Below are 62,558 nucleotides of genomic sequence, written 5' to 3' on the forward strand. Positions count from 1 at the left end.
GAAGTTGAAATCCAAGTATTGTATGTTGCGGGTGGACACAATTCCCTTCACCGTGAAGTTGAAACCGTGGAGACCCCTTTATTGTGAAGTTTGGCTTCGAGCTAGATATCCTTCATCGTGAAGTTGAAATCCACTCTCGACGTGAAGTTAAAATCCACTCTCGAGCAAATTTTGTTGTTTCGAGAGAAACGTTCAATCTGTCGAGTTCGTCGAAGTGTAGCTTCTTGCTGTTGAGTTAAGCAACCAACATGAATCTTTAAAGGTGCTTTTGAATCGAGTATCCTTCGTCTTGAAGTTGAAAATTGACTCTAAAAGCTACAAAAAATTATGTATGTGAAAAATGATAAATATGATGCTCTAAAATGTATGCATAAGATCCATGTAACATGAATTGGTTATATTTTATCTCCTGAAAAAGGTCTGATAATTTGCACTAGGATGTTGAATCCCCAAATGATGCCCCAATATCCAAAAATACCCCAATATTTGATGTTAAATCTCCAAAGATGCCCCAAATGTTCCTCAATTCTTGCTTCAGCATTGATTCTGAGCATGAGTTTTGTGTCTAAGAGTCACATGTCATTTACCAAGATCCATTCTAGAGAGACTGTCTTGTTTGAAAAAAATGTTTTTCTTTCTCTTTTATTTTCAAAGTTCTGAAAATATCAATAAAGAGTTTCAAAAAGTGTTTAATCAAAAGTTTTGAAAATATTGTCTCTTTCACGGTTTTACAATTGAGACGAATCATAAAACTAGAGTTCATTGGATATCAAATGTTTAATTACAATGTTAATCCTTCAATAAATTATAGCTATTTGACACGTGCCATGATCAAAGCTATCTTTGGGAAATGGTTAAGGAAAGGATAAAAAGGTCTCAGGTTATTGTGTTTGGTCAAAGGTTTGGCATTTGATGCTCAAAGGTTTGGCATTTGATGCTCAAAGGTTTGATGGGGTAGCTTGCATACTCCTCTACTGGAAGTGTTCTCCGACTCCCAGCTTTCATAGTCATATTTGGATTGTGCGATGCCTTATCAAGGAATTTGTGTGATCACCTCAGTTGCACAATTTTTATATTCGAGCCACCTTTTCAGGTTTTCAACTTCTGGAAGACTAATGGGGTTGCCTACCGCCGATTTAGCACTACGTATTCACCTTTGAGAGAGTTCATCACCATGAAATAGCTTGAAGGCTCTCCGAAGGAAAAATGGATGAAGGTCTTCATACATCTTCAGGACTGGGATATTACTTGGAGAGCCCCCTGGTTGTTCCTCAGTGACGTTCTTTTCTGATTTGGGGATTCTGACATTATGACCTTACTTGGACTTTGGGGTGCAGTTGGGTATGCTCCGTTGTTGACACTTAGATTAGTTTGTCCCAGCAACATACGGATTATCTACATCAGAGTTTTTGTATCACGGTGACAGTTATAAGAAGAAGATAAAAGAGATAGCCGAGTCATGGAAGAAAGTATCCTGAATGGATGTTGTGGTTGCTAGAGATATGCTCACTCTGGATTATATGGAATGGCAAAGATTGAGAAAGAATGATAACATCCCGGTGCCAGACTGTGAGGACACACGGACCATGAAGGAGCATCTCAGGCATGTCCCTTCTGAACTTGAGATAGCTAAGGCAGAGTTTAAAGCTGTGAAAAATGAGTTAAAGCAGAAGGTCAGAGAACTTGAAGCCGAGCGCTATCAGTGGAAGTTAGATGCCGACTCTCAGAAAGATCGAGCAAATAAACTGAAAATAGAGCAGAAAAGAGTCTGTTTTGAGCTCGAAGATTTGAGAAAGGGGTATCAAGATGCTGTCAAGGATAACTCCAAGTTGAAAGTGTCCTCTGAGTACTAGAAAGATGAAGCCCATAGCCTGAAAAGAAAATTCGAGGGGCCTGATGAGAGAACTTGGAAGGAACAGATGAAGACTGCCCAGAGGCGCTTAGCAGACAGTCAGCATCAAAACTAATGCCTGAGAATCCAAATGGCTGATCTGGAGAAACAACATGAGAGAGATGGTAAAACAATAGCTGAGTTAGAAGCTATTGTGGATGGATTCAAAAAGCAAGCGAGCGAGCTTCAGATAATGCCCTTCGACTGGGGTTTGCAGTGACGTTTTCGTTGGGAGCAAGCACAACAAAGGGTGAAGGCCAGAGACGCAGTCATCTGAGACTTCCTGGATCAAGTACAGAAGGCAGCTCGCCATCTACATGGCCTGACAAGGGAAGCTGGAGTGGTTCGACAAGGCATACAACCAGTGACAGATGAAAACAGAAGACTTGTCAACCTGCTGGAAGCTGTTCTGGGTCTAGAGGATTTAGTCCGAATGTACCTTTGATTGTTTTTATGTCTCTTAAAAGATAAAACATTTTTGTCAAAATAAGGATTATTTATAATAATGGACATTTTTCTGGATCAATGCCTCGAACATTTCATGCATTTTTTTCATTTTGTGTTGTGCATCTACATTTCATTTTTTTATAAACATGAAATTTCTTCATGGAGGATTCGATGAAGTGGTATTAACCACATGACACCACATGGAAGCAAGATTGTAACATCAAAAGAAAAAACTGAAAACAATACAGCAGGAGCCTGATCAGCTGATTGTAGGACAAAGCCTGCCAGGATGATCTTAGAAAAGAATCCCCATATCCTAAGAGCTACGATGTTGAAGCTGTTAGCTGTTACCACATAAGAAGCCTCAAACATTCCTCTGAAAACTGTAAGGCGCTTTCCGAAGAATGGGGCATGGCATATACCATTTGCACTTAGAGGATTGTTTTGTTTGAACACGTCTTTGATCTTTCATGTTTGCTTAATCTTTTAAATGATTGAATTTATGCTGCTTTCTAAGGTGGAACAATTGAACAAATTTTAATCTTTAGTTCTTCGAATATTAAATGAATTAATGATTCTTTTATTTCTTCAAGAATTATAGATTTTTGACATATGGAAAGATTAGACCTTTCTTACCCTGTCTCAAACCCCAGAATAAAATACCTTGATTCTTTGCCCAAAACAACTCGTGGTCATTACCAAAAGACGAAATTTTGACATTACCTCATTTTGAAATTCTTGAACATTGCCTTTATCTTTTTGATACACTTATACCTTTCTTTGAGTCAATAAGATCACTCCACTGTCTTTTTTAGACTCAAAAATAACATTTCTTACCATTAAAACCCAAGGCATTGAGTTGTTCATTTTAACATGAGCATTCTTCTAAAGAACCAACTTGGGGTATCTCGCGGGGAGCCTGAACATTGAGACATCTGGGAAAAAAGAAGAAGAATTCATTCGAAATAATTCTATCATACATTAATTACACTGTTTTCATGTGAATAGAATTAATCTTGAAAATCTATCCCCCTGGGGATACCTTTTCTGTGAAGATTTACATGTATGAAATGATGAACGGCTTTCTTTCTTTATCCCTTCACAACAGGAGAAAAAATATATCCCTTGTGTCCCCTTTTGAGCCTGTAGTATTTTTCTTCTGATTCAACCCTAACCAAGGATCACCCTCCACACTGGGGGGGCAAGGTGGAAGAAATATACTCACATGAGCGAAGACATTGATTCAGATGAGATACCAAAAGGTGAACCAAATGCCAAGTGCGAAGATTCAATCAGACCAAAAAGGGCAAAAACAAAAAAGAAAAGAAGCAAAAAAGAAGAAAACAAAAAAAAAGAAAGAACAAAAATCAAAAAGGACAAAGGACAAAAAAGCACATGCAAAGATTTCCTAAAGACAAATGGTATATCAAGCTTCAAACTATAAGATTGATCAAGCACAATCATTCCCGAATAACTGAATCACTTCACTCGAAGATCATAGAGCATCAAGAGATAGAAACATTTTGAGCAAGATCGAAGGCATCAGAATGAATTGATCATTGGTTCAACACCCTGAAACACTTGTTTGGGCCTATTTATCATTTTCTTTCATAACCATGAACCCTGGCCTACATTACGTGCCTTAAAAGTCCCTTCTAATCATACATGGATTTCTAAACAAAAGAGAATATCTTTAGATTTCATCTCGCCCATCAGGATTAATCTTTGTTTGTAAAAAACAATGTAATTAATGCATGATAGAGAAAAATAACAAAGGGGGTTCAAGACGTAAATCCTGAATAACGTCTTGAAACCAAAGGAGGATTCGAGTTGAAAACCTGAAAAGGCGGCTTGAATATAAAAATCGTGCAACTGAGGCGATCACACAAATTCCTTGATAAGGCATCGCACAATCCAAATGTGACTATGAAAGCTGGGAGTCGGAGAACACTTCCAGTAGAGGAGCATGCAAGATACCCCATCAAACCTTTGAGCATCAAATGCCAAACCTTTGACCAAACATAATAACCTGAGACATTTTTATCCTTTCCTTACTTAATCATTTCCTAAAGATAGCTTTGATCTTGACAGGTATCAAATAGCTATAATTTATTAAAGGATTAACATTGTAATTAAACATTTGATATCCAATGAACTCTAGTTTTATGATTCGTCTCAATTGTAAAACCGTGAAAGAGACAATATTTTCAAAACTTTTGATTAAACATTTTTCGAAACTCTTTATTGATATTTTCAGAACTTTGAAAATAAAAGAGAAAGAAAAATATTTTTTTTCAAACAAGACAGTCTCTCTAGAGTGGATCTTGGTAAATGACATGTGACTCTTAGACACAAAACTCATGCTCAGAATCAATGCAGAAGCAAGAAATGAGGAACATTTGGGGCACCTTTGAATATTCAACATCAAATATTGGGGCATTTTTGGATATTGGGGCATCATTTGGGGATTCAACATCCTAATGCAAATTATCAGACCTTTTTCAGGAGATAAAATATAACCAATTCATGTTAGATGCATCTTATGCATACATTTTAGAGCATTATATTTATCATTTTCCACATACATAATTTTTTGCAGCTTTTAGAGTCAAGTTTCGACTTCAAGACGAAGGATACTTGATTCAAAAGCACCTTTAAAGATTCATGTTGGTTGCTTAACTCAGCAGCAAGAAGCTACACTTTGACCAACTCGACAGATTGAAAGTTTCTCTCGAAACAAAAAAATTTGCTCGAGAGTGGATTTCAACTTCACGACGAAGGATATCTATCTCGAAGCCAAACTTCACAATAAAGGGGTCTCCACAGTTTCAACTTCACGACGAAGGGAATTGTATCCACCCGCAACATACAATACTTGGATTTCAACTTCACGACGAAGGATATTCAAGTCAAGGCTCAACTTGACAACGAAGGGGCCATCCGTAATTTCAACTCCACGACGGAGGATATCGTGCCACTCGAGACAACACAAGTTCAACTTCACAACGAAGGGACGACTGGTTGTCAACAAACAACTTCCCAATTTCAGAGCCAATTTCAACTTCACAGCGAAGGATATTGGACTCCAGACAACGCAAGTTCAACTTCACGACGAAGGGACCGCTGGTTGTCAACAAATAACTTCACAATATCAGAGCCAATTTCAACTTCACAACGAAGGATATTGGACTCCAGACAACGCAAGTTCAACTTCACGACGAATGGACCGCTGGTTGTCAATAAACAACTTCCCAATTTCAGAGCCAATTTCAACTTCACAGCGAAGGATATTGGACTTCAGACAACGCAAGTTCAACTTCATGACAAAGGGACCGCTAGTTGTCAACAAACAACTTCTCAATTTCAGAGCCAATTTCAACTTCACAACGAAGGATATTGGACTCCAGACAACGCAAGTTCAACTTCACGACGAAGGGACCGCTGGTTGTCAATAAACAATTTCCTAATTTCAGAGCCAATTTCAACTTCACAGCGAAGGATATCAACTTCACGACGAAGGGACCACTGGTTGTCAATAAACAACTTCCCAATTTCAGAGCCAATTTCAACTTCACAGCGAAGGATATTGGACTCCAGACAACGCAAGTTCAACTTCACGACGAAGGGACTGCTGGTTGTCAACAAACAACTTCTCAATTTCAGAGCCAATTCCAACTTCACAACGAAGGATATTGGACTCCAGACAACGCAAGTTCAACTTCAAGACGAAGGGACCGCTGGTTGTCAATAAACAATTTCCCAATTTCAGAGCCAATTTCAACTTCACAGCGAATGATATTGGACTCAAGACAACGGAAGTTCAACTTCACGACGAAGGGACCGCTGGTTGTCAATAAACAACTTCCCAATTTCAGAGCCAATTTCAACTTCACAGCGAATGATATTGGACTTAAGACAACGCAAGTTCAACTTCACGAAGAAGGGACTGTTGGTTGTCAATAAACAACTTCCCAATTCCAGAGCCAATTTTAACTTCACGACGGAGGATATTGGACTCGGAACAATGCTACTTACTTGGATTTCAACTTCACGACGAAGGATATCCAATTTTAGGCTCAACTTCACGACAAAGGGGCCACCCGCAGTTTCAACTTCACGACGAAGGGAATCGTGCACACAAGCATAATCCATCTTTAGATTGGATTTCAACTTCACGACGAAGGATATCCAACTCAAAGAAGGAGTATCTGTCAACAAAGACCTTCGAGTTTGACTACACTCAGCTCCAAGGCATATCATTTACAGCATAACTCAAGGGTAGAAGGGTTATCTGCCATCAAAATTGTCGAGTTAGATTCCATTCAGGTCGATGAAACATCAATCACACTACTTTTCGGTTGCAGTCGAGGTTTTCAAGTCGAGAAGAGGACCTGGATTAGCCGTGCCTTAGTGACAAACCATTTTCAAGAAGCATAGCTTAAGTCAAGAAAAAGCTATCTGTTAATGAAGATTTCTAAGTTCGATTCCGATCCAAGGTCTTTAAACCGAGAAGAAGACCGAAGGGCAACGGGAAGCCACGTGCTGATTCAAATTCCGAACTACGGCTTCAATTTCATATCATTTCAGGATGAACTCGACTTCACGATGGAGGAGTCATCTGTAACTCAATTCGATATGGAGTTATTGAAACATCAGAGTCAATTTTCAACTCCATTGAACGAAAAGTGTGTCTTTTAATCTTTGCCCTATCCCCGTTACACGACTATGGGTAAAGATGGGCAGCTGTCAACACACTTTTTCGTCCTACTATGATTCAAACTCCTAAAAATAGGATAAAATTTTGCTAGGATTCAAACTTCTAAAAATAGGATAGAGTTCTACTATTATTTAAACTCCTAAATATAGGATCCACAAGTATTATAAACAGTCATTGTAACTCACTATTGTAACAGGGAAGAGATATACGAAATACCAAGCAAAAAATTACAAGCAACTCGTAGCCATTTTTCGAAGCATTTATATTTTGAAAGGTAAAGTTCATACTTTCGCATGTTATTTTTCCTTACCCTTGCTGTGTTTTGATTCGAAATAAAATCGAGAGAAGTGTTTTTGGCCAATGAACGGGGGCATTTTCGAGGTCTATTTTTGTAGATCTAGCCTCCGAGGCTTGTGTTTTTTTGAAAAACTATTCGGATTTTTATAAACGGGTCGTGTGGATCCGTGTGTTTTGCCTCTACAGTATGCCCATTTCGGTTCCCCTGATTTTAAATACACGCAAATTCATTATTTTCTTCAATTGGCTTTTAATTTCGACCCCTAATTCATTTTTTGTTTTAATTTAACCCTTATTATTATATGTATATATATATATATATATTTAATTATATTTTATTTATTTATTATAGTTCTCTTTTTTTCATTTTTTTTGCGTATATATTATTTTCCTATTATATATATATATATATATTATTATTTTTTTTATATATGTTTACTTATTTACTATTTTTTACTATATTTTCCTAACGTTATATATATATTCTTACTTCATTTTAATTTATATTTCTATGATTACTATTTTTTTAGTTAATATTATATGTATATTTATTTTTCATTTATTTATTATTATTATTTAGTATTTTATTATATTATACATATATTTTTATATTTATATATACATATATTTTTTATTATTTTATTTATACTATTTATTTATTTTCATTATATTTTAAGTTTCTTTGCTCTTATTATTATTATTATTATTTTGAAAAAACACTTTACCTTTTTTATTCTTTTTATATATATATTTTATCTTCATTTATTTTATTTTATTTTATTTTATTCAATTTCATTTTATTTTTTTGTTTCATCCAATTATTTTATGTTTATTATTATTGGTTTCATTTATTTCCTTGGTTTACTCTTTAGTTTTGTTACTTTCTTTTATTATTACTATTTTCTTTTAACATCTTATTTTTTAAGAGTATTTCCGTAAACTCATTAAGGGTAAGTAATCGGGATCAAATTTTACCTTTTTATTTAAAATTACAATTTTCTTAATTTACGACAACTGAAAATTATGTGGTACCGAAAGGGCGGTTCAAGGGTGCTAATCCTTCATTGACCGTAACCGACTCCCGAACTCGACACGTTTTTGGTACAACACAAATTAGGTAAAATGGTGTCCGACCCACCTAAATTCGTTTTAAAGTGGTCGGTGGCGACTCCAATCTATATTTTCCTAAGTCGAAACCCAATTCCGGGATCCAACCAAAAGACGGTTGCAACAGGTTGCTACTTCAAGTTTAGTTTGTTATGGTCGATTTTGAGAATGGATTATGAATTTGGGGTTGGGTATGTAATTGAAGTCTTTTAGAATTTGAGGATTAGAACATAATTGAAGTATTTTGGAATTTGGGGTTTAGAATGTAATTGATGAATGCGTTACAAGTTTTAAAAGTTTGGGGGCCTAAATACGAGTGTCTGAAAAGTTCAATGACCATTTATATAATTACCCTAACGGCAGTGAAACGAACGTTACGTCGGGACCATAATGCAAATGAACTAAATGTTTGGTGACTATATTACAAGTTTTAAACGTTAGGAGACCTAAATGCAAGCATCTGAAAAGTTTAGTGACCATTTATAAACTTTACCCTAAGATTAATCATGTTAAAATGAAGGGTAAATTATATAAATGGTCCCTTGATTATATGATATTGTTTTGTTAAGTCTCCGACTGTTAAAAGTTACAAAATAGTCTCAAAATATGGGGAGTTACTTTATTGAGTCCCTTAACTATTAAAAATTACAAAATGATCTCTTAATTATTCATTATGTTTCAAACTTATCCTTTTTCGTTAAAAAATTAACGATAGTCTGAGTTGGACGTTAACTTGTTGATTAAGATATGATAAAATTTGATCTCATAATCTCAAACGACTATCTTATTTCAGTCAACGTGTTAACATCAAACTCAGACAACCGTTAATTTTTTAACGCAAAAAGATGAGTGTGGAACACAATAAATAGTAAGATGACCATTTTGTAACTTTAATTAATCGAGAGACTCAACAAAGTAACTCCCTATAATTAAGGGACTATTTTGTGTTTTTTAATAGTTTGAGGACTAAAAAGGGTATTATCTTATAGTGAGAGGAACCATTGTGTAGTTTACCCTAAAATGAAATGAAATGGGTAATTTTAAGGAAATGAGATGATTAATTAGCAATAAAGCTAACTGTTAACGAGCGAGTAGTGGATAAAAGAAGAAAACATAATCCAGTCGACGTAGTACTCGTCTTCACCATCCAAAATCATTTTCATCTTCCTCCACCACTTGATATTCATATAATTGTTTCCCTCCTCCTTTTCCCTTCTCCCCCCAATGGACCAGCCATGTCTATGAATATTCCTTCTCCTCCCTCTCCCTCTCCCTCTCCCTCTTCTTCTTCTTCTTCCTCCTTTCCCTCCACTCTCCACTGGCTTTCTCCCCTTCCTCTGTCGCCTTCTTCTCCTCCTTCAACCACATCCACAACAACTTCCTCTAAGCCCACGCGTTCATTCTGCTTGCAAGCTACAGCCCACCAGCCAACTCAACCCGCCGCTACTGATTTATCTCTTCCCTCTAATAAAAACAGTAACGATGATCAAACCCTTCTCTCTCTCCTTCGCCAAAGGAAAACCGAACTAGCTTGGAGTCATTATTCCCAATCCTCTCACCTCCCGACCCCCACTTGCTTAAGTCGCTTAGTTGCTCAACTCTCTTACCAATCCACTCCTCAATCTCTATCACGCGCTCGTTCAATCATCACGCGCCTCCGCAATGAACGCCAGCTTCACCGACTCGACGCCAACTCCCTCGGCCTCCTGGCATCGACTTCTGCGAAATCCGGGCATACCCTTTACGCTTCTTCCCTCATCAAGTCTATGCTTCGCTCTGGTTACCTCCCCCACGTCAAAGCATGGAGCGCTGTCGTTTCGCGACTTTCCACTGAGTCACCCTCTGAGTCGATAAGCCTTTTTGATTCCGTGACTCGCCGCGTTAGACGTTTCGCGGATCCTTCAATTGTTGCTGATTCCAAACCTGACACGGCTGCATATAATGCTGTGCTTAACGCTTGTGCTAATTTGGGTGACAAAAGTAAGTTTCTGAAACTGTTCGATGAAATGCATGAATGGGGTGTTGAAGCTGATGTTTTGACTTATAATGTTATGATAAAGTTGTGTGCTAGAGCTGATAGGAAAGATTTGCTTGTGCTCGTATTGGAGAGGATTATTGAGAAGAGAATACGTTTTTGTATGACTACTCTGCATTCCCTCGTTGCTGCTTATGTTGGATTTGATGATCTTGAAACTGCTGAGAAAATTGTTCAAGCTATGAGGGAGGGAAGGAATGATCTTTGTAAGATTCTCCGAGATGCATTTTTGGAAGACCTAAAACGAGCTAAGGAAGATGATGATGATGACAACTACGACTATGATGTGGAGGATGACGATGAAGAGGAAGATACGAAAGATACAAAAGATTCAAGTCAAAACAAGATAGATGATATAGTGTTTGAGAAGTTGCTTCCTAATTCGATTGACCCGTGCAGTGAACCACCATTATTGCCGAAAGTATATGCACCGAATTCTAGGATTTATACGACACTAATGAAAGGTTATATGAAGGCAGGTAGAGTTACAGACACGGTGAAGACTTTAGAAGCAATGAGGCGTCAAGATGATAAAGCTAGTCATCCTGATAATGTTACATACACAACAGTTGTTTCCGCCTTTGTGAATGCCGGATTGATGGATAGAGCACGAGAAGTTCTAGCCGAAATGACCAGAATTCGTGTGCCAGCAAATCGGATTACTTACAATATTCTTCTCAAGGGTTATTGCCAGCAGTTGCAAATAGACAAGGCAAAGGAATTGCTAAGGGAGATGGCTGATGATGCAAGGATTAAGCCCGATGTGGTTTCATATAATATATTAATTGATGGTTGCATATTGATTGACGACAGTGCTGGCGCTCTTGCGTTTTTCAATGAGATGCGGGAGCAAGGAATCACTCCTACGAAGATCAGTTACACGACATTGATGAAAGCTTTCGCTTTATCAGGTCAACCGAAGTTAGCTAACAAGGTTTTTGACGAGATGCTTAGAGATCCACGGGTGAAAGTTGATTTGGTTGCATGGAATATGTTGGTGGAGGGATATTGTAGACTGGGACTGGTCGAAGAAGCTAAGAAAGTAATCCAAAGAATGAAGGAAAATGGATTTTACCCTAATGTTTCTACTTATGGTAGTCTAGCAAATGGGATTGCATTGGCTAGAAAACCAGGAGAAGCACTCTTGCTCTGGAAAGAGATAAAGGATAGGTGCGAGATGAAAAAGGAAGGCGAGAACCAACACTCCGATTCTCCTGCTCTTCCGCCGTCATTGAAACCAGATGAAGGTCTATTAGATGCTCTAGCTGATATATGTGTGAGGGCTGCTTTCTTCAAGAAGGCATTGGAAATTGTGGCTTGCATGGAAGAGAATGGCATACCACCAAACAAGACCAAATACAAGAAAATCTATGTGGAGATGCATTCGAGGATGTTTACTAGCAAGCATGCTTCACAAGCAAGGCAGGATCGGAGGGTCGAAAAGAAGAGAGCGGCCGAGGCATTCAAGTTCTGGTTGGGTTTGCCGAATTCTTATTATGGAAGCGAGTGGGATTATGGTTCTAATGGCAGATGATCATCATATTTATGCCTCTCTGGTTCAGAGCCAGTAAAAAAACGTCAACAATGTATACTTTTACTAATTTGTAACAAGGTTAGTGTTATGTAATGTAATTGTACTGTATATTACAAATGCAAAATATTCAGTCAAATTGTGCGTTTCATGTAATGAATTGAATGCCTTCTTCGCTGTGTGTGTTAATGCAGAAGAGATGTTGAATATAGAGACAAAAAGATTAGAAATCCCAAAATGCAGTATTACAGGAATAGAGAAGGGCCTCGGATGGGGGTGCAGGATTATTAATGAACTTAGTTTAATACAAATACTGTAAAAATGGAAGAGACTGAGAACATCATACCCATTGCCATTGCTAATATTATATTAATGAAGTTGTTGGTTGTTCGCCGTAGGTGGGTGGAGGATCGGCTCAGTGAAATAAATTGGTTATGAGTTGAAGTAAACTATAGGATGACGGGAGTAAACTGATGGCATAATGTTAAAAAAAAAATTTAAGGTTCGATTAAATAATTAGGTTGGCTCTTATTATATTTTTGGTATATTTCTGTTCTATAACGTTTCATTTTGAAGAAAAATAATTTATCTTTGGATGAAAATCATTAGTCATTTAACGGTAATCATTTTAATGTAGGGTTTTTTTACCTTAAAATGAGATGTTGGTGGTCACAATATAAAAAAAAAAAGAATATAGGTCAAAATAATTATTCAATCTAATATTTAGAGTTATTTTGTTTTAAAATAAAATGATTGAAGATTAAAATACTTTAAAAAAGAATAAGAGTTAAAATAAATATTTAGTCAAATCTTAACAGCATATTTTTACATTATACTTAAAGATAAATGTAAAGAATTAAATTTTTTAGATTTAGATTAAAATAATTAAATTAACAAAAATAAATTAATAACATTTTATTAATATTTTACTATTAAGAAAATAATAAAAAGGGATTACTTTATAATGTTTTTTTTAAATAAGATGATATTTTTATATTTTTTTCATGGTTAATAAAAAGGCGTCCGAATCCGCTGTTATTTTCATATTTTATCCATGTATTTTTTTTTTCTTCTCCTTTAAACAAAAGCGCTCCGATCTACGCCACGTCTCTTCCAGATGGTCGTACTTTGAAACTAAAACAGCAGTTCCGGTACACACACAAAACACGACTTCCATTTATATTCCTTACTACTCCTGAAACTAGGGCACCCCTCGTTTCTATACAGCTCCCGATTCAAGTAAACCACGGTACGCAGCTTTGTCTTTTGTTAATTTTACGTGTTTGCAAAATTAGGTATTCATCAGTACTTTATCTTTAGGGTTCACCAAAATTAGGATTTTGTAGTTTTTAGTGAAATAGAGTTTTGATTGTTGCTTTCTTATTTTGTGTTTAGGGTGCAGTTCAATGTCGAACAAAGTTCCTGAAGAAATTGACTTGAACTGTGATGCTGTTCCGGTTCACCAAGAAAACGAGAGAAGTGTTGTTAATGTTGGACAGCCTGCCTCTGGGTCGGCCACCTCCTGTTTAACCGAAACTGTGTTGGCTGCTGGGGTTGATGAGTTAGGGAAAGAAAGCAAGATTGAGAGTGTGAAGAGTCAAGGGATTGATTTGGAAGCTGATATTGGATCTTTAGGTGAAGCTATCGATGATAAAGTTAGTGCCGGGTTGAGTTCCGGTGGGGTTTCTTTGATGGGGGTTGATGGAGGAACTGGAGATGGAGATGGAGATGGAGATGGAAAGAGTGGTTCCATGGAAGACAAGAAACCCGTGGAGGACTCGTTGATAGAGAGGACTAGTGTCCGGTCGAGCTCACTTGCTGATAATACTGTTCATTCTGGTGATGGGGAGCCTCTTTCTTCAGCTGTTCAAAGTTCTTTACCTGATGAGAACCAGAAATTGAGTTCAAAGGAAAAGGAAGTATCTTCTGGTGGATTAGAAAGTTGTGATATGGAAATTTGCGCACCCGATAGTACCAAAAAGAATCAAACTACTGTGACCCAAGGTGAAAGGGATTCGCAGAATGCAGAAAACTCGAATCAAACTACAAGCAACTATGAGGATGGGTCATCTGATGTTGATACAAAACCTGAAGATGCAGAATTTTGTGTCTCTGATTTAGTGTGGGGTAAAGTAAGGAGTCATCCATGGTGGCCGGGGCAGATATTTGATAGTTCAGCTGCTACAGCAAAGGCAAAGAAGTATTTCAAAAAGGAAAGTTATTTGATTGCATATTATGGTGATCAGACATTTGCTTGGAATGAGGCATCTCAGATCAAACCTTTTAGGTCTCATTTCTCACATATGGCTAAGAAGAACAATATGGAAGAGTTTCACCATGCTGTGGGTTGTGCTCTGGATGAGGTTTCCAGACGGGTAGAGTTTAGTCTGGCCTGTTCTTGCATTTCCGAGGAAGCATATTCCCAGATTAAAACCGAGATAATTGTTAATGCTGGGATCCGGGAAGAATTTAGCAGACGAGATGGTGGGGATAGGTTTTCAAGTGCTTCTTCCTTTGACTCTTTGGAACTTGTTAAAACTATTAAAAAATTGGCTCAATCACCTTCTTGTACCGATATTGATAGAGTGCAATTCACAATATCAAAGGCGCAATTGTTAGCATTCCATCGTTGGAAGGGTTACTCTCAGCTACCGGAGTTTCAAAATCTTTGCGGATCATTGGAGACTGATGCTGAAATCCCTCTGTCTGAGGAAATGAAGAAATATAGCAAACTGATAAAAAATGAAGTTCCTAGTGTCAAAGTTGACAAAAGGGTGTACTCCGAAGAAGAGGAGCTAGACAGCCAAGACGGCTCATCTTCTAAACAAAAGAAAAACCTTACAGTTTCCGGGGAAAAGGAGAAAAGCTTGTCAGAGTTTATAGCTGAAAGGCGCTTGAGTTTGCAAAATGTTAAAAGGAAATTGAATAAAAATGGTGATGACATGCTAATATCTTCATCACCTGCTAAAAAGCTAAAGGCTGTTGACCCTGTGTGTAATGACTTGGCAATGAAACAGAATAAGAGTAATGTGTCAACAGCATCTGTAGATAAGCCTCTACAGTCTAAGCAAACTTTTGGAGTTGGAGCTAGCATTCTTAGGGTTGCAAGCCAACTGAATGGTTCAATATTTTCGACGCCATTACTAAAGCATTCTGATGGGAAATCTCAGAAGGCGACAGTTGGTAATAAAAGTAAAGGAAAATCTTCTTCTGGTAAATCACGAGGGAAGAAGGTTTCTCAAACAGATATCTCCTCCTCTGATAACATGCTTTCACAGCTTCACTTGGCTGCCACAGATCCCTTGAAAGGGTACAATTTCTTGGCCTCTATAATTTTTTTCTTTACTGAGTTGAGGAATTCAATTGCTATGGATATTAACAACTCTGAAATGTCTGAACAATCTTTGGAACAAGGAACTGATGCCATAGTGGGGGAGAAATCAACCAAGTTCAAGCTTACCGGGATGTCTGAGTTCACCTCAATCAAAGACTCTTCTTGTTCTGAAAGGATAATCCAATGCCTTCCTGAAGAGCAGTTAACAGTTGACAAGAACAACCAAACCATGGAGAAGGGTTTTTCGGTTGTTGAATCACACACAGCTGCTAAAGCATGTGCCAATGTGGATTCTGAACAGATGCATGCAACTGTAGATGAAAATCTTGGAATGGAAACAGAGGATCAATCTCCAACTTCTTTGATCCTAAAATTTTCAGACATAGATTCAGTTCCTGCAGTAGAAGAGCTGAATAAGATATTTAGCCGTTACGGTCCTTTGGTAACGAGAGGGACTGAAGTGTTCAGAAAGAGCATCCAGGCCAAGGTGGTTTTTAAAAGGCGAACAGATGCGGAAACAGCTTTCAGCAGTTCTGGAAAATACAGCATTTTCGGACCCTCACTCATTAGTTACCGCCTTAAGCGACTGGCTTCCACACCAAGTAAAGCTTCCCAAGGTGGTGGTAAGAAGAGCAGAGTGGATGAAACAAGTGGAGATTAAAATGCAACTTCATGGCTTGGATTCTAGTCAAGTTGATGTCGAGAGAGAGGTTAGCTTAAGCATTCACAGGTAAAGGATTGAACTTGTAAGTGCTATTGTTTTATGAGGTTATATTGTAACTTCATTTATGGTGGTAGGTTATATCAGTTGAAAATGATGGGATCAAACAGTTGGGCATAGCAATCAAATTGCTAGTGGAAGTGGGTTAATTTATGATTGGCCACTTTGTTATTTTTATTTGCACTAGGTAAGGTTTGAGATTCAAATTTCGATTTTTATGCATTCTTCTCTTATATACCTATCTATCTCTGTGTGGGAAGCATGGTTTCACTTTAATCTAAATTGTTGTTTTACGCATTTTAATATTTTCGCAATCCCAAATTGTATTTCATGCGTATATATTTTATAACTTTCATTTTTCATTTTACAATTCGGTTATTGCAAAACGATGAGCCTCATGGACGTTTCTTCCGAAGATGATTGCCTCATCCATTCGCCTTTCTGCGTTTCTATAAACCCCTTGATCCTCAGGTTTCTTATTAGTTTATGATTCTGTAAACATCCCATCGAAAAAAAAGTACATTTTTCTTTGCATCTTTTCTAATTATGTTTCACAATCGTGGTGACACGATCTCTGTCCTCTGGAAATCATTGGTGTTGAGTTTATTAGTGATGAGTAAAATTTGATTTGATTAAAAAATCGTCTTAATTTGATTCGATTCTTAATTTTATAAATTGATTGGATTAGAAAAAAGTTCAAATAAAATTTGAGTTATAACTCAAAATCTTTAGTAATTATTGAATATAATTCTAAACTCTGAATATATGTTTACATTCAAAAAATATAAAAAATATGATTATGAAAATTTATTTAAATTAAAATAATTTGTACATAATATTATAAATATTTATAATTGAACATAAACAAAAATTAGACAGCTACTCAAATTTCTTAAAATCCAATCGATTCGAAAAAATTCAAATAAGATTTAAATTATAAAATAAAACTCATTAATTCAAAATTTTGACTCCAACTGAATACTCATCTATAAAGATCATTTTCATGTTACGTTGATTTCTATAATGTTTCTTCTATACAAATTGTTTTGAAAAAACTAAATACATTACTTATACAACCTCAAAAGTTATACAATTAATAATAATTAATTTCAGAATCATTGGATACCTTTCTAGATTCTTAGGAATCATTGGACATTGACAATCTTCCTTAATAATACATCTCAGGCTCCTAGTTTCTAATCAACGAGACCACGAAAGAGAGTAAGTAATGAAAGCTTGGGACTTGTCCACGGTTGGTCATACTGAACTACCCATTTGGCCAAATAAGCCCAATCCTAACTAATTTCCGAACTTAGCTAGACTGGACAACAAGCAAAAAAAAGTTCTGGTACAATCTTAAGCAGTTCTATATATATAATGAATCTAAATCAAAGCTAGGAGAAGAAAGAACAGTTTGGAACTGCAATAAAGCAACAGATCCTTTTATGAAATGCAGACACCGAAGTTCAATACAAAGATAGCCATAAGATAACAAAAAGGAGCCGTACTGAAAAGCTACCATGCAATATATGCTCTCAGTTTTAAGTAGAACTACTAAAAGACCAAAGAAATCCACCACATTGCAAAAGTTAGGATCTGGGCTTCTCCTTTTTCTCTTTGAAGAGTGCCAAGAGGGAAACACCAGAGACCTTCACAACCTTGAATCGAACACCGGGAATATCACCAACTGCATGACCCTTTCGTCCAAATCCGGCAATCAACACCTCATCCTACATCAATAAATTATTGATCAGCAGAAGAGTACCACCAAAAACAATACTTAAATGATTTCGGTTGTATACTAATACTCACATTCTCTTCAATGTAGTTTAAGCAACCATCGTTTGGAACGAATGCAGCAATCTTCTTGCCATTCTTGATCAACTGAACTCTAGCACACTTTCTGATAGCAGAGTTTGGCTGCTTGGCCTCAATACCGCTGCAGGTTCCGAAGCCATCAGTAAACTTGCTTGAATTAGAGTTAAAAGAAAACATGAGAATGTAATTAAAAAAAGGATATAGAGTTGCATTACATCTTCTCAAGGACAATTCCCTTGGCATGGGAAGAACCAGCAAATGGCTTCTTCCATTCATTTCCAAGGTTAGACTTCTTGTATGCCTTATCAGCCCACCTCTGCCTCCGGCGGTGAGTCCTCAGCTTACGACCAGCTCCCATACCACGTGTTTTCCTACAAGATTACATAATTAGCCATAAATTAATGATTTTATATTATACTTTCTAATTATCATTTAAAGTATAATTTCAAACAAGCTTTGTTCAATAGTATTTCTCTGGGATTCTCCTAAATCTATAAACAATAGAAAGAAACAGGTATTTTCTTCATGTAATAAGTTAATGTCACTTCTCACAAAAGAAACCAGAAACCCAAATTTATATTCAAATCAAACACTTAAAGTTTAGTTCTATAAACCCTAAAACAGAAATCAAGTTTCAAACTTTCAGAATATATAAAATTAAAGGCAGGACCTGCAAAAAATACATATTTCCCCCCCCCATCTAATTCAACACTCACACCAAACAAATAAAAGAATCAGCAAAAGACTTAAAGATCCAAAACCCACATTTTAGAAACTAAAAATTCTCACAAAGAACCATTCCTTTCATTGAAGAAGCAAGAATAGCTTAGACACTTTAAAAATGGAACATAAGCAGGTGAAGAGAAAACAAAGCAACCCATTTGAGGTGGAAGTAATAACAAGAAAACATACCCCATGTTGGTCGAGAGAGGTTGTTCCGACTGGAATGAAGGATTAGAGAGATTTGGAGGCAACGACAACAAATAAGTAGCAGCAGCAGCGAAATTTAAACCTAGAAGACTGAAAACCCTAGAAATGATGCGGTTGTAACTGGGCTACTGTATTGTCTTTCGTCTTCTTGTCGTAAGCCCAAACGAATGGGGCTTATAGATTATAATTGTAGCTCCGTTTTTTATTAGCTAAATTAAAATATAATAATATTTGTTTATTTTTAATTAACCTAATAAATAAATTTGACACCTTAGAATTAGAATTAGGACAAAAACAAAATTTTATGTTAGGTTCAAAATTATAAGATTTTAAGAGTCAATTTTTTTTGTTAATTTAATAAACAAATTAATACAAATAGAGATGTGTGTAGTTCATTTATGTTTATGAACAAGCTAATTTATTGGCTCATTTATAAGTTCATTTATGAAATTTATTTACCCGTTTTTCAAAATTTTTTTATTTTTATATTTTAAATATTGGTGAAGGTAGAGACCAATTAAACACATGATGAATTTTAGAGTTCAAAATTTGAAGCCTAAAAAGTTCTAAAATTCTTAAGGACTAAGGATATCATTTCACCAATTTTCTAAACATATAAACAAATGCGTTCACAAGCAAATGTTAACCAATCATGTTCACGAATTTTATGAAATTTATTTACCCGTTTTTCAAAATTTTTTTATTTTATATTTTAAATATTGGTGAAGGTAGAGACCAATTAAACACATGATGAATTTAGAGTTCAAAATTTGAAGCCTAAAAAGTTCTAAAATTCTTAAGGACTAAGGATATCATTTCACCAATTTTCTAAACATATAAACAAATGCGTTCACAAGCAAATGTTAACCAATCATGTTCACGAATATTAAATAAAATGTAAAGAACTGAAATAATATTTAATTTTTAAATTTATATTAAGGCTTAAGGATCATTGTTTCCCCTATAGTAAATCTAATTTATCAATTTAGTCCCTATCATTTTTATGCATCAATTTAGCCCTCGAAGTTGTTTAGAGTATTCATCTTAACCCTTGAAGCATGTTGACCATTCTGACTAACAAAACTATGAGGCTTTTTCATATGTAGATTAAGTGATTAGGTTAAAATGTTTTTATTAAACACAGTGATTAGAACAAATTCCTAAAAAAATATTATTTATTTAAGTGAGATTAAGAGATTATGTCAAATTTTTAGAGATTTTTTCTAACCGTTATATTTAGTAAATATTTTATTTTTTTAATACATGTCACATCATCATCAAGTCATGTTTGTAATATTGACTGATTTGAAAATTATTGGTGTTGATAAACGCAGAAGACTAACGAACTATTAGTCAAAATGGACTTTGAGGACTAAGATAAATACCCTAAATAACTTTGAAGACTAAATTGATATTAAAAAAACAATGAGAGCGAAATTAATAAATCAGATTTACTACAAACACATCAATGACCCTTAAATCTTATATTAATTTGTTTTTATTAATTTTTGCCGATAGTATCTAATAAAGACAATCTATAATTTTAATGTGTTTGCACAAATTTCGAATGTGTCTAATACCATTATTGTTTTTGAAAAAAGATTTGTTTACTAATTTAAGCAATTATTAGTTATTTTTTATTATTAATATCTCCACTTTTATAAATTCAAACGAACTTCAAAATCCATTTCCTACGCCACCTTTCATAGATTTTTTCTTGGAAAATTTTGATTAAATAGGATGTACTATTATTTACCAAAATGTTGAAATTGACTTTGTTTCTTAGATATAAGAGACGCAGTTTGATATTCTTCTCATCACCATTGTCATCTTCTTCCATCTCTCCATTTTCTCATTCTCTGCAACTCAAAGCACAATGGATAAAGAGCAAGAAGAGATGCAATTCGTTGGGTGCTTCGGCATCTTCGCTGAATCATACAAAGCCATCTTTGCATGGAGAAAAATCTTCAGCAAAATCACTTTGTCTTTAATCCTGCCCTTATCGTTCATATACCTTGTTCACATGGAAGTCTCGAATCTCTTCTTCAGGGCAATCATCTACGACGAAATAGAACTCCACCGTACTCGATCGGGAACTCCCAGATACGAGAAACTTTCCGACCTTATCTCCGACGAGTGGGTTTACTTTTGGCTTTTCAAAGCCGCTTATTTTACGCTGTATTTCATCTTTTCGCTTATTTCAACCGCTGCCGTCGTCTACACCGTCGCCTGCATATATACAGATCGGGAACTCACGTTCGAAAACGTCATCAACATCGTTCCCAAGGTCTGGAAGCGGCTGATGGTTACTTTCTTATGCATTTTCATCGCCATGTTTTTGTACCACGTCTTGGCCGTCTTGTTCATTTTAGCCATTTCGATCAGCGGAGGAAGAGATTTGGGTTTTGTTTTGTTCATTATTTTCGCCGCCGTGTACGTGGTGGGGATTTTGTATTTGACCGTAATCTGGCACTTGGCTAGCGTTGTTTCCGTTTTAGAAGAGGCCTACGGTTTCAACGCCATGGTGAAGGGCAAAAACCTGATAAAGGGAAACATAATGGTGGCGGTCGTCATTTTTCTTATACTCGGAATCGCCGCCGGCGTCGTCCAGTTTGCATTTCAGAGGTTGGTGCTGCAAGGGAGCAACTCCGACATGTGTGGTAGGGTTGTGTATGCGATAATTTGTTTGTTTTTGCATTCTATGTTGAGTCTGTTTGGATTAGTTATACAGACAGTGATTTACTTTGTCTGCAAATCTTACCACCATGAGAACATCGATAAATCTGCCTTGTCGGATCACCTGGAAGCTTACCTGGGGGAGTATGTTCCGTTGATGGCCAAGGACGTTCAATTAGAGCAATTTGATGTTTGATTTGAATTAAAACAACGTGTGAATGCTTGTAAATTGTAGTTTCTTCTGTTTATATTCATTTTGATAAATGGTGTTTTTTTAACTAATCCACGTATGTGATTCTAGATGAAAGTACTATGTAATAAATCAATTTGTTATTTATATAAACTTTTACATTTGATGCATTATGCATTTGTTATACCTTTATAGATATTTTCGATAAATATTCTTCAAAAATTATATTTTTATTTCTGAATTTAATGATTACAATCTCACTTACAATAATTTTACGTAATCTATTAAAGTAAAATTCAAGATTTGACAATAATGTTTGTCGGAAAAGTCAAGAAAATCATGTTGGCTTTCGGTGATTAAATGCACCGAACGGTGCATTATTGCTTGTTGAAAATAGTTTTTAGCTTAATTACATTTTAGCCATTGCATACTTTAGAGTATTTATAAGATTAGTCCCTAAACTTCAACCATAAATACCCTAGCTCATTTAGCTTCAAAATCATCCCAAAAATCATTTCTTTCTCCCATTACTAGAGAGATTTCTTGTGAGTAATGAGTGTTTTGTAAACACGTGTAAATTTTCTCTCTTAGTAAAAGATCTGCAGCAGTCCGAAAACGTAAGCAAATTGGCTGAACTCCGTTATCAATTTCAGGTATTATTTTTCCGCTTTTATTTCGCATTCTCACTAATCTAGTTATAGGGAAATTACTCGTACTCGTTTTATTTCCCAACAACTAGTAATCAGAGCTTTTGGTTGTGAATTTTGTCAATTTTTTACGAGGTTACTATTCATTACTATTCACGTGAATAATAAAAAAAATTTGTCGGCAATACGAATTTGTCGACGGAGGTATTCTAATACACGATGATTCGCAAGAATTGTCAGAAACGATCCAAACGAAGCCAGATTCGAGTGGGAGCGATGGCTGCAGACGAAGAGAAAGTGAAAATTGAAAAGTTCGATGGTGCGCACTTTGGCTTTTGGAAGATGCAGATTGAAGATTTTCTGTACCAGAAAAATCTATATCAACCTCTCTTAGGAAAGTAACTAGAGGGCATGAAAAATGAAGACTGGGCTCTTCTTGACAGATAAGCCCTCGGAGTTATCCGACTGACGTTATCCCTCAATGTTGCTTTCAACATAGCAAAGGAAAAGACCACGACGGGTCTTATGGCGGCTCTCTCCAGTATGTATGAGAAGTCATCGGCCTCAGACAAAGTTCACTTGATGAGGCGATTATTCAATTTACGGATGACAGAAGGGGCATCAGTGGCTTAACACCTGAATGAACTCAACACAATCACAATCCAGTTGAGTTCCATGGAAATTGAATTTGATGATGAAGTTTGAGCTTTAATTCTCTTATCATCTCTACCAGACAGTTGGAATGCTACTGTTACAGCAGTCAACAGCTCGTCGGGAAAAATCAAATTAAAATTCGACGATGTTCGGGATCTGGTATTGAGTGAAGAAATTCGACGGATAGAATCGAGTGAAGCATCAACCTCATCAGCCTTGCACACGGAGTCTAGAGGGAGAAATTCAGAAAGAAATTCAAATCGTGGAAGATCCAAATCCAGAAGGGGAAAATCAAGAACGGGAAAGAAATATTTTACCTGTTATAATTGTGGCAAGAAGGGTCACTTTAAAAGAGATTGTCGAGCACTGAAGAAAGATACCAGCGCACAAGAGTCTGTCAACATGACAGAAGAGACATGTGATGCCATGATTATAAGCGTCAACAATCCGATTGAATCATGGATCTTAGATTCAAGGGCATCTTTCCACTCCACCCCATGCCAAGAAATCATGGAGAACTATATCAGTGGTGATTTGGAAGGGTTCATCTAGCTGATGATGAAACCTTAAAGATCGTCGGAAAAGGAGACATCTGATTAAAGTTGCCAAACCAGACCACATGGATGCTGAAGGGAGTGAGACATATTCCTGACCTCAAAAGAAATTTTATTTATGTAGGACAGCTTGATGGAGAAGGATATATCACAACATTTTCAGGCTGTGAATGGAAGATTACCAAAGGAGCACTCGTCATTGCTCGTGGTAAGAAGACTGATACTCTCTATGTAACATCAAATTTAGAGAATATTATTGCTGCAGCAGATGCTGATGGAAAATCAAACCTATGGCACCAAAGGCTTGGTCATATGAGCGAGAAAGGGATGGAGACACTTTTGTCAAAAAGGAAGTTGTTGGATCTAAAGAGTGTAGATGTCGGACTATGCGAGGATTGCATCTTTGGCAAACAAAATAAAGTCAGTTTTGTAAAGATTGGAAAGACACCCAAGGCAGAAAAGTTAGAGTTGGTTAACATTGATGTATGGGGATCATCTCCAGTTCCATCTTTTGCAGGCTCAGTATATTATGTCACCTTCATCGATGATTCTACGAGGAAGGTGTGGGTTTATTTTCTGAAGAAGAAATCAGAAGTCTTTGATACCTTCAGAAAATGGAAGGCCATAGTGGAAAATAAGACTGATTTGAAAGTCAAGCGGTTGAGGTATGACAATGGAGGAGAGTACAGAAAGAACATATTCAGAGAATTTTGCGCAAACAATGGGATCAAGATAGAGACAACAGTTCCCATGACACCGCAACAGAATGGCGTAGCAGAGAGCATGAACATAACTCTGAATGAACGTGCCAGAAGCATGAGGATACATGCCGGATTGCCCAAATTTCTATGGGCTGAAGCTATCAATACTGCAACTTACCTGATCAACCGTGGGCCCTCAGTTCCCTTGGATGGTGTAATACCAGAGGAATTTTGGAGCAAGAAAGAAATAAACCTTTCACACTTAAGAGTGTTTGTTTGTATTTCTTATGTACACATAAACTCTGCTGAAAGAAGCAAACTTGATGCCAAGTCCAACAAATGTGTCTTTGTTGGTTATGGTGGTGATGAGTTCGGTTACCGGTTTTGGGACTACGAAAATCGGAAGATTATCAGAAGCAGAGATTTCATTTTCAATGAGAATGTGATTACAAAGACAGGTCAACCATAGAATCAAGTAGCTCCAATACCAAAGCTGAAACAAAGGAATTTACTGAGTTCGAGGAGATTTCTGGAAATGATGTTCAGATCAGTCCTGAAGTAGTTCAATAAGAACCAGACACACCACAACTAAGACGCTCCTCCAGAATTCCTAAACCAACCCAGCGTTATTCACCTTCTTTGCACTACTTGTTGCTGACTGACAATGGTGAACCAGAGTGCTATGATGAAGCAATGCAGGTGGAGGATTTAGTCAAGTGAGAGTCTTCCATGAAAGATGAGATGGACTCGCTTATGTCATATCAGACATGGGAATTAGTTGAATTACCACCAGGCAAGAAATCGCTCCACAACAAGTGGATTTACAAGATCAAAGAATAGCATGATGGGAGAAAATGCTACAAAGCAAGATTGGTTGTCAAAGGTTTTCAGCAAAAAGAAGGTATTGACTACAATGAAATTTTCTCTCCAGTCGTAAAATTGTCTACAATCAGACTGTTGTTGAAAATTGTAGCTGCAGAGAATTTACATCTTGAGCAGTTAGATGTGAAGACAGTTTTCCTTCATGGTGATTTGGAGGAAGAAATCTATATGAGGCAGCCAGAAGGCTTAATAGAGGCAGACAAGAAAAACCTGGTATACAGGTTGAAGAAGAGCTTGTATGGTTTAAAACAAGCTCATAGACAGTGGTACAAGAAGTTCGATAGCTTCATGAGTAGCAGTGGTTTTACCAGATGCCAAACAGATCATTGTTGCTACATCAAGAGGTTTGACAATAGCTTCATTATTTTATTGCTGTACGTTGATGACATGCTCGTTGCAGTCTCAGACATGCAAGAGATTATAAACTTGAAGCAAAAATTGTCGAAGCAGTTTGCTATGAAGGATCTGGGCGCTGCAAAGTAGATTCTTGGGATGAGGATTAAGAGAGACACAAATTCGGGGACTTTGATGTTATCACAGGCTGAGTACATCAACAAAGTACTTTCCAGGTTCAACATGCAAGATGCTAAACCAATAAGTACACCTTTAGGTGTTCATTTTAGACTCTCCAAAGAACAGTCGCCAAAGACGGAGGAAGAACGTGCACACATGGTAAAGGTGTCGTATGCCTCAACATTTGGAAGTCTGATGTATGCCATGGTTTGTACTAGACCAGATATTGCTTATGCAGTAGGAGTTGTTAGTAGGTACATGAATAATTCGGGCAAGGTACATTGGGAAGCAGTCAAATGGATCATCAGATATCTGCGGGGTACTACAAACAAAACACTTTGTTTCAAAAGTGGAGATACAATACTGACAGGCTATGTAGATGCTGACTTAGCCAGAAATGTTGACATCAGAATGAGCACTACAGGGTATGTCTATACTCTAGGAGGTACTGCAGTGAGTTGGGTTTCTCAACTAAAAAAGATAGTTGCTCTCTCCACAACTGAAGCAGAATATGTTGTTGTTACAGAAGCCAGCAAGGAGATGGTTTGGCTCCAAAGTTTCTTGGAAGAGTTAGGCAAGAAACAAGAAAACAATGTCTTGTATTGCGATAGTCAAAGTGATATCCATCTAGCAAAGAATCCGTCTTTTCATTCCAGGATGAAGCACATACAATTGAGATATCATTTTATCCGATCTCTTCTGGAAGACGGGATTTTGAAACTTGAAAAGATTAGTGGAACTCAAAATCCGGCAGACATGTTGACAAAGACGGTGACTACAGACAAACTGAAGTTGTGTTCAACTTCAGTTGGCACGCTAGAGTAACAAGACCATAAATATTGCTGCAGTGATCGAGGTGTGAAAACAAATTAAAATCAATCTTCAAGTGGGAGATTGTTGGAAAAGTAAAGAAAATCTTGTTGAAAATGGTTTTTGGCTTACTTACATTTTAGCCATTGCACACTTTAAGGTATTTACAAGATTAGTCCCTAAGCTTCAACTCTAAATACCCTAGCTCATTTAGCTTCAAAATCATCCCAAAAATAATTTCTTTCTCCCATTACTAGAGATATTTCTTGTGAGTAGTGAGTGTTTTGTAAACACCTGTAAATTTTCTCTCTTAGTAAAAGATTTGCAGCAGTCTGGAGACGTAAGCAAATTGGTTAAACTCCGTTATCAATTTCGGGTATTATTTTTCCGCTTTTATTTCGCATTCTCACTAATCTGGTTATAGGGAAATTACTCGTACTCGTTTTATTTCCCAAAAATGTCTATTTGGCTTGTTTACTTATAAATAATTATAATGACTCTATACATAACACCATTAGCTTAGACTATTAAAAATATTCGTACGCCACAACCGAGAAGAAGATTTTAACCACTTCCTTCTTCTTCACTATCGTTTTCCCTTATTTCTTCATCTCTCTCGTAGAGAAACATCTCTCAACAATCATATCCTTACCGACCACAATTATCTACCCAAATTAAAAAGAGGTGATTGAATCACCAATGCCGTTAAGATCAATTTATTCCCATTAGCATATGTGTAATATTTTTGTACACCAATAATAAATTTATGAAATCAAATAATTACTTTTACTAAAAATAAACAATGAAATTCTTTAATGAATTATTATAATTTAATTTATTAATTGTTTATAAATTCATAGAATATTCTATGAATAGATCAAATATAGTGTTTTATATAAAACAATCTAATATTTATTATCGTGGAAAAGATAGTCAAAAGAGATGATTAAAGAAAGGTTCACTTTCTTTGAATATTTGACGATTTTGATTTTCTCTATTCTATTCACTTCTTGAACATTACAACGCAAAGCCCATTGATTCTTCCTAGCTGGATAATAAATTTCAAATTTAAGTCAACTTTTTAATAATTTATTAATTTTTTAAATAATTTACGATGATTATAAAATAATATTTGTATAAATTTTTCTTATTTATTGTCAACACATATATTTTACAAATATAATTACTCAAATTCATATTTGTAAAAGAATAATATTTTATTTTACTAACGACAACGGATACACTTTACAAGTATAATTACTCAAATTCAGATTCTTAAAAAAATAATATTTAATTTTACCAAGACTATTTAATAAGTTTTATTTTACTAATAATTTTCTTCGAAGAATATACCCCTTTCTTTCACCAATTGATTCGTTCTACACGTTTTCAGCCCACTGGACGGTTCAAACCGAAAGGCAACACTTAATCTTTGTACAAACAAAACCCATGCCAAAAGGTTGATGGCCTACGGATCTCAACTATAATAATGTTTAACATCCAATTTTTCTAATCAATAAATTCCTAAACCATTTTCTTTGTATTACCTAAAATTTTCAGAGACACTTTTGATCTTGAGAAGCCAACTAAAGAGCTGAAAGGATGAGTGTGGAAGTGTTGGACAGTGCCACCATCGTTAGCTTCGTCGAAGATGAAGAAGCGTTCAATGTCACAATACTGAACCGGTTCGCTCACCTGGACGCCGACCATGACGGGCTACTGTCTTACGCGGAGCTGTTGAAGGAATTGCAGAGCTTGAGGGTGTTTGAGACTCATTTCGGCATCGACGTTAAGATGGACCCGAATGAGCTGGCTCATGTTTACGAGTCAATGTTTGTGCAGTTCGATCATGACTCGAACGGGACGGTGGATTTGGAGGAGTTCAAGTCGGAGACAAAGCGAATGATGCTTGCTATGGCGAACGGGATGGGGTTCTTGCCGGTTCAAATGGTGTTGGAAGAAGGCAGCTTCTTGAAGATTGCTGCGGAGCATGAATCTGCTAAACTTGCTGCTTGAATTCTCTTCATTTCCAAACATCTAAATCCTTATCTGTTACAATAACTGATATTTTGTTTTTGTTTTTCATTTGTTTCCAACATTTCCCATGTTTTAGAATAGGATCTAATAGAGTATCAGAGTTTGTGTTTGAATCACGTTAATTAATTTGATTTCCAATCTTTAAACTGTTTGTAGGATTGTTGTTTACAATTTTACTCTTGATTTTGTTTAGCCCAACCATAAGCTAACTCATTGAGGCTTGGGATTACTTTGGATGATATAAAGCCTTGCCTCATATTTTCATCGATCTATTGAAGCCTATAGATATATAGTTCTTTGTCATAGCTTTACCACGACATTCTTTACTGGTTAGAACTGATTCTTTAGCTAATCCAAGCCGTTTAATCAACATTTGAACTTCACTTACATCTTTGTCTTATTATATTTTACAATCTCCTTTATACACTCCAATTTCCATCATTCCATATTCTTTTGTTTTCAATTTACTTTGATTACAACTCGTTCATTTTTAATCCCAACCGTGATGATTTAAGTCAAATTATATTACTTGTTCGACCTGTATATTTACACTAATTACATGCATATCATAGGCAACACTAGTCTAATAACTTGTATTATTTTATAGAACTAAAGCACGACCCCATGAGTCAATCTCAACTGGACTTATCAGTCCTTGATTCATCAAACTAAGACCCTGGTTTTGTCCCATATTTGAAACCGTTCCTTGAGCAAGATTAACTGACATTATACTCTGGCTCAACAAATCATGTTGTCGAGTCTTAGTATCAAGTTTATAAGGCTGTTAACTTGAGGTTCTGACTGCTACTACTGGTTCATACAAAGTATTGCTAGCATATGAATTGTCTCGGTCAATGGATGTCCACAAGTAGCTAGGCAATCACATATAGCATGTATTTCTGCAAGATACTCACGCATGGATTGATCCCTTTTTAGAAGACTCTTTAAGGAGCAATGAAGATAGACCTAGTTGTTGAGTAGGTTAAAAATATGAGTTGCAGGTTATCCAAGATTTCAAAAGCTGACTTACATCGAATTAAATTCGACAAAATCAATGGATGAAAGAAGCCATGATGCAAGAGAATTATCTTCTTGTTTATACCACAAATATTTATCATTAACTTCTTTATTACCTTCACTATCTGTAACAAACTATGAGGGAAATTATAGAGATTAAGAAGATATATTAAACTGATATATGAGAAAGACTTATTACAACTGAAAGAAGAAGTCCAGATGAGAAGTATTATTTGATAACATATCAATTTACAATCTTACCAATGAACTCAACTCTTGATCTACATTTATAGATCCTATACATTCTGTAACAGAAAATTGATAGTTATATCAAACTAACATACTTGTGTTGAGAAGAGAACCATTTACCAACATTAATTAACCTTAATCAATAAAATATATGATTTCTATATTTTATTAAAATACTTTTTGTTCTAGTTAATTTCTTTCGAATGATTATTCGGGCTAAAGATAATAATTAATTATGGTAATCGTTTATATGATTAAAGAAGTGTGAATAATGATAAAAGATAAAGAAATCGGTATGAGGCTATGAGCAATTGAGATAAGAAAAAATGACTATTATTTTGGAATTGTATTTTAAGCTTGAATTTCTGATGATTTGATTAATTTTTTTCGTTGAAGAGAGTGGGTACCCTAGGTACAAATTAACCTGGTATTTCCACCTGTCTCATACAATCAGCCTCTTGAGGCATCTGCTCAAATACGTGTAAACCAGTGGGGAGCTTCCATGCATACTTAGCTAGCTTGTCAGCTTCCTTGTTCTTCTCCCTGGCGGTGTATTCAATTCTGACTGTTCACTCAGCCTTTAGCATATCATCAACGTGTAGCCGAATCGTAAGATGTCTCATTTCCTCTCTTCCTGTTTTGATGACCTTCACTGCATCTTTGTTGTCCGTCTCGAGTATTATTTTTTGTAGCTCCACTTCTCCTAGCACTTTTAAGACCCTCGTAAATGCCCCATAGTTTTGCCTCTAAAATCGAGCAAAAGCCAATCCTTTTTGCAAATCCTTCTCTCCAACCTCCTGTAGAGTCTCTAATTACTCCGCCACAAATAGTTTATCCCGTGCTAATGTTTCGGGCTCCATCTGTATTAATCCTAGTCCACTCGGTAATTTGGTGGTTGCTTCCTTCTTGTTATTGGCTGCACCATCTGGCTTCATGAAAGTTTTGTTTTTGGAATGCTTTGCTAATTTGTTGCGTTAGTCTGACACCTTTCTCCGGTATTGTTTCCCTCTCTATTAGGTTTGGTTCGAAGTTCGAACACTCCTTTATTTCTTCTATCCCAGATCGTCCAAATTAGTCTCCCAAAGAGAATTCCCCATTCATTCTTATTGGTAGCTGGGAATGAGTCTTCTACCAGATTCTTCCTAATCCATTCTCAGATGTTACACGTTAGAAACTCCTCTAACTTGCTTGGTCTGATCAGCTGTCTCCATAAGATAAAGGCAGTAGGGCAAGTTCTTAAAACATTGCTTACGTCCTCCAGTTCCTCTCCACAACTCCGGTTTCTAGTGTCTGTTGTCAGGTGTCTCCGAGCACGTTCTTCATTAGTAAGGAGCTTTTTAATGCTTACCAGCCAAAGGAAGCATTTTATTCTGTGGGGGGGGGGGGGTTTGGCTTTTTGCAATAACCTGCCAGACTTCCTCGTGGATCTCATCGTTTACTCCTTCCATAACTTTGTAGGCAGATTTAACAGTGAAGGTTTTCTTAGTCGTGTTCTTCCAAGCAGGTTTATCCATTCCCATGTTGTTTAAAGGCGGGGGAATGGCTTCGATTCTTTGTACAGTGTCTGCAGGGAGTAGACTTCTTAGTTCCCTTGCCTTCCAGCTGCCTTCATCATCGATGTAATCCTTTACCTTGAGCGTTCTTCCTTCTATAGCTCCGGGATGCAAACAAAATGCTTTCAGGGGACCCGTTTCCGCAATCCATTCATCCTCCCAGAAGTTTACTAGCCTTCCATCTCCCAGCGTCCAGTTTATATTCTTTCTGAAAATTTGCCAGATTTTTTTGAAGAATATTCCCCCCTTTTCCCTATTCATTCTTAATTTCTACACGTTTTCAGCCCACTGGACAGTTCAAACCGAAAGGCAACACCTAATCTTCGTAGTTGCATACAAACAGAACCCATGCTTTCATACACAAGCACAATTTAAAACCCAAACTACAAATCCAATTTCCTATATAAAATGAAACCGTGGCAATACAATTCAACTGGCTACACAGTACTTGCCCTCATATTTGGACTAAGGTTCCTAGAAACAAAAGGTGGATGGCTGATGGATCTCAACTATAAATAATGCTTAACATCCTACTTTTCTAATCAATAAACTCCTCAACCATTTTCTTTGTATTCTCTCTTGTATCACCTGAAATTTTCAGAGACACTTTTGATCTTGAGAAGCCAACTAAAGAGCTGAAAGGATGAGTGTGGAAGTGTTGGACAATGCCACCATTGTTAGCTTCGTCGAAGATGAAGAAGTCTTCAATGTCACAATACTGAACCGGTTCGCTCACTTGGACGCCGACCATGACGGGCTACTGTCTTACGCGGAGCTGTTGAAGGAATTGCAGAGCTTGAGGGTGTTTGAGACTCATTTCGGCATTAATAACTTAACTTTTTTGTCACTCTGCCATTAATTTTAGGGTAAATTACATAATCGATAGCTGGCCTTTCCTCTCCGCCTTATTTTGATTATTGTATTTTAAAAAATTTCAATTTAATAATTAAACTTTACACAATAATTTTTTTAGTCATCCCATTGTTAACCTTTTAACAACATTATGACATAGTTTAGTTTCACCATCCAAGGAAAAAAAACCACAAAAAGTGTTTATTTTCAACAGTTCCATCTCTCTCATGTTATTCTTTTGGCTTGACTTCACTCTCCAAGCTCAACAACAAACTTACATTTTTAATTTCCGTCTCAACACTGTAGTTTTTCCGCCAAACGCCATTTATATGAAGCACAAATTAATATTTTTTTTAGGGTGTACACGTATATATTAATAATTTTTTTCGTATGAAATAGATACAAATAAAATTTTAAAGTAGATATCATCAATAAAATAAACATCTAATATAAAAGAATTTAGATTTCAAGGTAGGCAGGTGACCACCTTGAATCCCAGGTACATCCGCCGTTGCTTATAGAGCCGATCTCCTAGACCGAAGAGAAGATAATGATGGAAAAGCACGTCGTCGTTGGCTGGGACCACCACCACTTACAGAATCGCTGGCTTTTGGCTCTTCTCTTAATGCTTTATGTTTCATTATTGCATTCTTCATGAGAGCCGCCTTCGATTCGTGTGATTGGAACATTTTTATTGAGAAACGAACTCCACATATCGCTGATGTGAAGCCGAGTTCGTTCAGTTTCATGAAGTCGAAGGTCATTCTACTGGTGTCGCACGAGCTCTCTCTTTCTGGTACTCTCCTTGTTCTTATTTCTGTTAATGGCTCTCAATCTTTCCTTTTTGTAGGTGAAGGGGGAGATAACTGCCTTGCTCCAAAGAATGATGCAAGGTCATATTTATTAACCAGCTTACTCGACTATGGTGGTGTGTTTCCCATGGTGGCGCCTGCCTCCTACGAACGCGACCGGATCGAACTTCTTGAGTTGTTCGACTTCTTGGGATTGACCAAGCACTCGTTGTATTTGATTTGGTCATAGCAATAGGAGATTAGGAGTATTCTGCTTCCTCGTAAAGCTATCAATCTTGCTTTTTTACGATGGGGTGATAGCGGTCGTGTGTTGTTCTAGACTTTGAAAGCTGTCGCACTTCTTTGACGAATACTCGATCGGATCAACCGCACAACCATAAAAGATCAATTCGGCAAGGAACCTGAGTCAAGCACTATCACTATGAGAAAAGCTCTGCTAATAATAAACTACGTGATCCCTTCTGTGGTCAAATGTGCGAGTTATGATGCGCCTCTAGTTCATCCATGATGGGAAACGAGTCTGGTTCTCGATTTGGCTTGAGATTGGTGTTTGGCCCATCATCATTCTCCCAATCGCTTATGCTTACTTTCACCGTTCCTGGACACAACCCAGTTCCCAAAACGAGATTTCCTTCATGAAACCACACTTTTTCCTTGATGTCGCCATCATTGGAACCCTCACTGGCCTTAACTACTACAAGACCTTATAATTTTATGTCTTACTGCATGGAGCAGGGGTTGACATCATAAATGAAATTTCATTACTTCAATTTTTTGGCCACATCCCAATAGACATACTAAAACACTTCTTAGGTTGTTGGATAATGAAAACAGGGTTGACATGCATGAGAAGAAAAAAATCATATATTTTTATTTTGGGAGAAAAACTTTTTCTTTTGAATTGTGTTTTTACGTGGTGTGCATGCATATATTAAAACAATATCTCCACATATACAGATGCAACTGGAACTTGACAAAGTGACAAACTAGGGAAGCAAAAACAATATCTCCAGAATCATAATGAAAGGGTTACTCTCATCCAGTGCATGCTTCCAAACATGCCATGTTGACCACATAGACACTATCAATTACAAGTATATGACACACCAGTTAGTTTCAGCCTAATATTATATGTAAAATAACGTAGCCAGAGTTTAGCAATAAAGGACCATACCAAGAAGGTCATATTAAAAAATGTTGCTGTGATGAAACCTATAGGATATGAAGAAGCCGCGACTAATAAAAAAATAGATTACTGCAATGAAACATGTACTTAATTTGATTGGAAAAAGAAATCGATAAAATTTATGATTTCTACAAATTATGGAAATACTTTATGTTCTAATTTACCAATAATTATATCATAATCGTGTTTGGGCATTATTCGGTAGGAATCTGATCTATGGGTCTCATTGTTTTTGATTAACCAATTGCTTTAACTATATTTGCTATAATCGAAGTTTAGACCCCAAGTATTAGATCCTTTGACTTTTGGGTTAAACAAAGGTTCGCTTTCTTTGAATATTTGACCATTTTGTTTTTCTCTACTCTATTAGAATTCTTAAATATTACAATGCACAGCCAATTGATTCTTTATAGCTGAGTAATGAAATTTTATGTTCAAATTAATTTTTAATAATTTTTAATAAATAACACATTAATGATCTTAGTGATAAAAATATTGATTCTTTTAGATTTTAAGTTCGAGCAACAACGTCTGCAAGATGTATTCGAATTGTCAATATATTAAAAAATTCAATAGATATTATATTATAATCACCGCAGACTATTAAAAAATATTCGAGATTAAAATTGAAATTACCTAAATTTGGGTTCTTTTTAAAGAATATTCTCCTTCTCTCCCTATTGATTCTTTCTACACGTTTTCAGCCCACTGGACGGTTGAAACGGAAAGGCAATACCAAATCTTTGTTCAAAACAAAACCCATGCTTTCATACACAAGCTCAATTTAAAACCCAAACAAAAATGAAACCGTGGCAATACAATTCAACTGGCTACACAGTACTTGCCGTCATATTTGGACTAAGGTTCCTTGAAACAAGAAGTGGATGGGCGATGGATCTCAACTATAAATAGTGCTTCACATCCAACCTTTCCAATCAATAAACTCCTAAACCATTTTCTTTGTATTCTCACTTTTGGAACCCAGCTGAAAGTATGAGTGTGGAAGTGTTGGACAGTGCCACCATTGTTAGCTTCGTCGAAGATGAAGAAGCCTTCAATGTCACAATACTGAACCGGTTCGCTCACCTGGATGCCGACCATGATGGGCTACTGTCTTATGCGGAGCTGTTGAACGAATTGCAGAGCTTGAGGGTGTTTGAGACTCATTTCGGCATCGACGTTAAGATGGACCCGAATGAGCTGGCTCATGTTTACAAGTCCCTGTTTGTGCAGTTCGATCATGACTCGAACGGGACGGTGGATTTGGAGGAGTTCAAGTCGGAGACAAAGCGAATGATGCTTGCTATGGCGAATGGGATGGGGTTCTTGCCAGTTCAAATGGTGTTGGAAGAAGGCAGCTTCTTGAAGATCGCTGTGGAGCATGAATCTGCTAAACTTGCTGCTTGAATTCTCTTCATTTCCAAACACCTAAATCCTTATTTGTTACAAGAACCGATATTTTGTTTTTTATTTGTCTCGACCATTTCCCATGTTTTACAATAAGATCTAGTATAGTATCCGAGTTGGTGTTTGAATCAAGACAATCATATTGTTTCTTATAATAAGATTGATAGCCATAGGTACTCCAGGGCAAGTTTCAGATCCGAATCTACCAGATATGTTGGGTGAAGCAGAATTTAACAAAATGGGCAGCTTTTCTCAGAAATAATAGTCTTCTTACAGGAATCAGCCTTTTAACAGGTTTCTAGGGCATTGAAACCATGATCAGAATCACTCCCTCCCAGACATGTTAAGACCAAAATTAAGGTAAACTTTTCAATAAACTGAAAAACATCCTAAACCATTCTATGTTTTAGACCAGAAATAGATGCAACATAGAAACCTGTCGTGCATTTACTATTATTTCTGGCCTTTCTTCCATAACACGCCAATCTTTTTCAGCATGTTTCCATTCTTTTTCTTGGATGAATCGTCGTCATCCATTTCTTCCAAGTTCGGCAAACCAGTTCTGGGGTTATAGTTTCTGTCGAGAGATTTTGTCCTGTCCGAATGTTTCCCGCTGTTCCCAGTCGAAAGCATGGCAGTAGCTGCCTCAGCTGCCTTTCTCCATTGATCTAACTGCACCTTCAGTCTCCGCAACTCGGCTTCCATCTCGGTATTTGCTTCTTCTGCTGCATCGAGCTGCTCGGTCGCCCGTGCTGCTCTTCGGCTACTCTTATCTGCTTCCTCAGTTAAATAGCCAAGTTTCATCAGCGCCTCTCGCTCTGCAGTCCGTGCTGCTTCTAACAACGCAACAGACTCTTCAACTTTATTGCTATCCGTTTTCATTTTCTTAATTTCCATTTTGAGCATCTCATTTTGCTTAGTTATGACCTGCAATTCTGTTTCCTTGGCTATCAAATTTGCTTTTAGTTCTGTCAAATCTGCCTCTAATTTCTTCAGCTCTATTGCAAGCTCGGATTCTCTTTGGCCAGACTGGTTTTTCTCAATCTTCAAATTCAGCCCCTTGTTTTCTTCAGAAATACTCTGCTTTTCAGTCTCCTTATCCATTAAGTTACCTCTCAGTTCATCAACATCAGCTTTCATTTTCTTTAATTCTTCCTCCAGTTCTGCTTCCTTCTGGCATGATTGCGCTTTTATGGGCTCCACTTGTTCATATGCACCTCTAATTTGCAGTGTGCTCCGAATATATTCTTCATGGTACCTAACCTCAGCTGCATCTAGTGCTGATCTCAATTGACTCACTTCAAGTTTTGCAAGATTAAGCTCCATGTTAAGCTTTGGTTTGTCCTCATTTTCTACATTCTGCTGTTGTTTATCGTCTTCGGAATCCTCAAAAGTTTTGCTGCTATTACCAATCAATTCAGCCTGGAGCTTGCTCACAAGTCCCTCCAGTGACTTAACTCTAGCTTTTGATTGCTCTAATTCCAGCGTTAATGTGTTGTGAGCTTCAGTTTCTTTAGTCCCTTCAGAGCGCAGTATTGCGACCGTTTTATTTGCTGCTTCGAGTTGTGTTTGAGTTTTTCGAACAACTTCAAGAGCATTGGACTCAGATTCTCTGCAATCAGCGAGCTCAGACTTAAGTTTTTCAACCAAGGAGAGAGTTTTGGTTAGTTCGATCCTCATGTTCTGAATCTCAGCATGTGCGGATTCAGTGTGCTTAATTTGAACAGCCTCAGATTCACATGTCTTTTCCAGCAGAGCTTTAAGCTTTTGAATTTCATTCATGGCAGAAGCCAAGGCAGCAGAATCCATTGAGTGTTGTTTCTGGACTGCCTCAAGTTCAGATTGCCATGCTCGATCTCGTTCTTGAGAAATTTTACGGAGTTCTTGCACACGGTCATCCTCAGAGGCAGAAATTTCCTGCAATTGCTGTTCGGTTTCTTGGAGCTTGGCTGACATTGCTGACTGCTGCTTCTTGGCCTCATCAGCCTCTTGCATGGCTCGCCTCTTCCATGACTCGGAAGCAGTCTGGTCTTTCGTCTTTTTTAAATCCTCTTGAAGTTGAGTGAGTTGCGACTCCAGTTCAGTCACTCTGTTTGGTTGCTTCTTCTAAAACTCACAAGCCAAGTGCAGACATTATGTAAATGGTAATAACTATAAGTTAACAGAAAAAAGTCCTGCAATATCGCAATTTACAATGAATCGAAATATCATCATTTCCGTTGCATCATCCTAGACTTACATAGAAACAATCTACTTTCGAAGTGACAAGAAATACCTCAGGTACTGGGCTTCTCAATACTCTGCGCTCAGCAACATTTGGACTTCTATCTTTGGGTGTCCTACTTTTAGTATTTGGTGAAGACACTGTGTCCGTATCAGATCTTGGTATCTTCAGTTGACGAGCAGTCCGAGGTGTTGCAGGAGATTTTCTCTGAGGCGCTTCTGCAGAGCTTGTTCTACTGTCCAAAACAACAAGAACATCAATAAACCTTATAGATGATGACTCTAAAAGATGCAACACATGACTAAAGAAAACAATTGCATCATAAATTCGGTTCTTCCGAGACGAAGTAACTACTATCGGAACTCGTCGACAGGTTAAATCATATATTGCACATCCGGTGGGACAACCTTGATAGATTACCAACAACTCCAAGATTTTACAGCCAATATCAATTCATCAAGAAAAGTACTTTCTTCTTTTTCTTTTCAAGGAAAATTTAAGACTGATGAAGGATTCAAGGACATCATGTACAATAAACAGCCTACTTTAAGGGGGGCAAAACAAATCATTAGAATGCTATAACACATTGGTGAACGAAGTGTTGGGAAATAAACTCAGTATGAGTAATTTTTCTATAACCAGATTAGTGAGAATGTGAAATAAAAACGAAAAATAATACCCGAGATTGATAACGGAGTTCAACCAATTTGCTTACGTCTCCGGACTGTTACAGATCTTTAACTAAGAGAGAAAATTTACAGGTGTTTACAAAACACTCACTACTCACAAGAAAGCTCTCTAGTATTAGGAGAAAGAAATGATTTTTGGGATGGATTTGAAGCTAAATGAGCTAGGGTATTTATAGTTGAAACCTAAGGACTTAATCATGTAAATACCCTAAAGTCTAGTGACTAATTATGATTATCCCATTACAATCTTTCAACAAACATTTACCAAACTTTGAAAACTATTTTTCAAGGTTGGTTGCCAAACTTTAAACTTTTAATTTGGTGCATTGCTTGACTTTCAACAATCTCCCACTTGAAGACTGATTTTAATCTGTCTTCACACCTCGATCAATGCAGTAACATTTCTGGTTTTGTTACTCCAGCATGCCAACTGAAGTTGAACACAACTTCAGTTTGTCCGTGGTCACCGTCTTTGTCAACATGTCTGTCGGATTTTGAGCTCCACTAATCTTTTCAAGTTTCAAAATCCCATCTTCCAGAAGAGACCGGATAAAATGATACCGTAATTGTATGTGCTTCGTTCTGGAATGAAAAGACGAATTCTTTGCTAGATGGATAGCACTTTGACTGTCGCAATACAAGACATTGTTTTATTGTTTCTTGCCTAACTCTTCCAAGAAACTTTGGAGCCAAACCATCTCCTTGCTGGCTTCTGTAACAACGACATATTTTGCTTCAGTTGTGGAGAGAGCAACTATCTTCTGTACTTGAGAAACCCAACTCACTGCAGTACCTCCTAGAGTATAGACATACCCTGTAGTGCTCCTTCTGATGTCAACATTTCCGGCTAAGTCAACATCTACATAGCCTGTCAGTATCGTATCTCCACTTTTGAAACAAAGTGCTTTGTTTGTGGTACCCCGCAGATATCTGAGGATCCATTTGACTGCTTCCCAATGTACCTTGCCTGGATTATTCATGTACCTGCTAACAGCTCCCACTGCATGAGCAATATCTGGTCTGGTACATACCATAACATACATCAGACTTCCAATTGTTGAGGCATACGACACCTTTACCATGTGTGCACGTTCTTCCTCCGTCTTTGGTGACTGTTCTTTGGAGAGTCTAAAATGAACACCTAAAGGTGTACTTACTGGTTTAGAATCTTGCATTTTGAACCTGGAGAGTACTTTGTTGATGTACTCAGCCTGTGATAACATCAAAGTCCCCGACTTTGAGTCTCTCTTGATCCTCATCCCAAGAATCTGCTTTGCAGCACCCATATCCTTCATAGCAAACTGCTTCGAAAATTTTTGCTTCAAGCGTATAATATCTTGCATGTCTGAGCCTGCAACGAGCATGTCATCAGCGTACAATAATAAAATAATGAAGCTGTTGTCGAAGCTCTTGATGTAGCAACAATGATCTGCTTGGCATCTGGTAAAACCACTGCTACTCATAAAACTATCGAACTTCATTTACCATTGTCTAGGAGCTTGTTTTAAACCATACAAGCTCTTCTTCAACCTGCATACCAGGTTTTTCTTGCCTGCCTCTATGAAACCTTCTGGCTACCTCATATAGATTTCTTCCTCTAAATCACCATGAAGGAAAACTGTCTTTAAATCTAACTGCTCAAGATGTAAATTCTCTGCAGCTACAATTTTCAACACCAGTCTGATTGTGGAAAGTTTTACGACTGGAGAGAAAATTTCATTGTAGTTAATACATTCTTTTTGCTGAAAACCTTTGACAACCAATCTTGCGTTGTAGTGTTTGCTCCTATCATGCTCTTCTTTGATCCTGTAAATCCACTTGTTGTGGAGCGCTTTCTTGTCTGGTGGTAATTCAGCTAATTCCCACGTCTGATTTGACATAAGCGAGTCCATCTCATATTTCATGGAAGACTCCCACTTGATTGAATCCTCCACTTGCATTGCTTCATCATAGCACTCTGGTTCACCATTATCAGTCAGCAACAAGTAGTGCAAAGAAGGAGAATATCGTTGGGTTGGTTTAGGAATTCTGGAGGAGCGTCTTATTTCCGGTGTGCCTGGTTCTTCTTGAACTGCTTCAGGACTGATATGAACATCATTTCCAAAAATCTCCTTGAACTCAGCAAATTCCTTTGTTTCAGCTTCGATGTTTGAGCTACTTGATTCTATGGTTAATCTGTCTTTGTACATCACATTCTCATTGAAAATGACATATCTACTTCTGATGATCTTCCGATTTTCGTAGTCCCAAAACCGGTAACCGAACTCATCACCACCATAACCAACAAAGGCACATTTGTTGGACTTGGCATCAAGTTTACTTCTTTCAGCAGAGTTTATGTGTACATAAGAAATACAACCAAACACTCTTAAGTGTGAAAGGTTTATTTCTTTCTTGCTCCAAACTTCCTCTGGTATTCTGCCATCCAAAGGAACCAAGGGCCCATGGTTGATCAAGTAAGCTGCAGTGTTGATAGCTTCAGCCCATAGAAATTTGGGCAATCCGGCATGTATCCTCATGCTTCTGGCACGTTCATTCAGAGCTCTGTTCATGCGCTCTACTACGCCATTCTGCTGCGGTGTCATGGGAACTGTTGTCTCCATCTTGATCTCATTATTTGCGCATAAATCTTTGAATCTACGATTTCTGTACTCTCCTCCATTGTCAGACATCAACCGCTTGACTTTCAGACCAGTCTCATTTTCCACCATGGCCTTCCATTTTCTGAAGGTATCAAAGACTTCTGATTTCTTCTTCAGAAAATAAACCTACACCTTCCTTGTAGAATCATCGATGAAGGTGACATAATATAATGAGACTGCAAGAGATGGAACTGGAGATGGTCCCCATACATCAGTATGAACCAACTCTAACTTTTCAGCCTTGGGTGTCATACCAATCTTTGCAAAGCTGACTTTCTTTTATTTGCCAAAGATGTAATCCTCGAATAGTCCGACATCTACATTCTTTAGATTCGGTAACTTCCCCTTTGACAAAAGTGTCTTCATCCCTTTCTCGCTCATATGGCAAAGCCTTTGGTGCCATAGGTTTGATTTTCCATCAGCATATGCTACTGCAATGATATCCTCTAAATTTGAGGTTATATAGAGAGTACCAGTTTTCTTACCACGAGCAATGACGAGTACTCCTTTGGTAATCTTCCATTCACAGCCTGAAAAGGTTGTGTTAAATCCTTCACCATCAAGCTGTCCTACAGAAATCAAATTTCTTTTGAGGCCAGGAATATGTCTCACTCCTTTCAGCGTCTAGGTGGTCTGGTTTGGCAACTTTAATCGGATGTCTCATTTTCCTACGATCTTCAAGGTTTCATCATCGGCTAGATAAACCTTTCTAAAATCACCACTGACATAGTTCTCCATGATTTCTCGACATGGGGTGGAGTGGAAAGATGTCCCTGAATCCAAGATCCATTATTCAATCGGACTGTTGACGCTTAGAATTATGACATCACCTGTCTCCTCTATCACGTTGGCAGAATCCTGTACGCCGGTATTTTTCTTCGGTGGTCGACAATCTCTTTTAAAATGACCATTCTTTCCGCAGTTATAACATGTAAAATATTTCTTTCCCGTTCTTGATTTTCCCGTTCTGGATTTCGATATGCCTCGGTTTGAATTTCTTTCTGAAGTTCTCCCTCTAGACTCCGTGTGCAAGGCTGAGGAGGTTGATGCTTCACCCGATTCTCTTCTTCGAATTTCTTCACTCAATACCAGATCCTGAACATCGTCGAATTTTAATTTATTGTTTCCCGACGAGCTGCTGACTGTTGTAACAGTAGCATTCCAACTGTCTGGTAGAGATGATAAGAGAATTAAAGCTCGAACTTCATCATCAAATTCAATTTCCACGGAACTCAACTGGATTGTGATTGTGTTGAGCTCATTTAGGTGTTGACCCACTGATGCCTCTTCCGCCATCCGCAAATTGAATAATCGCCTCATCAAATGAACTTTGTTTGAGGCCGATGGCTTCTCATACATACTGGAGAGAGCCGCCATAAGACCCGTCGTGGTCTTTTCCTTTGCTATGTTGAAAGCAACATTTCGGGACAACGTCAGTCGGATAACTCCGAGGGCTTGTCTGTCAAGAAGAGCCCAATCTTCATTCTTCATGCCCTCTGGTTTCTTTCCTGAGAAAGGTTGATAGAGATTTTTCTGGTACAAAAAATCTTCAATCTGCTTCTTCCAAAAACCAAAGTCCGCACCATCGAACTTTTTAATTTTCACCTTCCCTTCGTCTGCAGCCATCGCTCCCACTCGAATCTGGATTCGTTTGGATCGTTTCCGAAAATTCTTGCGAACCACCGTGTATTAGAACACCTCCGTCGACAAACTCGTATCGCCGACAAAATTTTTACTATTCACGAAATTTACTATTCACGTGAATAGTGATGAATAGTAACCTCACAAAAATTGACAAAATTCATAACCAAAAGCTCTGATTACCAGTTGTTGGGAAATAAACTGAGTACGAGTAATTTCCCTATAACCAGATTAGTGAGAATGCGAAATAAAAGCGAAACATAATACCCTGAGATTGATAACAGAGTTCAGCCAATTTGCTTACGTCTCCGGACTGCTGCAGATCTTTTACTAAGAGAGAAAATTTACAGGTGTTTACAAAACACTAACTACTCACAAGAAAGATCTCTAGTTTTGGGAGAAAGAAATGATTTTTGGGATGGATTTGAAGCTAAATGAGCTAGGGTATTTATAGTTGAAACTTAATGACTTAATCATGTAAATACCCTAAAGTCTAGTGACTAATTATGATTATCCCATTACAATATTTCAACAAACATCTACCAAACTTTAAAAATCATTTTTCAAGGTTGATTCCCAAACTTTGAACTTTTAATTTGGTGCATTGCTTGACTTTCAACACGAAGATCTTACCTTGCTTTAGGCGTCTGCATGATTCGGTGTTCCCGCAGAGTTGAATCAAAGTGATGAAAGGGCAAAATATATGTACTCTGATTTGAAGTTCAAACCCCACAAATGGTCATCTAACCCACACCACCTGCAAATAATTCAAAGAAACCGCAGGCTGAGAAACAACAATGGAAGGGTGAATTAGAACACATAAATATAGAGAAAAGAACAAATGGTTCATGAAAGCAGCTTTCAGTCTCTAATCAGTATACAACAAGGCCTAACAAACAAACAATACAATTACAATGCCTTCAAAGAAACTCCATGGGAGCTCGTTCCAACCTTTTTTTTCATTTTTAGCTTTCTTTTTTGCTAACCTTTTTAGTGAAAAAGATGATGCAAAACCATATTATTATAACCAGTGAACCCGCCCCGCCCCCCCCCCCAAAAAAAAGAGAAAATATTTTCCCTATATTTTCATTTTGGTACAACAAATTTGTGACCAGAGCTCGTTTAACTCCATGAAAAATCTAGTATTTTCATCTTCAAATATGCTTGTCAACTGAGAAAGTAAAGCATGGAAAGCCGACTTAACTAAACAAAGCAAAACTGGAATATAGTGAGTCAAATGAAGAAAAACAGGGTTTCAAGAAAATGCCTCACTTAAGTGTATATATATAGGTAAAAATTGGGTATGCATTGTTCAATCTTCAGCTGTCTAAGCGAAGACCGATAAAAACTGTTTAAATCAAGAGCAAGTTACTGAAAAGAAAGCTTAAGACGCAGAGCTAAAAACAGTGTTCCAAGTTAAGTCCAAAATACTTGAGCAGCTATAACTTTGAGAAAGAAGGGATGGAAACTTGATTGTTCTTCATTTAAAGGGGAAAGGAAGTGAGAGAGAGAGATTTAAACAAGCTTCGACATTTGTGAAGTCACATTTTATTTTCCTAGTATAAAATCAGCAGAGAAAAATGGTATTTTTCTTTAAAAATAAAGAAGCACAAAAGGAGGCATTATTACAAACATAAAAGTTAGCAACAAAAAACCAAGAAAGAATTTGACAATTTCTGACTCACTTTGAGTTTGGTTCACGAAATGTAAGATTATGAAATAAAAGATTATCAGAGAATAGGATTACTGGGAATATTATAATTTGTGTTTGGTTAGTTTAGCAGGAATGCAATATTACCGTGTTTGATTAAATGAATAAAAGATTATTGAAATGTATATTTGGTCAAATAGTCCTTATTATATATTTATTTTTTTAACAAGTTGAATTCTACTATAATATTACTATAAGATATTTATATATTTTCTTTACAAATTTAATTTCATAAAATTTATATAATTTTTTTGACAAAATTAAAAATATAAAAAGATTTAATGAAATGGTAAAATTTTATTTTAACTCCTGAACTTTATATAAAATTTTAATTATAGATTTTTTTTGTAAATCTAAAATATTTTAAAGACAAATTTTTAATTTAACCTTCGTAGAATTTTTATTTTTCAATGATAGAAGAAGGATATTTTTGAGAAAAAAAATTTAAAGGCATTTTACTCCAAAACGTCGGTAATCAAACAATACCTAAAGGAAGGGGTAATGACATTTCCGGTAATATACCAAAAAAAATCCATTGTTGGTAATAAAACATTACTGGGAATGAGATTACCGACCAACCAAACAGGAGAATGTGGATTCTATTCTCATGGTAATCTTACATTCTCCGAACATGTTAGAGAATTATCTTTTTGTTTATACCATAAATATTTATCATTAACTTCTTTATTACCTTCACTATCTGTAACAAACTATGAGGGAACTTATAGAGATTAAGAAGATATATTAGACTGATATATGAGGAAGACTTATTACTACTGAAAGAAGAAGTCCAGATGAGAAGTATTATTTGATAACATATCAATATACAATCTTACCAATGAACTCAACTCTTGATCTACATTTATAGATCCTATACATTCTGTAACAGAAAATTGATAGTTATATCAAACTAACATACTTGTGTTGAGAAGAGAACCATTTACCAACATTAATTAACCTTAATCAATAAAATATATGACTTCTACAAATTATTAAAATACTTTTTGTTCTAGTTAATTTCTTTCGAATGATTATTCGGGCTAAAGATAATAATTAATTATGGTAATCGTTTATATGATTAAGGAATTGTGAATAATGATAAAAAGATAAAGAAATCGGTATGAGCAATTGAGATAAGAAAAAATGACTATTATTTTGGAATTGTATTTTAAGCTTGAATTTATGATGATTTGATTTATTTTTTTCGTTGGAGAGAGTGGGTACCCTAGGTACAAATTAACCTAGTGTTTCCACCTGTCTCATACAATCAGCCTCTTGAGGCATCTGCTCAAATACGTGTAAACCAGTGGGGAGCTTCCATGCATACTTAGCTAGCTTGTCAACTTCCTTGTTCTTCTCCCTGGGGTGTATTCAATTCTGACTGTCCACTCAGCCTTTAGCATATCATCAATGTGTCGCAGAATCGTAAGATGCCTCATTTCCTCTCGTCCTGTTTTGATGACCTCCACTGCATCTCTGCTGTCCGTCTCGAGTAGTATTTTTTAGCTCCACTTCTCCTAGCACTTTTAAGACCCTCGTAAATGCCCCATAGTTTTGCCTCTAAAATCGAGCAAAAGCCAATCCTTTTTGCAAATCCTTCTCTCCAACCTCCTGTAGAGTCTCTAATTACTCCGCCACTAGTAGTTTCTCCCGTGCTACTGTTTCGGGCTCCATCCGTATTAATCCTAGTCCACTCGGTAGTTTGGTGGTTGTTTCCTTCTTGTTCTTGGCTGCACCATCTGGCTTCATGAAAGTTTTGTTTTTGGAATGCTTTGCTAATTTGTTGCGTTAGTCTGAAACCTTTCTCCAATATTGTTTCCCTCTCTATTAGGTTTGGTTCGAAGTTCGAACACTCCTTTATTTCTTCTATCCCAGATCGTCCAAATTAGTGTCCCAAAGAGAATTCCCCATTCATTCTTATTGGTAGCTGGGAATGAGTCTTCCACCAGATTCTTCCTAATCCATTCTCTGATGTTACACGTTAGAAACTCCTCTAACTTGCTTGGTCTGATCAGCTGTCTCCATAACATAAAGGCAGTAGGGCAAGTTCTTAAAACATGGCTTATGTCCTCCAGTTCCGCTCCACAACTCCGGCTGCTAGTGTCTGTTGTCAGGTGTCTCCGAGCACGTTCTTCATTAGTAAGGAGCTTTTTAATGGTTACCAGCCAAAGGAAGCATTTTATTCTGGGGAGGGTTTGGCTTTTTGCAATAACCTGCAAGATTTCTCGTGGATCTCATCGTTTACTCCTTCCATAACTTTGTAGGCAGATTTTCTTCCATGCAGGTTTATCCATTCCCAGGTTGTTTAAAGGCGGGGGAATGGCTCGATTCTTTGTGCAGTGTCTGCAGGGAGTAAACTTATTAGTTCCCTTGCCTTCCAGCTGCCTTCATCATCGATGTAATCCCTTACCTCGAGTGTTCTTCCTTCTATAGCTCCGGGATGCAAACAAAATTCTTTCAGGGGACCCGTTTCCGCAATCCATTCATCCTCCCAGAAGTTTACTAGCCTTCCATCTCCCCGCGTCCAGTTTATATTCTTTCTGAAAATTGGCCAGATTTTTTTCATACCCTTCCAGAGGTGTGAGCAGTTGTCTTGGTTAAGGGAATCAGGGGTCAGTTTTTTGATTCTGTATTTTGCACGTAGAATCTTCACCCTTAAAACATGCAGTCTGGTTACCATTTGATAGGCGATTTTCATGAGAAAAGCCATATTCTGAGTCCTCATATTTTTGAAACCCATGCCTCCTTGTTTGGGTTGGTTGCATAAGATTTCCCAGTTCACAAGGTGTATCCCACGGCTGTTCTGGTTATTGCTCCATATAAATTTTCTTATAATCTTCACAAGGTGTATCCCACGGCTGTTTTCATGCCTCCTTGTTTCTTAGCTTGGTCGGGAGTCCTATGTCTTCAAGGATGTCTTTTATGAAATCCCATTCCTTCATGCGTTTTCTCCAAGATGATTTGATTAATTTAATAGTATGCTTGTCCAGTAGCTCAATTAAATGTCATTTTAGAACCTTGTTTGCTTAATCAAATTTTTTTATTAATCAATTGCTTTAACTGTATTTGTTAGAAGTGGATCTTAGACCCCAAGTTTTTGACCCTTTGACTTTGGGTTAAAGAAAGGCTGACTTTCTTTGAATATTTAACGATTTTGTTTTTCTCTAGTACTCTATTGTCTTCTTGAATATTACACTGTAGAGCCCATTGATTCTTCATAGCTGAAAAATAAATTTTTACTTTAAATTAATATTTATTATTTATTATAAAAAAATTATTCGAGACTAACATCGAAATGTACATATGCTTCGGTTCACGTTTTGTTTTTGAAGAATATTCCCCCTTTTTTCCCTATTCATTCTTAATTTCTACACGTTTTGAGCCCACTGGACAGTTCAAACCGAAAGGCAACACCTAATCTTCGTAGTTGCATACAAACATAACCCATGCTTTCATTCACAAGCACAATTTAAAACCCAAACAACAAATCCAATTTCCTATATAAAATGAAACCGTGGCAAAACAATTCAACTGGCTACACAGTACTTGCCCTCATAATTGGACCAAGGTTCCTAGAAACAAAAGGTGGATGGCTGATGGATCTAAACTATAAATAATGCTTAACATCCTACTTTTCTAATCAATAAACTCCTAAACCATTTCCTTTGTATTCATTCTTGTACTACCCGAAATTTTCAGAGACACTTTTGATCTTGGGAAGCCAACTAAAGAGCTGAAAGGATGAGTGTGGAAGTGTTGGACAGTGCCACCATCGTTAGCTTCGTCGAAGATGAAGAAGCGTTCAATGTCACAATACTGAACCGGTTCGCTCACCTGGACGCCGACCAAGACGGGCTCCTGTCTTACGCGGAGCTGTTGAAGGAATTGCAGAGCCTGAGGGTGTTTGAGACTCATTTCGGCATCGACGTTAAGATGGACCCGAATGAGCTGGCTCATGTTTACGAGTCCCTGTTTGTGCAGTTCGATCATGACTCGAACGGGACGGTGGATTTGGAGGAGTTCAAGTCGGAGACAAAGCGAATGATGCTTGCTATGGCGAACGGGATGGGGTTCTTGCCGGTTCAAATGGTGTTGGAAGAAGGCAGCTTCTTGAAGATTGCTGTGGAGCGTGAATCCGCTAAACTTGCTGCTTGAATTCTCTTCATTTCCAAACACATAAATTCGTATTTGTTACGAGAACTGATATTTATTTTGTTTTTGTTTTTCATTTGTTTCGACGATTCCCATGTTTTAGAATAGGATGTAATATGGTATCAGAGTTTGTGTTTGAATCACGACTACTATTTTGGTTCTTATAATAAGATCGATAGCTGACCTTTCTTCTTACCCTTATTTTGATTATTTTACTTTAAAAAATTTCAATTTAATAATTAAACTTTACACATTAATATTTTTAGTCATCCCATTGTTAACCTTTTAACAACATTATGACATAGTTTAGTTTCACCATCCAAGGGAAAAAAACCACAAAAAATGTTTATTTTCAACAGCTCCATCTCTCTCATGTTATTCTTATGGCTTGACTTCACTCTCCAAGCTCAACAACAAACTTGCATTTTTAATTTCTGTCTCAACACTTTAGTTTTTCCACCAAACGCCTTTTATATGAAGTGACTGATTAATATTTTTTAGGGTGGACATATATATATATATATATATATATATATATATTAATAACAGAATTTTTTTCTTATGAAATAGATACAAATAAAATTTCAAAGTAGATATCAACAATAAAATAAATATTTAATATAAAAGAATTCGGATTTCAGGGAGGTAGGTGCCCACGCCTTAAATCCCAGGTACATCCGCCGCTGCTTATAGAGCCAATCTCCTAGACCGAAGAGAAGAAAATGATGGAAAAGCACGTCGTCGTTGGCTGGGACCACCACCACTTACAGAACCACTGACTTTTGGCTCTTCTCTTAATGCTTTATGTTTCATTATTGCCTTCTTCATGAGAGTCGCTTCGATTCGTGTGATCGGAACATTTTTATTGAGAAACGAACTCCACATATCGCTGATGTGAAGTCGAAGGTCGTTCTACTGGTGTCGCACGAGCTCTCTCTTTCTGGTACTCTCCTTGTTCTTATTTCTGTTAGTAGCTCTCAATCTTTCCTTTTTTGTAGGTGAAGGGGGAGATAACTTCCTTGCTCCATAGAATGATGCAAGGTCATATTTATTAAATTGAATCAGCCTCAGACCAGCTTGCTCGACTATGGTGGTGTGTTTCCCATGGTGGCGCCTGCCTTCTACGAATGTGACCGGATCGTACTTCTTGAGTTGTTCGACTTCTTGGGAATGACCAAGCACTCGTTGTATTTGATTTGGTCATAGCAATAGGAGTATTCTGCTTTCTCGTAAAGCTATCAATCTTGCTTTTTTGCGATGGGGTGATAGCGGTCGTGAGTTGTTCTAGACTTTGAAAGTTGTCGCACTTCGTTGACGAATACTCGATCGGATCAACCGCACAACCATGAAAGATCAATTCGGCAAGGAACCTGAGTCAAGCACTATCACTATGAGAAAAGCTCTGCTAATAATAAACTACATGATCCCTTCTATGGTCAAATGTGCGAATTATGATGCGCCTCTACTTCATCCATGATGGGAAACGAGTCTGGTTCTCGATTTGGCTTGAGATTGGTGTTTGGCCCATCATCATTCTCCCAATAGCTTATGCTTACTTTCACCGTTCCAGGACACAATCCAGTTCCCAAAACAAGCTTTCCTTCATGAAACCACACTTTTTCCTTGATGTCGCCATCATTGGAGTCCTCACTGGCCTTAACGACTACAAGACCTTATAATTTTATGTCTTACTGCATGGAGCAGGGGTTGACATCATAAATGAGATTTCACTACTTCAATTTTTTGGCTACATCCCAATAGACATACTAAAACACTTCTTAGGTTGTTGGATAATGAAAACAGGGTTGACATGCATGGGATGAAAAAAATCATATATTTTTATTTTGGGAGGAAAAGCTTTTTCTTTTGAATTGTGTTTTTACGTGGTGTGCACGCATATATTAAAACAATATCTCCACATATACAGATGCAACTGAAACTCGACAAAGTGACAAACTAGGGGATGCAAAAACAATATCTCCAGAATCATAATGAAAGGGTTACTCTCATCCAGTTCATGCTTCCAAACATGCCATGTTGACCGCATATACACTATCAATTACAAGTATATGACACACCAGTCAGTTTCAGACTAATACTATATGTAAAATAACATAGCCAGAGTTTAGCAATAAAGGACCATACCAAGAAGGTCATATTAAAAAATGTTGCTGTGATGAAACCTATAGGATATGAAGAAGCTGCGACTAATAAAAAATAGATTACTGCAATGAAACATGTACTTAATTTGATTGGAAAAAGAAATCGATAAAATTTATGATTTCTACAAATTATGGAAATACTTTCTGTTCTAATTTACCAATAATTATATCACAATCGTGTTTGGACATTATTTGGTAGGAATCTGATCTATGGGTCTCATTGTTTTTGACTAACCAATTGCTTTAACTATATTTGCTATAATCGAAGTTTAGACCTCAAGTATTAGATCCTTTGACTTTTGGGTTAAACAAAGGCTCGCTTTCTTTGAATATTTGACCATTTTGTTTTCTCTACTCTATTAGAATTCTTAAATATTACAATGCAAAGCCCATTGATTCTTTATAGCTGAGTAATAAAATTTTAAGTTAAAATTAATTTTTAATAAGTTTTTATAAAATAACACATTAATTTGATCTCAGTGATAAAAAAAGTATTGATTCTTTTAGATTTCAAGTTCAAGCAACAACGCCTGCAAGATGTATACCCATTGTCAATATATTAAAAAAATTCAATAGATATTAGATTCTAATCACCGCATTCTATTAAAAAATATTCGAGATTAAAATTGAAATGTACCTAAATTTGGGTTCCTTTTGAAGAATATTCCCCTTCTCTCCCTATTGATTCTTTCTACACGCTTTCAGCCCACTGGACGGTTGAAACGGAAAGGCAATACCAAATCTTTGTACAAAACAAAACCCATGCTTTCATACACAAGCACAATTTAAAACCCAAACAAAAATGAAACCGTGGCAATAGAATTCAACTGGCTACACGGTACTTGCCGTCATATTTGGACTAAGGTTCCTTCAAACAAGAAGTGGATGGCCGATGGATCTCAACTATAAATAGTGCTTCATATCCAGCCTTTCCAATCAATAAACTCCTAAACCATTTTCTCTGTATTCTCATTTTTGGAAGCCAACTGAAAGTATGAGTGTGGTAGTGTTGGACAGTGCCACCATCGTTAGCTTCGTCGAAGATGAAGAAGCGTTCAATGTCACAATACTGAACCGGTTCGCTCACCTGGACGCCGACCATGACGGGCTACTGTCTTACGCGGAGCTGTTGAAGGAATTGCAGAGCTTGAGGGTGTTTGAGACTCATTTCGGCATCGACGTTAAGATGGACCCGAATGAGCTGGCTCATGTTTACGAGTCACTGTTTGTGCAGTTCGATCATGACTCGAACGGGACGGTGGATTTGGAGGAGTTCAAGTCGGAGACAAAGCGAATGATGCTTGCTATGGCGAACGGGATGGGGTTCTTGCCAGTTCAAATGGTGTTGGAAGAAGGCAGCTTCTTGAAGATTGCTGTGGAGCATGAATCTGCTAAACTTGCTGCTTGAATTCTCTTCATTTCCAAACACCTAAAACATTATTTGTTACAAGAACCGATATTTTGTTTTTTTATTTGTCTCGACCATTTCCCATGTTTTACAATAGGATCTAGTATAGTATCCGAGTTGGTGTTTGAATCAAGACAATCATATTGTTTCTTATAATAAGATTGATAGCCATAGGTACTCCAGGGCAAGTTTTAGATCCGAATCTACCAGATATGTTGGGTGAATCAGAATTGAACAATATGGGCAAGTTTTCTCAGAAAAAATATTCTTACAGGAATCAGCCTTTTAGCAGGTTTCTATGGCATTGAAACCATGATCAGAATCACTCCCTACCAGACATGTTAAGACCAAAATTAAGCTAAACTTTTCAATAAACTGAAAAACATCCTAAATCATTCTATGTTTTAGACCAGAAATAGATGCAGCATAGAAACCTGTCGTTCATTTGCTATTACTTCTGGCCTTTCTTCCATAACACGCCAATCTTTTTCAGCATGTTTCCATTCTTTTTCTTGGGCGAATCGTCGTCATCCATTTCTTCCAAGTTCGGCAAACCAGTTCTGGGGTTATTGTTTCTATCGAGAGATTTTGTCCTGTCCGAATGTTTCCCGCTGTTCCCAGTCGAAAGCATGGCAGTAGCTGCCTCAGCTGCCTTTCTCCATTGATCTAACTGCACCTTCAGTCTCCGCAACTCGGCTTCCATTTCGGTATTTGCTTCTTGTGCTGCATCGAGCTGCTCGGTCGCCCGTGATGCTCTTCGGCTACTCTTATCTGCTTCCTCAGTTAAATAGCCAAGTTTCATCAGCGCCTCTCGCTCTGCAGTCCGTGCTGCTTCTAACAACGCAACAGACTCTTCACCAACTTTATTGCTATCCGTTTCCATTTTCTTAATTTCCATTTCGAGCATCTCATTTTGCTTAGTTATGACCTGCAATTCTGTTTCCTTGGCTATCAAATTTGCTTTTAGTTCTGTCAAATCTGCCTCTAATTTCTTCAGCTCTATTGCAAGCTCTGATTCTCTTTGGCCAGACTGGTTTTTCTCAATCTTCAAATTCAGCCCCTTGTTTTCTTCAGAAACTCTGCTTTTCAGTCTCCTTATCCATTAAGTTACCTCTCAGTTCGTCAACATCAGCTTTCATTTTCTTTAATTCTTCCTCCAGTTCTGCTTCCTTCTGGCATGATTGCGCTTTTAAGCGCTCCACTTGTTCATATGCACCTCTAATTTGCAGTGTGCTACGAATATATTCTTCATGGTACCTAAGCTCAGCTGCATCTAGTGCTGATCTCAATTGACTCACTTCAAGTTTTGCAAGATTAAGCTCCGTGTTAAGCTTTGGTTTGTCCTCATTTTCTACATTCTGCTGTAGTTTATCGTCTTGGGGATCCTCAAAACTTTTGCTGCTATTACCAATCAATTCAGACTGGAGCTTGTTCACAAGTCCCTCCAGTGACTTAACTCTAGCTTCTGATTGCTCTAATTTCAGCGTTAATGTATTGTGAGCTTCAGTTTCTTTAGTCCCTTCAGAGCGCAGCATTGCGACGGTTTTATTTGCTGCTTCGAGTTGTGTTTGAGTTTTTCGAACAACTTCAAGAGCATTGGACTCAGATTCTCTGCAATCAGCGAGCTCAGACTTAAGTTTTTCAACCAAGGAGAGAGTTTTGGTTAGTTCGATCCTCATGTTCTGAATCTCAGCATGTGCGGATTCAGTGTGCTTAATTTGAACAGCCTCAGATTCATATGTCTTTTCCAGCAGAGCTTTAAGCTTTTGAATTTCATTCATGGCAGAAGCCAAGGCAGCAGAATCCATTGAGTGCTGTTTCTGGACAGCCTCAAGTTCAGATTGCCATGCTCGATCTCGTTCTTGAGAAATTTTACGGAGTTCTTGCACACGGTCATCCTCAGAGGCAGAAATTTCCTGCAATTGCTTTTCGGTTTCTTGGAGCTTGGCTGACATTGCTGACTGCTGCTTCTTGGCCTCATCAGCCTCTTGCATGGCTCGCCTCTTCCATGACTCGGAAGCAGTCAGTTGGTCTTTCGTCTTTTTTAAATCCTCTTGAAGTTGAGTGAGTTGCGACTCCAGTTCAGTCACTCTGTTTGGTTGCTTCTTCTAAAACTCACAAGACAAGTGCAGACATTATGTAAATGGTAATAACTATAAGTTAACAGAAAAAAAAACCTGCAATATCGCAATTTACAATGAATCCAAATATCATCATTTCCGTTGCATCATCCTAGACTTACATAAAAACAATCTACTTTCGAAGTGACGAAGAAATACCTCAGGTACTGGGCTTCTCAATACTCTGCGCTCAGCAACCTTTGGACTTCTATCTTTGGGTGTCCTACTTTTAGTATTTGGTGAAGACGCTGTGTCCGTATCAGATCTTGGTATCTTCAGTTGACAAGCAGTCCGAGGTGTTGCAGGAGATTTTCTCTGAGGCGCTTCTGCAGAGCTTGTTCTACTGTCCAAAACAACAAGAACGTCAATAAACCTTATAGATGATGACTCTAAAAGATGCAACACATGACTAAAGAAAACAATTGCATCATATATTCGGTTCTTCCGAGACGAAGTAACTACTATCGGAACTCGTCGACAGGTTAAATCATATATTGCACATCCGGTGGGACATCCTTGATAGACTACCAACAACTCCAAGATTTTACAGCCAACCACTACCATGAAGCCGATGTCCCACCCTTTAAATATATCCGAAACCATATAAGCAGGCAACATGTAAAACATCTAAAATTAGGAGACAATCATTTATAGCTAACATCAATTCATCAAGAACAATACTTTTTTCTTTTTCTTTTCAAGGAAAATTTAAGACTGATGAAGGATTCAAGGACATCAAGTACAATAAACATCCTACTTTAAGGGGGCAAAACAAATCATTAGAATGCTATAACACATTGGTGAACGAAGATCTTACCTTGCTTTAGGCGTCTGCATGATTCGGTATTCCCGTAGAGTTGAATCAAAGTGATGAAAGGGCAAAATATACGTACTCTGATTTGAAGTTCAAACCCCACAAATGGCCACCTAACCCACACCACCTGCAAATAATTCAATGAAACTGCAGGCTGAGAAGCAACAATGGAAGGGTGAATTAGAACACATAAATATAGAGAAAAGAACAAATGGTTCATGAAAGCAGCTTTCAGTCTCTAACCAGTATACAAAAAGGCCTAACAAACAAACAATACAATTACAATGCCTTCAAAGAAACTCCATGGGAGCTAATCCCACTATCACCAACCATAACCAAATGACAAGATTTATAAGGAAAGACAAAGGAGATTAAAATAAATAAATAAATAAAAGGTTGCCATCAAATTAATTCATAAAATATGATTACTGAGAATGCCATATTTTCCAACCTTTTTTTTCATTTTTAGCTTTCTTTTTTGCTAACCTTTGTAGTGAAAAATATGATGCAAACCCATATTATTATAACCAGTGAACCCGCCCCCACCCCCACTCCCACCCCGCCAAAAAAAAAAGAGAGATAGAGGAAATATTTTTCCCTATATTTTCAATTTGGTACAGAAAATTTGTGACGAGAGCTCGTTTAACTCCATGAAAAATCTAGTATTTTCATCTTCAAATATGCTTGTCAACTGAGAAAGTAAAGCATGGAAAGCCGACTTAACAAAACAAAGCAAAACTTAGGAATATAGTGAGTCAAATGAAGAAAAACAAGGTTTCAAGGAAAGGCCTCACTTAAGTGTATATATAGGTGTAAAAACTGGGTATGCATTGTTCAATCTTCAACTGTCTAAGCGAAGACCGATAAAAGCTGTTCAAATCAAGAGCAAGTTAGTGAAAAGAAAGCTTAAAACACAGCTAAAAACAGTGTTCCAAGTTAAGTCCAAAGTACTTGAGCAGCTAAAAATTTGAGAAAGCGGGGATGGAAACTTGACTATTCTTCATTTACTGGGGAAAGTGAAAAGGAAGTGAGAGAGAGATTTAAACAAGCTTCGGAATTTCAAAGGTGAAGTCACATTTTCTTTTCCTAGAATAAAATCAGCAGAGACAAATGGTATTTTTCTTGGAAAATAAAGAAGCACAAAAGGAGGCATTATTACAAACATAAAAGTTAGCAACAAAAAAACCCAGAAAGAAATTGACAATTCCTGACTCACTCTTAAACACTTAGGGGAGAAAAAATAAACTTTTTTTTCTTGAGAAAGAAGACTGAAGGAGCACCAACACCAAAGGCAAAAATGAACCTGAAATACACATGCTTAAGACCAACAGTAAAGAGAAAATGGAAAACACAAAGTTGGGTTTTACCTAAAGGTAACTAACTATCTAGCTTTGGTTGATATTTTCAATGGCCAAATAGGGAAAAAAAAAGGTTGCAAACAAAGAACCCTAGAAAACCAAAGCTTGAAAGAATGAAACAGAGGGCTAGAGCTTCTTCTAGAGCTAAGGTTGTGCAGCTGCTGCCCAGTTTGCTAAGACCAAAGCTAAGAGTTTCTCTGTGATTTTTTTACTGTTGTTGTTAAATGTCAGTGGAGACAGTAAGCTGCAGTGCTGCCTTCTTGCGACGTTTTCCTATGTAGGAGAGATTGTTATGCATTAAAGCACCACGCTCATTTCTCACGCGCTCTCCAAATTTTGCATAGGAACTTTCCTTTGCATTGACAGTGGTGAAGATACCCTAATAAAGCAATTCAATCGCTTGATACTTTCACATGTGCAAGGGCTTATTATTTTTCGGTTTAATGGGGTCCCTCGAAAGAACACCCATTTGGGGACCATTTTGTTTTATTTTATATATTTCCGGCCCGAGACATTGCTTGTAGCATTTGGCTATTTCCTCTCAAATGTGAAGCAAAACTAGCCGCCAACATATTGTTGATTGTCATATGTGCAATAAATCAAGTTGTGCTTTGCCAAGGGATTTTAGGAGGGTTGGTTATAATAAGATAAAGAGGTGAATCAAGAAAAATTTTATAGGTTGGATTAATATAAATATAATAAATTTTTATCTAATATAATTATTACAATTTTTAATTTAAAAATATAATAATAATTACATATATATTTAGATTAAATCTAAAAAATATATATTAATTGGAGTAATATATATTAATTTTCTTAACATAATTTATACTTATTTTTATTTAGGGTAAATTGCCTATTTGGTCACTCACCTGTTACTTAATCTATGTTTTTGGTCATTTAACCATTATTTTTTTCAAAATCATACATAATGTTACGTTTTGGTTTTGTTTTGGTCACATGCTGTTAAAATATTAACAATGATACTAACATTACAATTTTTCTAATTATATTTCAACCTTGATGTGGCATTATGATGACACATTAATATCACTGTTAACTTTTTAAAGACAAGTGACCAAAACATAACCAAAATGTATTGTTAGGTATAATTTAAAATAAATACTAGTTAGATGACCAAAACATAAACTAAATAATAAGGGAGTGACTAAAGAGTAATTTACCATATTTTTTGGCATAGAGTGGGCCATGGCCTAGGTAGGCCTAGGCCTAGATATGCCACTATTCAGATATTCGTATTTTCGGAATTAAAATATCGGGTATTAGACTTGTGGGTCTAAAATAATACATAATTTAAATATAAAATTTATAAATCCAAATAATATAATCCAAAAATAAATTTTAAAAATATAAAATAAAATAAAATTTTAAAATACCACTAAAATTTAGAATATTTGAGGTTCAAAGAAATAATTTAGGAAATAGATTAAATGTTAAGGTGAAATAATTTGGACAAATGGGGATTTAGAATATTAGGGTGAAATAATTTTGGAATTATAAATGGAAAATATAATTTTAAAAAAATAGTAATAAAATAAAAAAATGAGAATCGGGTCGTGAGTACTCGATTAAGGGAAATACTATGACACGGGCTCGATCTGAAAACTCTCCAAAAATAGCGAGTCAAATAGCTCGAGTCGAATATTTCTGAACACCCCTAGATCTTAGAATCATTGCCTATAATTAGAGTTTTATTTGTATTCGGGGCATTTTAAATACATAGGTGTAAATAAATAGAGAGTTTGATGAATTGTTTGTGAATCATTCATATAATGTTGTATATAAGTTAAATAAAGGATTATGAATAAATTATTTTACTAATTTGGGGTAAGTACAATGTAGTATTTGTTCAAAGATAACTCTCAACCATTTAACATTGAACGCTGATACTCCTGGCATTCCTGATGCTCGAACCTGGGACCTCAAAAAAATTATGTTCATTTAATAAACGCATGAAAACGAACATATATGTATTCGATTTGTTTATGTTCACGAACAAACTCTTTTATTAGTTCATTTATAAGCCCATTTACCCTATTTTCGTTTTCCTTTTATTTTTTATTTTTCAAATAGTTGTGAAGTTATGGACTAAACTGAACATAAGGTGAATTTTAGAGTTCAAATTGTGAAGGTTAAGGAGCTTAAGGACTAGTGGCATAATTCCACTTTTTTTCTTTGGGTTGGAAATAAAAGGGTAAAAAGATAATGTTGGTTGTCAAGGGACTCAGATCATATAAGTGAGCATATTTGTTGACGTTAAATGAATATGTTGGTAAATATGTTTGCAAATGCTCAACGAATTGAATACGGACATCTTAAAAAAAACGAACACGAACACGAACATGATATTAAAATTTTAAATGAATAAAAATCAATCATAAATGCTATAAAAAAATAAATAAATGAACATGAATACAAACATTATTATTTCAAATCTGATTTATTTGCACCCTTATTTAAACATCACAAATGCTAAACCCATGACTTAAATTTGTGCCTAATGAATTCCTTCTTTGTGGGCTCATTAGAAAGTAGAAACAAATATTCTTTGTTGGGGTTCCAATTATTAGCCGCAATTCACTATTTGGATGTGAAATTTGTACGTTTAGGGTGCACGCAAGTGGTCACATATGATGGACAAATTTAGTGTGTAAAGCCATGCAAGCAATGAGTGAATGGCAAACTCATGCTTCACCTTCCCCACAACACCAACCTATTAAAAAAAGCTTGCTTACCTTTCCATTGAAGTTAAGTTGTGGCCCTGGGGCCTTCAAATTCAGTATATACATATACATATACATATACATATACATATACATATACATATACATATACATATACATATACATATACATATACATATACATATACATATACATATACATATACATATACATATACATATACATATACATATACATATACATATACATATACATATACATATACATATACATATACATATACATATACATATACATATACATATACATATACATATACATATACATATACATACATATACATATACATATACATATACATATACATATACATATACATATACATATACATATACATATACATATACATATACATATACATATACATATACATATACATATACATATACATATACATATACATATACATATACATATACATATACATATACATATACATATACATATACATATACATATACATATACATATACATATACATATACATATACATATACATATACATATACATATACATATACATATACATATACATATACATATACATATACATATACATATACATACATATACATATACATATACATATACATATACATATACATATACATATACATATACATATACATATACATATACATATACATATACATATACATATACATATACATATACATACATATACATATACATATACATATACATATACATATACATATACATATACATATACATATACATATACATATACATATACATATACATATACATATACATATACATATACATATACATATACATATACATATACATATACATATACATATACATATACATATACATATACATATACATATACATATACATATATGTAGCTTGCCTTACCATTTTTTGCTTCACCTTTTGTTACTGCCAATATAATAATGTAATGTATTATTTTCCTCTCAAATCAGTAACATATGTGGTTGATGTTTTTTTTTAGAGGAGATCAATAGTATTTTGATAATATCAAGAAGTAAAAATATAAGTTACTATATCATTATTTAGTCACTTGACTGTGATTTAAATAAAAAGCTAAAGTGATTAATATTAGTGTACATAAGTAATAACTGTCGGTTGGATCTCACTTTAGCAGTTAGGAAAAATTGAGATGGTGAGATTTATTTAGGTATCTATACTCTTAAATAGTTATCAATATTGAATTTACTTTTAAAAATGATTCATCGTATTGAACAAGAGAGTATCAATATTCGTGCCCTATAATACAAAATTTTATGATTTAGATAAATTAAACTTGTTTCATAATATGCTTAATTATATTAAACATACTTAAATCGATTTGAACACATTTCATATACATATAATTTAATATGTACATACATCAATACAATAGGTATATCAAACTTTCGTGTGTCATGCATTATCATATTAAAATTTGACATATCATATAAAACTACCCTAATATAAAAATTCATATAAAATAATAAATTCATCATTCGAGTAAAATGTCACCAGACATGTTATAGTCCATATACAAACCAGCTAATAGTATCATCTTACTGATATTAGACCCTTTATATACATATAACTGTCAAAAAGAAAATAAGATATACAAGACAGGCGTAGAATTTTATGTTAAACGAAGTGAATTATAAAAATTAGAAAGATGATGAACTTATAAAATTTTATAAAAAACAAAAATATATAAAAATTAAAAAAAAATAAAAATTTTAGGAGACGGTTGCTCTTCATCGATTCATCCTTACTTGAAAGGATATATTGTGATTACTTAACGTAGCTTCTTGACCGATGATCATTTATCTAGTGCCCCTATCTATGCATGAAAACTACACGTTAAAACACCGCAAGTTAGTGATCCCATAATAAACATAATAATACTGATAATACTATATCAAGAAGCATGTATATAAACAGAATAAGCATGCTCATGGTAGCAATTCATTTGACAATTTCATGCATTTGTTTTCAATCATTCTTATTACACAAAGTTCATTTAGGTCATTGTATTCTTAATAGACATATAAGTTCTCGAATAAACTTAAAAAGCACATATAACTTATCATGAGCACATGAAGCGCAAATTTAAAATGTGAATACATAACGTAATATTTGGTAGTGATGGATGTAAGAATAATTCAAGTTGGACAAACGACCGCTCTGAAATTAAATTTTCTTCTATTAATTATCTACTATTTTATTTATCCTAAAATCTGAATTTCTTTCTATTTTTTAAATTTTAAAAAATATATATTTATATGATTACAACTTTATAGAGTCCTGACACTCGAGGGTTTGTATTTTGAGTGGAGATATCAAACATGCTAAGACTTTAACTGCCAATCGAATTTTAAGCATTTTATCTCGTTAAAGAATTTGACTGGACCGTGCATTTGGTATTTAAATTGTAAGCAAATCCTTTTGGAAGCCAAATAATAGAGTGGAGGTGCTTGGGTTTTTGTTCATAAACTTGTTGGTGTGTTGTTCCATAAACACCTGAGATCATGGTTAAGAGCCAACTCCAGAGACATGATCCACGAAAAACGCATATTTATTGGCCGCAAATCGGAGGCAATCAAGCATTTGCAAATTTTCTAAGCTGCCACTTTCTGGGTAAAATATTCTTATCTTATTATTTCCCCTTGAAAATTACGTGTCTGCTCTAGTTCTTTTATTTCACTTCTAATTCCTTTAAAAAAATAAAGAAAAGGAATTATATGTATTTTGAGAATCGAATACGAGATTAAAGGAAATTTAATTTTGAATAAGTAATGTAACTTGAACGATTACATTAAACAAGTTTGAATCTAACATTGATATTTGATAGTTTATTCTTAGTCTCCACATGAACATATTGTTTTGAAAGATCTTAAGGTTTAAGAAAGATATATGTGGAAAGAATTTATCAAAAGACCTGCCCATTTGAAATAGAAATTTGTAAAACGGAATGTTGTTCTTTATAGAGGTCTTAAGTTTAAATTTTTGTATATGTAGTTGTAATAACGGATCCAAAAATTAAAAAGTAGGGGTCCAAAAATTTTAATACTTTTTTAAATAAAATGTGTATGTAATTTTTTTTATTTTTTCTTATATTGAAATATATTTAATAATTTATTCAAAATAATGAGTATACATTTGACACCTTAGAAGGTCAAGTGCATCCGCCCGTGGTAGAGAGTGTATGTGTTGTCAATTATTTAAGAAAATTCAGAATAAATATTATATTGTAATTGTATTAGCTTATTAAAAAAATAGAAAAATATTTGAGGGTAAAAGTGGTTGT

At 36.2% G+C, this 62,558-nt stretch overlaps 9 protein-coding genes and 1 pseudogene across 10 annotated transcripts; 7 read left to right on the plus strand and 3 right to left on the minus strand.

Annotated features, from left to right (window-relative positions):
- The first annotated feature begins 9,617 nt into the window (after positions 1 to 9,617).
- On the plus strand, positions 9,618 to 12,164 carry LOC120180941 (pentatricopeptide repeat-containing protein At3g09650, chloroplastic-like). The gene has a single exon (XM_039186212.1). The coding sequence runs from the start codon at positions 9,695 to 9,697 to the stop codon at positions 12,026 to 12,028; it is 2,334 nt and encodes a 777-aa protein (XP_039042143.1). The 5' UTR covers positions 9,618 to 9,694; the 3' UTR covers positions 12,029 to 12,164.
- An 896-nt stretch (positions 12,165 to 13,060) lies between these two features.
- On the plus strand, positions 13,061 to 16,251 carry LOC120180940. Its single transcript, XM_039186211.1, has 2 exons — positions 13,061 to 13,274; positions 13,421 to 16,251. The coding sequence occupies exon 2, from the start codon at positions 13,432 to 13,434 to the stop codon at positions 16,018 to 16,020; it is 2,589 nt and encodes an 862-aa protein (XP_039042142.1). The 5' UTR covers positions 13,061 to 13,274; positions 13,421 to 13,431; the 3' UTR covers positions 16,021 to 16,251.
- Positions 16,252 to 17,478: 1,227 nt separating this feature from the next.
- On the minus strand, positions 17,479 to 18,957 carry LOC120180942 (40S ribosomal protein S23). The gene is made up of 4 exons (XM_039186213.1): positions 18,811 to 18,957; positions 18,114 to 18,269; positions 17,893 to 18,019; positions 17,479 to 17,810 (listed from the first exon to the last, which is right to left on the minus strand). Exons 1-4 carry the CDS (start codon positions 18,813 to 18,815, stop codon positions 17,670 to 17,672), a joined length of 429 nt encoding a protein of 142 aa, XP_039042144.1. The 5' UTR covers positions 18,816 to 18,957; the 3' UTR covers positions 17,479 to 17,669.
- A 1,709-nt stretch (positions 18,958 to 20,666) lies between these two features.
- On the plus strand, positions 20,667 to 21,701 carry LOC120180848. Its single transcript, XM_039186138.1, has one exon. It carries the CDS (start codon positions 20,705 to 20,707, stop codon positions 21,698 to 21,700), a length of 996 nt encoding a protein of 331 aa, XP_039042069.1. The 5' UTR covers positions 20,667 to 20,704; the 3' UTR covers position 21,701.
- Positions 21,702 to 27,993: 6,292 nt separating this feature from the next.
- LOC120180913 lies at positions 27,994 to 28,560 on the plus strand. The gene has a single exon (XM_039186185.1). The coding sequence runs from the start codon at positions 28,058 to 28,060 to the stop codon at positions 28,469 to 28,471; it is 414 nt and encodes a 137-aa protein (XP_039042116.1). The 5' UTR covers positions 27,994 to 28,057; the 3' UTR covers positions 28,472 to 28,560.
- Positions 28,561 to 31,807: 3,247 nt separating this feature from the next.
- On the plus strand, positions 31,808 to 35,657 carry LOC120180912. Of its 2 annotated transcripts, XM_039186184.1 has the most exons (2): positions 31,808 to 32,113; positions 35,314 to 35,657. In XM_039186184.1, exons 1-2 carry the CDS (start codon positions 31,955 to 31,957, stop codon positions 35,566 to 35,568), a joined length of 414 nt encoding a protein of 137 aa, XP_039042115.1. In that variant the 5' UTR covers positions 31,808 to 31,954; the 3' UTR covers positions 35,569 to 35,657. The 2 variants fall into 2 exon arrangements, with proteins under 2 accessions (XP_039042115.1, XP_039042114.1); XM_039186183.1 differs by lacking the exon at positions 31,808 to 32,113 and having other exon boundaries at positions 35,116 to 35,657.
- Positions 35,658 to 36,012: 355 nt separating this feature from the next.
- Positions 36,013 to 43,503, minus strand: LOC120180911 (interactor of constitutive active ROPs 2, chloroplastic-like). Its single transcript, XM_039186182.1, has 3 exons — positions 43,398 to 43,503; positions 37,844 to 38,027; positions 36,013 to 37,674 (listed from the first exon to the last, which is right to left on the minus strand). Exons 1-3 carry the CDS (start codon positions 43,415 to 43,417, stop codon positions 36,022 to 36,024), a joined length of 1,857 nt encoding a protein of 618 aa, XP_039042113.1. The 5' UTR covers positions 43,418 to 43,503; the 3' UTR covers positions 36,013 to 36,021.
- Positions 43,504 to 48,170: 4,667 nt separating this feature from the next.
- On the plus strand, positions 48,171 to 48,721 carry LOC120180914. Its single transcript, XM_039186186.1, has 2 exons — positions 48,171 to 48,634; positions 48,667 to 48,721. Exon 1 carries the CDS (start codon positions 48,217 to 48,219, stop codon positions 48,628 to 48,630), a length of 414 nt encoding a protein of 137 aa, XP_039042117.1. The 5' UTR covers positions 48,171 to 48,216; the 3' UTR covers positions 48,631 to 48,634; positions 48,667 to 48,721.
- Positions 48,722 to 51,745: 3,024 nt separating this feature from the next.
- Positions 51,746 to 52,277, plus strand: LOC120180915. The gene has a single exon (XM_039186187.1). The coding sequence runs from the start codon at positions 51,784 to 51,786 to the stop codon at positions 52,195 to 52,197; it is 414 nt and encodes a 137-aa protein (XP_039042118.1). The 5' UTR covers positions 51,746 to 51,783; the 3' UTR covers positions 52,198 to 52,277.
- A 184-nt stretch (positions 52,278 to 52,461) lies between these two features.
- LOC120180910 lies at positions 52,462 to 55,268 on the minus strand (annotated as a pseudogene).
- Between the last annotated feature and the right edge of the window lie 7,290 nt (positions 55,269 to 62,558).

Source organism: Hibiscus syriacus, unplaced genomic scaffold (genome assembly GCF_006381635.1).
Source record: "Hibiscus syriacus cultivar Baekdansim isolate YM2019G1 unplaced genomic scaffold, ASM638163v2 tig00112503_pilon, whole genome shotgun sequence".
Classification (NCBI taxonomy): Eukaryota; Viridiplantae; Streptophyta; class Magnoliopsida; order Malvales; family Malvaceae; genus Hibiscus; species Hibiscus syriacus.

Coding starts and splice junctions, on each gene's coding strand:
- LOC120180941 (XM_039186212.1), top strand. CDS start 9,695: ATGTCTATGAATATTCCTTCTCCTCCCTCTCCCTCTCCCTCTCCCTCT.
- LOC120180940 (XM_039186211.1), top strand. CDS start 13,432: ATGTCGAACAAAGTTCCTGAAGAAATTGACTTGAACTGTGATGCTGTT.
- LOC120180942 (XM_039186213.1), bottom strand. Junction 18,020..18,113: donor GGAATTGTCCTTGAGAAGAT/GTAATGCAACTC, acceptor CGGAACCTGCAG/CGGTATTGAGGCCAAGCAGC. Junction 17,811..17,892: donor TAAACTACATTGAAGAGAAT/GTGAGTATTAGT, acceptor TTATTGATGTAG/GATGAGGTGTTGATTGCCGG.
- LOC120180848 (XM_039186138.1), top strand. CDS start 20,705: ATGGATAAAGAGCAAGAAGAGATGCAATTCGTTGGGTGCTTCGGCATC.
- LOC120180913 (XM_039186185.1), top strand. CDS start 28,058: ATGAGTGTGGAAGTGTTGGACAGTGCCACCATCGTTAGCTTCGTCGAA.
- LOC120180912 (XM_039186184.1), top strand. CDS start 31,955: ATGAGTGTGGAAGTGTTGGACAATGCCACCATTGTTAGCTTCGTCGAA. Junction 32,114..35,313: donor AGGAATTGCAGAGCTTGAGG/GTGTTTGAGACT, acceptor CAGAGCTTGAGG/GTGTTTGAGACTCATTTCGG.
- LOC120180911 (XM_039186182.1), bottom strand. CDS start 43,417: ATGCAGACGCCTAAAGCAAG. Junction 38,028..43,397: donor ATGCAGACGCCTAAAGCAAG/GTAAGATCTTCG, acceptor TGTTTTGGACAG/TAGAACAAGCTCTGCAGAAG. Junction 37,675..37,843: donor TGAGAAGCCCAGTACCTGAG/GTATTTCTTGTC, acceptor TGTGAGTTTTAG/AAGAAGCAACCAAACAGAGT.
- LOC120180914 (XM_039186186.1), top strand. CDS start 48,217: ATGAGTGTGGAAGTGTTGGACAGTGCCACCATCGTTAGCTTCGTCGAA.
- LOC120180915 (XM_039186187.1), top strand. CDS start 51,784: ATGAGTGTGGTAGTGTTGGACAGTGCCACCATCGTTAGCTTCGTCGAA.